Here is a 72,089-nt window from a genome sequence, read left to right as displayed (position 1 = left end):
TACCATTTAAGTTCACCTTCGTTGCCTTTCTCAGAATTTTTATACGGTGATGATGTGGCAAAATCAGTAAAAGAGATTCAAGATGTGAACAGAATAAGTAATAAAGTACATGGAAAGTTTCACAGAGGAAATTTCCGAGGGGCATCATCTTTCAGAGCTCGAGGACGTCCCTATGGTAGAGGGGCAATGAGAGCAAGAACCCAAAGAACTAACAGCAGTTGGGGTCGTTGGTCAAACAACTCGAATGCCAGAGACAGTACAAAAAACTCAAAGGGGGAGCGCGGCTCCAACAAATAGAGGCTGAGGTAAGTACAAAATTAAACAGTGATGTTTTTTGTGCAGGAAGATTAAAAAAATGTTCCTTTGAATGGCAAAAAATTACAGAGGATAAGATCATTTTAGATATTGTTAATAATTGCCATATTGAATTTGATGAAGACTTAGGTTTACCATCTCAGAGCGTGGTGCCTCATTCTGTGTTTGCAAAGTCTGAAATAGAAAAAATTAACCAGCAAATCAATGAATTTTGTGAACTTGGCATCATTAAGGAATGTGAATTTGTAAAAGATCAATTTTTATCTCCAATTTTTACTATACCTAAAAAGAATGGAGAGTTGAGAGTAATTCTAAATTTAAAAGAATTAAATAAATACATTCCTTACCATCATTTTAAGATGGATTCCTTTGAAAGTGCTATAAAATTAGTGACAAAAGATTGCTTTATGGCATCATTAGATCTTAAGCATGCATATTATTCTGTACCAATTGCAGAAAGCCAAAGAAAATATCTAAGATTTATTTGGCGGGGAAAATTTTTTTAATTTTCCTGCTTGTCAATGGGTATTGCCTGTGCTCCCCGACTGTTTACAAAATTAATGAAACCAGTTTATTCTACCCTAAGGGTTATGGGTCATTTAAGTGTTGGTTACATTGATGATTCTCTTCTGATAAGTGACACATTTGAGGAATGTGTAAAAAATATATCAGATTCAAGATGTTTGATAGAAAGATTAGGATTGGTGATAAATGAAGAGAAATCTGTATGTACGCCATCTAATTGTATTACATTCCTGGGGAATGTTATTGATTCTGGAAAAATGATTGTAACCTTAACTCAAAGTAGGGCAGACACAATTTTGGAAGAAAGTTCAAAAGTATGGAAAAAAGGAAAATGTACAATTAGAATGTTGGCTAGAGTAATTGGCTTAATTGTGGCAAGTTTTTCTGCTGTGGAATATGGTCCATTATTTTATAGAAGTTTAGAAATGGACAAGATTAAGGCATTAAAAGAAAATAATGGAAATTTTGATGCTATGTTAAGTATCTCAGAAAAATCTAAAAGTGAATTGTTTTGGTGGATAGAAAATGTTCACTCTCAGAAGAGAATCATAGATCATGGAAATTCAGATATAGTGATAACAACAGATGCTTCCACCGAAGGGTGGGGAGCTGTTTGTGATCAATGTAGTGCAGGAGGAAGATGGAATCTTGATGAAATAGAGAATCATATCAATTATTTAGAACTTCATGCAATATTTTTAGCATTAAAATCATTTTGTATGGAATGTTCTGATATACACGTGAAGATAATGACAGACAATACATGTGCTAAAGCATATATAAATAACATGGGTGGTATAAAGTCAGAAAAAATGAATATTTTGTCAAGAAAGATTTGGTTTTGGTGTATGAATAGAAATATTTGGATTTCTGCTGATCATGTTCCTGGTAAGAACAATGTAGCAGATAAATTTTCTAGAGAATTTAATGATTCAGTCGAATGGAAAATTGAAGTTGGAATTTTTGAGAGATTTTCTAATGTATTTGGAATCCCAGAAGTGGATTTATTTGCATCTAGACTGAATAAACAGATAGATCTATATTGCGCATGGAAACCTGATCCAGATGCAAAATTTATAAATGCTTTTTCTTTCAAATGGACAGGTTATTATTATGCTTTTCCTCCTTTCAGTCTAATAAGCAGAACATTACAAAAGTTGAGGACGGACCAGGCAGAGTGTTTGATGGTGGTTCCTCTGTGGCCAACTCAGTGCTGGTATCCGGTGCTAATGGACTTGTTGATAAGGATTCCGTTGATTCTTCCGCGGGGAATTCTATCCCTACCGCATTCGAGGGAGAAACATCCACTACACAAGAAACTAACTCTAATAGCGTGTCGCTTATCAGGGAAAATCTGGAAATGCGAAAGATTTCGCGAAAAGCTTCAGACATCATCATGGCTTCCTGGAGACCAGGTACAAAACAACAATACTCAAGCTATATTCGAAAATGGATTTCGTTCACAAATAAAAGGAAAATTAGTGCAATTCAAGTTCCTGTAGACCAAGTCCTTGAGTTTATGACTGAACTGTATGACTTGGGGTTAGGATACAGTGCACTTAACACTGCAAGATCTTCTTTGAGTGCGCTAGGAATTTCTTGTGATGGTTTTGTAATAGGAAAGCATCCATTGGTGATAAGATTTTTAAAGGGCGTGTTTAATTTAAGGCCCAGTAAACCACGTTATTCTAAGATATGGGATGTTTCTTGTGTATTGAATGTATTGAGAAAATTATCACCTTGTAAATATTTGTCGTTAAAAGATTTGTCTTTAAAATTATGTATGTTGATTGCATTAACTACTGCTGCTAGGTGTCAATCCTTACATTTATTGAGTATAAATGGAATTGAGAAAAGTAGCAATGTATATAAGTTACAGTATGAAGGTCGTTTGAAGCAGGATAGACCTGGGTGACATACAAAGTATTTAGAATTGAAAGCTTATCCACCAGATAGAAGATCATGTGTGATTACTGTATTAAAAGAATATCTGAAGAGGACAAGTATTATTAGAAAAGATTGTAAATATCTTTTTGTTAGTTATGTGAAACCTCATAACAGAGTTTGCAGGGACACTCTTTCAAGATGGCTTAAAACTTTAATGAGTAAAGCAGGTATAGATATAAATAAGTTTTCAAGTCATAGTATTAGAAGTGCTGCTGTGTCAAAAGCAAAATATGCTTCTGTACCTATTGATGATATTTTGAAGGTTGCAGGGTGGAGTAATGTTGGAACATTTGGAAAGTTTTACGATAAGAAAATTGTAGAATCGCAGTTTCATTCTGCAGTATTGACTTGATATGTATTGTGCTGATTATTTTTGTGAAAAATAATAAAATTTTGTTTGTTCATAAGCGGGCTTGTGCATTTTTTTGCTTTAAAGTCTCATATGATTCCGGAAGTGTTGTGACGTAATAAAATTCCCCAATTAAACGAGACTTACCTTGGTTAAGGTGAAGTTTGATTGGAATTTTATTAGTCACATTAACACTGGAGGGATCAGATGCCCGCCACATAGACTATAATACAATAGTACCCACCCTTGAGGAGGGGATGTTTTAAAATAAGAAAAATGGAATTCAATTAGTATAGATTTGTGCAGAATTGAATATATTAGAAAATGCACAATCCCTTCCTTTCAAGACTGACGAATCGGGCTCGAAGTACGCATCTCATCTGATCCCTCCAGTGTTAATGTGACTAATAAAATTCCAATCAAACTTCACCTTAACCAAGGTAAGTCTCGTTTAATTGGGGAATTTGCAGTGTTCTCGACGGATTGACGAAGAAGACAATGACTCATTGTTTTAACCTTTTCAGTTTACAGAGGTTATTTTTGGCAATTTGGTGATATTTTAGACATTATTCGCAAAAATCGCGACTGTTGTCCTTGCATCGCGGGCAAACTGAACTTTCAAAATTAGCATTGATATTGATAGAATAAGATGCCAACAATACACTTTAAATAATAATTATCACTAAATATATATTTGTGTGTTACTGGCTCTCATAGAAACCCATGAATCGCGAGATAAAAGTGAACCTTTTCTACGTTTATAATCCACCATTTTCCGCAAACAGACAGCATCAAGTAATTTATAACTTATAAATAAACCTAACAGTAATATAAACTTAATAGGTGTTTTATTTAGCCTAGGACAAAATAATTTGGACAGGTTTGTTAATGAAAATTATAAACAAATGCAATGGTATATGTGGGGGTTTTTATCGCCGTATAGTATTGGCTACATCAAGAATTTTTACTACAGTTATGCATCATGCGTTTTATCCAATGGCAAGCGTCATTCTAGTTCAAACGATTAGTATCGTGTAGAAGAGCTGACATCATTTTTTATTCATTTAAAGTGTATGGTTTCATTGTACAGACCACATAAAAAAATTTTTATATGATTTGGAAGATTTCTTTACCGTGTAGATATTTTTAAAGGAATTATAGGTTTTTAATTTCCTCAAGCGATATAATTTATAATTTCCTGCAAATTATAAGATAAACTGTATCAAATTTAAATTCAATCAACATATTTCTAGAAAAAAATCTCAACAACGTAATAATGCTAATTTCTTTTAATAATTACTATTATAGGGCGCTAGTACCAATAATTTGTCGTATGTGTCAGAATATTTCTTTTGTAAAGCTTATCATATTCGAGAAGTTGTAGGTCTGGTATCCAACATTCACAGATAATGTTAAATACGACACATAAAAATATAATATAATTCATTTATATATATATATATATATATATATATATATATATATATATATATATATATATATATATATATATATATATATATATATATATATATATATATATAAACAGAATGTAGATTTTTGCATTACATTTCACTTTTAGCATTGCATTTCAGTATAATATCCAAGCTGTTGCCAAACGCAATATTGATTTTCACTTTAAATGAAATATACATGTATATATAATTAATCATTCTTCAAACATTTAGAACATAACATTTACCAGAGGAAACTGAAAGTTGCTTAGCTTACAAGTGGGTGCTGATTTTATTTAAGTTTGTCTTATTTTATGTTTGATTTAAAAATAAATGTAATTTTATATTGGAATATATGTGAAATATCCATGTATTTTTAGATTTATCTTCATTGCCTGAAACTTTATAACAATTTAATTTCTGTTCATAACTTCTTTAAAGTGGTTTAATATACTTTTGTAAAAAAAAAAAACCTGACTCTACAAAAAGTACACGTGCTGGACCTGTAAATAAATACTTTCGATGGCTTTCAGGATGTTTTGGATATTTGCAGTACTGTTCATTACAATACAATGTGCATTGTGTGAGAAAGTATCAGCAAAACCAGGTCTGAAATTATTCAGAGAGGATTATAAAAGCGTTGAAGAAACCTGCCTGTCTGTGGGATTTGTCAGAAACAACTGTAAAGATACTACTAAGACGAGTAAGAGTATTACTTAAGTTGAATGCATTGTTCATGTTAAGTATGCTTTGAAAATGCTTTCACATTTTATACGTATAACTTAATGTTGAATGTATTCTTTATGAGTATTCTTTATGATAGATATTAAAGATACTTAGTCCTATTAAATGTTTGTTGTAAGAACAAAATCACAAGAAAGATTTAACGAACAGAATTGTATTTCTTGAACTTCTTTGAAATAATTTTTCCATCATTGAATAATAATATATTATCTACTCGAAATAACAATTTTTGTGTTATGCTGTAGAAAATGACTTTTAACACTCATATACTGTTTATTGTAACTTTGATACATGTATACAAATACGGTATGCGTATCTGACATCTTTTGTTAACGGTGTTTCTAAATGAATACAACCTTACTTTTAGATCAACGGGTGGTTGCTTTTGATGTTCGGTTAAAAGATCATAAAAGAAATCTTGCCACAAAAGCTCGGGTTGTGTTCGAAACGGTTGATCTGAACGAGGGACTTGGATACAACAACTCCACCGGAATCTTCACGGCCCCTAGCGGCGGGATCTACGTGTTTGACTGGACAATTCTTGCATGGCAAGGTCAACGGGCCCACACTTCACTTGTTGTGAACGACCAGTTTAAGTCATGGCTCTACTGTCGTGACGTAGATTCAAAAACATGGCTTTCCTGTAGTAAAATGACAGTAGTAAAGCTAAAACTAGGAGATAAAGTTTGGATTGGAGTTTATACAGGAACAACTAACATGAATAACCAGTTTACGTCGTTTTCCGGTTATAAGCTGTAATCAGCATTTTCAAAATTTTCAACAGACTATGTATGAATTAACTTTAATGATGTGTTTCTTTATTGTTTACTGTTTAGCCTAATAAACATTTGATCCATGTCTTTTGTTTGAAATATTTTTATTATAATAATATAGTCAAAAACATTTCTTTGTAAATCCCATAAAAGGATTGTAATTTTCCCAAAACGAATCGTTACAATAGTATATTCCTTTTTAATTAATTATGTAAAGTGTTGTCGCAGGTTTTACTGTATCTAGGTTTCGTACGTTCACCAAAGAGTGATGCATAATGACCTCAAAAAGTTCAAAATAAGACACCACTTGTCAATGCTAAAAAATTCAAGGAATGAGTAATACTTGCATTTTCACGTGTGAATTTAATGTGAGTCTGCGTCATCCACAGGTTTCATATTTGGATATTTTACTGGAAATGGACATTGATGGTAACCTAACAACAAAACCTTATGATAAACGCGATGACTTCAATTTTTCTATAGTCAACTTTCCTTACTTATGTAGCAATGTACCTTCATCACCTGCTTATGGTGTTTCTGTCTCTCAGTTAATTCGATACACAAGGGCATGCTCTTTGTATGAATAGTTTCTAAGGCGAGGCAAGCTACTGACAAACAAGTTATTAAAACATTACTATCAACAGTCTCGTTTGAAGTCATCTTTTTGTAAGTTCTATGATCGATACAACGACATTGCCAGCAAATACAATCTTCCACTGGGTCGCATGCTGACGGACGTATTTCATACTAATTGTTATGCTGTAATTAATCACCTAATCGTCTACGGACTTTTCCGTTTTTTCCCCGATTACGACAAAGAGCACTCAGCGGGTGTGACCGGTCAGAAGAGGATGCTCACTCCTCCATGACACCTGATCCTACCTCTATCTTTTTAGAGGTCCGTGTTGCTCTGCTTTGAATTTGTATTTCCTTTTATGGAATTTTGATAGTTGACGGTTTGTTATTGTCATTTGTCAGTTACTCTGGCAAACCGAAAGTGAAACAGTGTTTGGACCTAAGCACAAATCATCACCGCTGACAAGTCTTAGTTCTTGAATATAATAGAAAAATTCGATGTAATGTATGCTGAAGCATTGTTTTTCAAGGAAACCTATCTATAAACACTTTGAAAATAGTCAGATTTTATATAATACGAACAATTTAGATATTTTTGTAGTCTCATGTATTCCTACGCCAGAGTTTAATATAGTCTCAATCAACCAAACGCTTTGCTCTCTCCGTAAATCTCCGACAAACAGAGAGGCTCTCTTGCTTGTCGGAGATTAACGGAGACACCTGAGCGTCTGGTTGAACGAGATTGGAGTTCAATATCAATAGTGCTTGGATCCATACAATTTTTAGAATTGTTTCGATTACTAATACATAGTTTAAAATCTATCTTTAAATATTACACAACATGATTTATATGGGATTTTCGAAATTCTTGTCTAAAAAGTCTAATTAAAATTTATATTATAAAAAAGTGCGTAATTTAAATACAGACTAGAAACTAATTGCCACGGAAGATAAGTTGATTTTAAAATAAATGATCATAATCCATAAAATCAACCCCCGTCAGTACTTCAGTACTTTGATTTCATTTAGAATAGACATGTACATTAATATATTTCTCTGTATTTAGATTTGAGTTTGTCGGTACCATAGCTATACAAGACTAGTAATCAATATATGATACAAGTATAATAGAAATAGAAATAATAGATAATGATAATAGAATTTCAAAACTTTAGACAGTGTAAACGGTTGATTAGAAGGAAAGATTTATAATACTGTCTTCTTTGTATTGAAGATAATGAAGACAATACTGAACAGTATTGCTTCACATGTCCCTGTGAAAACACACAATACAATATTTAATTATAATTAATAGTAAATAAATATTTAATAAGAAATTATTTCTCAAAATTATTCTGTGTTTGAAAGCATATTTTCTTTCAAGATTATTTTTCGTTAATATAATTTGATGGAATATTATTCTTATGGGGGATGCGCGGCCATCTTGAACATTTGGGGTTAGGAATGTAAACTTTTCTTGAACTGGCTTGTTTCTGTCCGAATATGGCCAAAAATGTTGCCAAAAGATATAAAAGCCATAAATGCGAAGTCCTACATGTCATTTTGTAAGAAAAGTATGCATAAAAGAACGGGACACTGCTTTTTTAATCACTAAGAACAGCTGTCGAACTGCGCAGGTACAGACTTATCTTGAGGATTTAAAAATCTGGACGAAAAAAAAAATATGAAGGGGGTTCATTGTATCCACTCAACAACCATATGTTGGGAAATTTTTCTAAGCTTTCTTATTTAAAATGTAACTTTGTCTCAAAGTAAGGTACCCAAATCATAAAATGGGTCTCAAAGGCCACATCATATATTTGTCTGTGTGTTTGAAAGTACATTGCAGATATATTTACTTATAGAACTAAAAGAAAATCCACATAAAACAAACATGAAACAGGTAAAGAGACGTACAAGGGTTGATCCAAAAGTGATGTCACACTATATGCACTGCGCTTCTCATTGGCGCTGTATTGTATAAAATGATACATCAAAATTATCCGTATCAAAAATTAAATTCGAATTCAAATGTTTATGAAATTTTGTATAACACTTAACAAGATATTGATGTTTAAGATCAATTCTATGTAAGAATCAATGATTTATAAAAGGGTCTGGCCACGCATAGTCACTGATTTTCCTTATATTTCATACATGGACACACCTAGATGAAAAACGCAAAAAATCACTCAAAGTTGGTTGCTGGGGGTAACCGTTACCATGGTAATTGAGACTAAAGATGGGAAAATAGCAAAACTTACCTACTTTGAAGCCATATTGGAAGGTTTTGCCCACTAATGTAAACTATCAAACACAGAATTTATTTGCAATTGTTTTAGTTGGAACTTGTGAAAATATATCTAAATTTTCATTATACACTACGAAAACCTTTGTTATGCAACAGAGAAGTGTTGTTGCTATTGAAAATTGATTTTTCTTTTTAAATTTAATACGATCACTATTTTGGACCCCTTTCCAACTTCTAAAAAGAATTTACTTTAATTAATATTTATTGAACTAAAAGAAAATCCACATAAAACAAACATGAAACAGGTAAAGAGACGTACAAGGGTTAATCCAAAAGTAATGTCACACTATATGCACCGCGCTTCTCATTGGCGCTGTATTGTATAAAATGATACATCAAAATTATCCGTATCAAAAATTAAATTCGAATTCAAATGTTTATGAAATTTTGTATAACACTTAACAAGATATTGATGTAAAAGATCAATTCTATGTAAGAATCAATGATTTATAAAAGGGTCTGGCCACGCATAGTCACCAATTTTCCTTATATTTCATACATGGACACACCTAGGTGTAAAACGCAAAAAAACCCACTAAAAGTTGGTTGCTGGGGGTAACCGTTATCATGGTAATCGAGGCTAAAGATCGGAAAATAGCAAAACTTACCTACTTTGAAGCCATATTAGAAGGTTTTGCCCACTAATGTAAACTATCAAACACATAAAACAGCCTTTGTCCTATTTTCAATTATTTAATATATAAGAAAATTGATGGAGAAACAAATACTTTTAAAATGTTACCATGGAAACCGTTATAAATTTTTGAAATCAGTTTTCTGCGGTTTTTTAATAAGCCCAAATGGGAAACTGTTAAATTTTTACAACCATATAGATGTCCTTGCAATATATATATATTTTCATGAAAATTGACATCCGTTGCTATGGCAACAAGGCAAACAATTAAGAAAAACTGAGAAATTGAAGATTATTTTGATATGCTTTCATTCCTGATTTTAGAATTTATTTGCAATTGTTTTAGTTGGAACTAAATTATCATTATACACTACGAAAACCTTTGTTATGCAACAAAGTAGTGTTGTTGCTATTGATAATTAAGTTGCGCAAAAAATCACACAGATTTTTTTCAAGTGTCATTAAAGTTAAGGACATACTTTATTTTTTTCCACCATTTGATTTTATTTATTTATTCATTATAAGTGAATAATATCCATTTAAAGATGCCTAAAAATATTATAATTTTCCTTATTTTTAAGCTTGTTACCATAGCAACGGTTCTCAATTTTCATATTTAAATTTTTAATTGCACAATCATAATAGTGTTTACCAAAAAATCCAAGAGTTGCACTTTTGATTCAAATTAGATGAAGTAACCAGATTTTTAAACTTCTGTTTAGTAACCACGGAAACGCTCTAAAAATATGCGTTTCTCCATGATTTCTTTTTTCTTTTCAAAAATGACAACTATTTTTACTAATATATTCTAGCCTGGAAACCCCAAGTTCTGCACATTACTCACAATATATTAAGCATTAAAATGCCATTTTTACATCTTTACCCTCGGTTACCATGGCAACGGGACCACATAGAAACAAACAAATGGTGTTAGGCTTTTGAACTCACCAAAGTCTATTAAATTGTCAAGTATGAAGAAAATCCGTGACTATGAGTGGCCACCGCATTTTGATTCTTACATAGAATTGATCTTAAAGCATGATATATACGTGACATTGCCGCGTCATGAATTTACGTTTTTTAAGGTTTGTATATATATATGAATAAATTACATGCATCAAAATTTGAAAATGCCCCAAACAACACAATGTTTCTAAACAGATATGTTATTAACTTTTTCTAACTGTTTTGAAAAATTTGGCACCGTTACTGTCCATTTCGGATATCTACTCAATGCCTTTTGTCTCTAGATGAAGGGATATAAGGGCTGGACATGCAAATAGTGATACAATGCATTTTTCCTTCGATGGATAGAAATCACTAGAAATGTACTGGAATTGATATATCAACCTAAAATTGAGAATGAGTGAACAGGGTACCTTAAACGTGGTTCCAATACCTGATAAAAGCATATGTCGTGTTGATAAATATATAAGATACATAGAAGACATACACTCTGAAGGAAAATTAAAGATTGGTTCTTACGTCAGTGGCAATATCATAAAGCTACGTTCATGACTTCTTGAAGAGACCTTGACAAACTGATCGCACATTGAATAATCCAATATACTACTTCATCGAATACAAAAAGCCTAATTAGTTATATATCAATTCGTTATATAATAAACTTTATTTTTAAAAAAAATGATCAAAAAATGTAAAATAGACCACTGGGGCGAATTTATATAGAGTACTTAAGTACGAAAATCTCACAGAACGTCAAAGATCTAGAAATGACGTCGCAAGCGTGCGGCGACTATCGTTACCTCATGCTCTACAAAATATATTATCTTCAGAAATAATAATCACAGTGCATTAAAATGTTCAGGTCTGAATTGAATTAGGTAGATATGTGAAAGCACGAATTTTTGTCACTTTGCGCGGTTTTTCCACGATTCTATCGCATCTGTGACATTACTTTTGGATCAACCCTCGTATATGAAATTTAAAACGTATTGTTTTGAATTGACATTTATTTTTTTTCTATGAACATATAACGTCAATGAGTCTCCAATGATACAAGAGTATAGACTGGATTTTTCTTACTCTAAAAATCAATTCCATGCCGACTGATAAAAATTGGGTACCCTATTTTCAGGCAAAGTTACAACTTAAAAGAGCAAAATTCAAACTTTTTGTCAACAAATGGTTGTAAAGAGGACACCAATGAACCCCTTTATATTTTTTCAGATTTTTTAATCATCTTCAAAATAAGTCTGTACCTGCACAGTTTGACTGATTAAAAAGGTGTTGTCCTGTTTTTGTCTGCATAATTGTCAAACAAAATGACATACAGGACTTTATATTCATTGCTTTTATATCTTTTGGCAACATTGTTGGCCAGTTTTGGGCAGAAAAAAGCCAGTTCAAGAAATGTTTATATTCTTATCCTCAAATGTACAAGATGGCTGCACATCCCCTTTAATCAATATCTAAAATATCAGAAAGAAAACTCGTAAATTTTAGATTATAAACGCAAACAGTTGATCAGATATAAAGATTTCAGATTCAAAACTCATTACCAGGTACCATAATATGCCAATACATGATAAGAATATCCCTATACATAATTACAAAATCTATCCACAAAATATGTAATGTATAATATAATAAGATGTGTATCGAGCATTTTCATGTCAGGCAAAGAAATAGCTTTAAATAATTATTTTATAATTAGTTTTCCCAATTATCAACAAAATGTCCTTTTTCAAATGTTAATTTGCAAATAATTAAGCTAATAAAAGTATTAATATGCTTTTTCATATATTAAACAAAACATCATGTTATTGTGAGACAGACAGCACTTTAGTTTGAATTCATCACATTTATCCCAGATCTAAGGAGATGATGGCAACTCTCCTTTCGTACAAGTTGTGGTCATTGCTATATCTTTCTCCTTCCTTTTCAAAGTACAACGTGAACGGTATGTGGCTTTCAGATAGACCGTAAAGGTCACCTCACTTGCCACCACCTATTCCGGTAAAGCATCAAAGTCTGGATCAGAATCACAAATAATTAAAAAAAAAATTGCAAAAGTTTTATCAGAATCACTAGTGTTTGGAAAAGCATAGAATTGCTCAAGTTTTGTTAATATCATTATTATTTTTTCTTATTTGCACTGACACTACTCAGCAAACAATTGAAGCTAAAGCAATACGTAGGAATATGAAATGATAATTCTAAAATGTATTTTTTTTAAGAAAATATAAATATTCATGTTTGCTTACCACATGATTTAGTTATGTTTTCTTTTTACTGTACAAACTTATTTTCTACCCACTTTCTCTAGATTATATAATAACAGAACAGGAACAAATTTGATAGTCACAATAATCAAACTGAGGCAGTACATGGCAAGTGAACAACAAAACTACAAATCAACTACAGTCACTGTACCTGATATAGACCCTAAGAGAATGAAAGAAGAAAAGACACTACTCTACAGATTGATAAGACTTCATTTTGTATTACTAAACGGTGCACAATTTAAAATAAATATGTATCTACAGAGATCAGAATCGGAGGAGTTTGACAGAAATCTTGTACACACCTGATCCAGCGGAACAGGGTGACTGGCAGCTCGGTGGAGATTGTGGTGCTGAGCTGTAGCTTGTTCTTCTTACAGGTAGCTCCTTGCATATTCAGACCTACAACATAATTAAATATATCATTATGATACAGGTTTAATATACTTCATGATTTTTAACGACTCCAACAAGTGATGTTCCTAATTTTAGCTTAAGAGGTTTTTATACACCTCCAACATGTTAAAATCATTGATAAGTACAGTACATTAACATCAACCTGAATATTTCTTACATGCATTTACATGTATTGATTGTCGCTATTTGAAAATTGCTTATTTCCCCAAAAAGGAATTCACTACTGTGAATTTAGGGAAAACCCAATTCATTACACTCGCTTAAGTGTACGCCAAATTACGGCGGCGTAGAAAAGCCACATAAAAAAAATCTTATTTGTTCGGACGAATAATCTATTTGTTCGGTCGAATTAGGATTTGTTCGGACAAATTAGCTATTCGTTCGGACAAATAAGTTATATTTGTATATAAAATCAACTTTTTATGAGGTATTTTTAAGACTATCTGATCTGGCAATGATGTAGATTATGAAGGGGGAGTGGGTGTGTGATCAAGCTACCCATTTCCTGTTATGTCATTTTTCTTTCAAATGATAACACCTAAATGTTATACAATGAAACTTCTCTAACCGGCAGGCTGCCTGACCGGACAGAATGGCCGGTTTACAGGGGGTGCTGGTTTACTGAGGTTCCGTAAAAACTAGCCATTGTCAAGGAAATTATGTCTTTGTTTGATTTATTTATATGAATACAATACATATATAGATATACAGGTAAAATGCTTTTTATATTACAACTTATTTTTAACTTATAGTCAATAATAAGATTTGAATATTTTTTTTTATGTTTTATTGTGGAAAATTACTGTGCATATTAATAACGATTGTAAAATACTTTAAAGTTGATATGTAAAAGCATTGCGCAAACATGATCACAAAGAGAAACCACAAACGTTGTACATGTACAAGTAATGTTTACTTAGCTCAAAGTTTTAGAAAACAGCACTAAATTAGTGTTAAAAATATAGTTGCATTGTTTCATCTCCTTTTATTACTTTCATCATTCACAAAACACAGCACTAGTGTTCAATACGAATAGCAAAGCTGTAAATTTATTTCACCTTGTATCACTTGTGTCACTGCTTTAAGAACAAGTCTATTGTTGTCTGGGTGGTTCTGTATTTCTCCCTCAATAAAGAGTCTTCAAGTCTCATGATGAAGTCTCCAATTAACGGCCTGATGAAATCTGCTGTTGTTTCTGCGTGGGTTTTTCTCACTTAAAGCAAAGTTTCTAATTCGGACATGGTGGACAGCTTTTTTTCTTCTTTTTCTTCCTCCTCTTCTTGTTCACAGGCAATGGTTTCATCACGTTGACAGGAGCCCAGCAGGTCTTTATCCCATTTCGTTGAGTCTTCCTCTGTAGGGATGGTGGCATCAAAGATGAAATCATATTCATGTGGAAGCTTCCGGAGTTGTCTATAAAGGTGGATCAGTGGAATGTCGTCTTCATCAACATCTTCTTCTGTTTCATCTGTTTTATTAGGCACATCACTGTTGTTGTCCGTAGAGAACCTAGCAAGTCTGAAACATTTCTCAATGGTGCTGTCTTTGGTGTCATTCCAAGCTTTGGACATCAAGTAAATGGCACCCAAGATGGAAATGTCTTTGCATAACTCGGAGGCTGATTCCGTCTGCTCGATCTTGCTGAGGAAAGACTTGATCGTGGGTTTTCTGTATCTTGCCTTGAATGCCCGTATGATGCCTTGGTCCAACGGTTGAAGAACGGATGTTTTGTTGGCCGGGAGGAACTTGGGCTAAATATGGCTGAGGCGAAGTTCATGAAAATGAGATAAGGTGTTGTCAAGAAACATCAGGATGTGGCATATCTTTTTTATTCAATGTTGAGTTGATTTCACGGCTCCAGGTGTTGAATATTTCTGACGTCATCGATGCCTTTTTGTTGGATTCATAGCTGACTGGCTGGTTTCCTTTTCTGATGTTTTTGAAGCAGCGGGGTTGGTTAGCTTTTCTCCTGTTGCACTGCACGCAAACATCACTGTTAGTCTGTCCTTTGCACTCTTGCCACCCTTGCAGGAAATGTCTTTGGTATTAAGGGTTTTGTCTGGAAGAGCTCAGTAGAACAAGCAAGTGTAACAACGAAAAGTGACCCTCGTAGAATATTGACCGAGGGTCATTTTTCTACGTAGAAAAATGACCCACTCAGTTGTAGAATACTTGGATTACATCGTAGAAATTATGGTCTTAGGGTCATATTTCTCCGTGTGGGTTCTAGAAAAATGACCCTGTAAAATATTAATTACGTATTCTATACTTACTAGTTTTGGGTCCATTCCTTTTCTTTAGGGTAAATACAGGGACGGTGGTATTGATGGAGGGGGGAGAAAAACATTTAGATTTTTTTTTTATCGTATAACTTTGTACAAATTTCTGATCACTTGACATTTCTTAACATCATTATTTCAGTCTGTTTTTTTTTATCAAATAAAAACAGAAAAGATATACAGTGGGGCCTCAGATATCCGGACGCCAGATAACCGGACGCTTCAGTTTACGGACGATTTTATTTGGGAACAGATTTTTTTATACATTATTTTGTCTCATTATCCGGAATTCCGCGTTCCGGATCCGGACGGTCTGTTTTTACCACAAAACACTGATTTACTACTAATCTTGCTTCATTCAACCGGACGGTAAAATTTGATGATACCATATTCAGTACAAAATATTACCTCTGTCAATTAAGTTTCACACCTTTTTTAAGTGCTAGACCCTCATGAGTAGCTTCTATAAACACTCTGACTTCAAAAATCACTTTCAAAAATTAGAAAATTGCGAACAACAGTGTATCACACACATATCAAACTTAGACACAAAGAATTTAGCTAGATTCGGTTATCATTATTGTCCGGTTAATATTTCATGACAAAATAAAAAAAAAAGCAAAGTTCTTTATATCTAAACACGTTCATTTCAACAGACAACTCTAGAACTTGTTCCTATATGGTATGGAAAGCAAAAAAATCTAGTATCAACACTGGGAGTCATTGTATACAAATACATTATCATTCATGACAACACTAGACATATTTCAGATATCCGGACGCTTCACCTATCCGGACGATTGGACTTGGGAACGAAAGCATCCGGATAATTGAGGCTCCACTGTATGTATTTCTTTTTCTAAAGTACACTGTTCAACCACGAATAGATAGAACGATCTCAATCTAAATTTAAAAAATCGTACAAATTGTAAACGGGAACTGATACCAGTAAATTTACTGGGGAAGAAAAAATTATTCATCATGGTCTCTATCACATTGAGAAATTAATTATTAACCATTGGTCTCAAATAGGCATATGGTCATCTCATGAAATGCGTGAATTCAGAAAATTTTAACCCGGGGGGGGGGGGGGTATTCATGGGAAGAGGGGTCGAGGCCTATTACAGGTAAATAATAAATGACCTTAATAAGTTTGAATTTCCCATCCCTTAGATCCACGATTGATTGGATGCGTCATCCCATTTGGATAATTTCCACAATTAATTCTTTATTGTTATGTTACAACAGGATTAAAAAGAATGCATTTAAAAAAAATAAATGTTTGATTTTAAAACCATATAAACATTACCAATTACCAATTAGAATTGGACACACAAAAAACAGAATACTTTACAAATGATTTTGCATGAATTTGAAATCGATATCTGTTGTAATCAAATTGACATTAAAAATGTACTTGCAAATTTCGGTACATAACAGCTAGAACAAATTGCAAAGAAAGAATGACACTAAATAGACTTTGGCATTGACTTTGCCTCCATTTGAATGTAACTCTGGTATGTAAAAACTACATTTGAATCTAGTAAATAATACGGGCAACATTACTTGGATTTACCATATAAGTTTCCCAAACAATCATACTCATTTTAGCAGTTTCTTTAAGTAGAAACTACAGCTGGTTTTTGTTACTTTTCTCGAAAAAGTGATCTCTTAACTTAGTGTCAATAAAGTATAACATCTATTAAGTTATATTTGTTGATAACTTAAAAAAAGTGGTATTAGAACTGCTGTAATGACCAGATTGCATACACAGATTTATATATACCAAACTTAAAAATCAGAAAAAGAATATTACCTGTTATCCCTAATCCTATCCTACTGTTTACTAGTAGTTGTAAAGGCTGGTAAGTTATGTACAAATTGTCATTTAACAAAAAGAGAGAAACGTGTTCATCTAAATTAAAATGGATAGAAAAGGGTCATAATAATGCACAAGAAACCTGGAACATAATTTTTGAACTCCATTTTAAATCTACACAAGTATCAAAATTACATTGATTACAGTTCCAAATTCCTCATAGAATTTTTTCAACAAATAAATACCTTTCCAAAACAAAAAAGCAGTCTCCTGTTTGCACTTTCTGGAAAAGATATAAAGAGAGTATTTAACATTTATTTTAATAATAAATGCATTGCAGTATCAAAATTATGGACTGATTTTGATTAATAGTTTTCGAGACAGTTTGATTTATTAATAACATTTGCTAAAAAATAAGTTCTTTTTAGAAAATATAAAAATAGAGGAATTTATCATTTTTTTTACTTTATAATGCTTATTGGGAGGGAATATATTTTTTCTTGTTAATATAAAAGTAACGCTAATCCAAATATACGTGAATTAAAAACTGCTATAATAGAAAGGCTTTTGACTGAAAAATATATGCTAATGAAAAATTGTAGATATAAGGAATATGAAATCAATAGCAAAAATGAGCTTCAGTGCTGTAGTATATAAGAATAAATTGTTTCTTTATTGTGTTTTTTCTTCTATTTTGTTTAGAAATGCAATAGGTTTTTTCTTTATCCGCTTTCAAGTATTCAGGGTCCTATTGCGTGAATATGATTTATATATTATATACATATGTAAACAATGCCCATACCCAATCTCCCTCTCTCTCTCTCTCTCTCTCTCTCTCTCTCTCTCTCTCTCTCTCTCTCTCTCAAAATTTACTTTTACTACACATGGACTGTACAGTTTAAAATATTCAGTCAAAAGTTTTCCAATATGATTGTATCAACTAATGTACGAGAAATGTCATGTATGTACATGTATATGTTGTGAAAGTGGAAAATCCATTTAAAGAAAGAGTAAATAAACGAAGTCATCATCAACGTGTTGCATATTGCATACAGAAAGTCGGGAAAGGGGGTGGCTTTACATTATTGCACTGTACTTGACGGTTCAGTATAGATCTGAATAATTTATTTTAGGCAAAATGCATCTGTCTGGTATACAGCATTCAGTCTAATATATATCATTAGTGAATGTCTGCAACATTGCATCCTCCAATAATTTGATTCAGCAAAGCCATTAATCATTACCTTTTGATTAGAGTAGAGTTTTATGCATAAGTATATTTAGGAAACAATTTAGAAACTTCAATTTCAGAACATTAAACAACTCAAAACGTTTTGTGACCTTCACTGTAGGTTGGAATAATGTTTGGTTGTTAAACATTCAGTGTATCCAAATAGAACAGATACTAAAAAACCCGCGTTATTTGTCGAAATTTCACATATGTCTTATGGGGTTTTTCTTCTTAATATATACAATACGTAGATTTTTCTATTAAATCATCTTCTATAATAATGGGGCCTATTTAGCAAAACGATCATAATGTAAAATGGGAGCGCATACAAGCACACCATAATGCACATACCTTGGGGGGACCACAACCCTAAAAAGGCTTAGTGAAGGGGCAAGGCCACAAGGCAAGCTGACAAGTACTTCAAAATAAACACCGACATCGCTTTGTTCAAAATGATGTTATATCATGTAAAAGGGTAAAACGGTACTTCTGTCTAATCGTTCTCATGCTTTTGCTGCCCCCTCCCTCCCAGACGCTTACCAAACATGAATGCTAAATGTATCGCGTTTAATTTCTATTATTTCTATGTAGTTGATAAGTGAGGTCAAAATTTAATGGGGGCCAGTTTTCAACGTATGGGGAATCGTAGATCTACAGGTCTTGAACAGTTTTCTACTGTAGGAAAAGGACTCTACTTGTCATAGAATACTGACACTGGGTCAGTTTTCTCCGTAGAAATTTGACCCTGGGTCAATATTCTACGTGGGTCACTTTTTGTCGCTTCACCGGCAAAAGTAAGAAAAAAAAGATTAAGTACAACTTTGCTTGGTTTTTTTTATGACGTGCAATCAAATAAGCGACAATAACATTTATCAAAATTCAAAAATAATTTGACACACTGTAGAATAACAACTTAAATTTGGTTCAATCTCCACAACTTATCGATCAAATTCATCGCCCGAATGTGAAATATCTTTCGACACCCCTGTATTTATACAATATCTGACATATTTTGCTGCCAAAATGTAATTAAGCTCAAGTCTCAAAATTTCTCAAATTTTACATGTCGATAAAAGGCGATAGTTTTATTACTTGTTATGGCATAGCGGGACATTTTTAAGGTACTTTAGAAAAACCTTCGTTGCCTAGAATGGGTCTCTTTACATTGGTATCTAGAGGGGGACGGAGGAGGGGGCAAAACAATTTTTTTCGGACCCACTCCCCTCCCTCCCCTTATCGAGAAAAATTCCTGGATCTGCGTATGATCTTTTAAACCTATTTAGACTTTTCACATTCGCGTATCCATGATTATGAAAATCTCTTTCTCTCTTTTTTCTATCTCTTTTTCTCTATTTCACCCTTTCTCTCCCTCTGTTATAATCGTTACTTATTCAGACCCATTAGCTCATTAATCTGAACAAATAACTAATTCGTCCGAACAATTAATAACTATACTCTGTCCCGTGTTTTTGCTTCCACCACTTTTTGCTTGATATTTCAATAATAGTAAATACCTTTGTGCTCAACCTACGTTCATCCACTAATGGGAAAAATGTCCAGATTATCTGTTTTGAAACGCCTCCTTTACTGCTTCAGGTTTCAATACACATCCAAAAATTGAAAGTCTACAGAGATTTTGCATTGCATCAGCCATTAATAAGCCCGGATGATAATGTTATAAAATTGCGCGATGTATTCCGAGTGTATTCCGAATGGAGAAAAGATGTAAACATTTCCCATTACAAATCTCCGTAAGAAAATTGCTTTCGTTCCTGTGAAATTTTATAAGTGAAAAGGGATAATTGTTCAATGAAGATATCTTGGATATATTCCCTTTCATCGATTTCAATTGTATTTCTTTCACATGTATATGTTTTTTTATTAAAAATCATCAAAAATTGTTGGAAGCAATAGTTTGGGACAGACTATAATTCGTCCGAGCAACAGGGATGGGGTAATTGAAAAAAGTATTTGTAATTGAGTGTAATTAATTACATTTTTAAAGTAATTGTAAGTAATTGGTAATTGAGTCTGTCTTCAATTACAAGTACTTGAATGTATTTAAATACATTCCAAAAATATTGTGTATTTTCAATTACTTTTCAATTACATCTCAATTACTTTTTTCCAAGTTTAAGATATAATAAAGGTGTCTTATAATGATAAATAAATTTTATACATGTTTGGCATGGACTTTTGTTTATACAATAATTAGATGTCCCATAATGTTTCATATGTTTATACAGTATGACACACTGCCCAGAGCAATAGGTAAAGATCTAATTTTGTGGAGGTGTGAACTCCTCCAATACCCAAAAACCTCAATTGATTTTAGACTCAAGGGAATCAAAATATCTCATTCTTGTGAATTATAGCAATTATTATTTATATACAGATATTCTGTACTGCCAAAAGTTGTACTTTCTCAATAAACATAGTTTTAATATGTTAATAAAAATTAATTCACTATAGAAAAAATATTATTCAGAACCAAAAATGAAGTCAATGGTACTTAATGAATTTAAAATTAAAGAAAATTTTCAAGAAATCTGATCTGAACTGAACTATACAACCTTTAAAAACATAACCGTACATAAAGCCCTGTATATCTTAATGTCGTGAATATATGTATATGATCTCAAGATTTAAAAAAATAGAACTAAAGTAATTGAAATGTAATTAATTACATTTATCAAAGTAATTGAGAGTAATTAATTACATTTTAAAAAATCAATGTAATTGTAATTGCAAGTAATTGATAAAATTGTCAATGTATTTGAAAGTAATTAATTACTTTTCAAAGTAATTGACCCCAACTCTGCCGAGCAAATCCTAATTAATCAGAAAAAATAAGTTGTTCGTTCTAACAAATAGCTAATTCGTCTGAACAAGTCCTTATTCGTCCAAACAAATAACTTCTTTGTCCGAACAAATCTTATTTCGTCAGAACAAATTACTATTGCGTCCGAACAAACCCTAATTTGTCCGAACAATTTCAGAGTCGTCCGCATAAATAACATATTCGTCCAAACAAATAATTTATTTGATCTATTATTTTTTTTAATTTATTTATTTTTTAATTTTGGATACAGCAGAGAATGTAATAAGAAGCCAGAAATATAATCATTATTTAATATATACAAAAGATGATATCATACACTCTTACGCCCCTCCCGTTAACTAATAAATTTGCCTGGAGATTAAGCTGACGATATCAAAGACTACAGTGGTTGACATTTTTATCCCATGAAAAGATCCTGATTTTTGCTGTATACACATCATTACGCTCTTTCATCCTACTTGAAAAAAAATCTAACGTATGATCTTTTAACAGCTGGTACATTTTGTTTACGTTTAAAATATGCCAGCTGTTGTGAGAACATAACAAGGTTGTTTTAGTTTACAAATCATTGATTTATAGCTATACCTATCGCGAGTGTTTTCTCGTATTATACACATTTGTTTATCTTTTTATTATTTACAGAAATATTTTGCGCATCTCCAAGGACAATGTAGCTCACTACTTCAAGCCTTTTTTACTTTTTAAGACACAAACGTCAAAACCGGAGATATAATATATTTTATAAAAAAAATGACCCTAAATATGTGATGTTATATATAGATTTATTACTTAAATGTGTCTAAATATTTTAATGATACTACAAAGTTCACCATTTTCGCCTTTGTTAAATACAAAATAGCCATTATCTGAAAAATCTAGGAAATTTGGCATACAAAAAAAAACAACTTTGATAAGACCCCAGAAACAAACCTGGAGGTAGAAGGGTTTTTTATTTGACCAATTGATGCCTTTTAGCAATAACTTTCATATGTAGAACAGAAAAAGAAATCCATAGGGCAGAAGTTAAAAAAAGTAAATTTCCAAGCAAAATTCCAGAGGAGTCCTATGTTAAAAATTAATCAAATTGAGATGACCCCCTAAACAAACGATGTGGTAAATGTCTGTTTTTTTTCATATTAAAATAATAATAATAATAATAATAATAATAATAATAATAATAATAATTATAATAATAATAATATTAGTAAAAATTCTTGTAAAAAATTCATTAAAAAATCCAGGGCAGAACAAATTAGACCCGGCCTCGTTAAATGATTAAATTGTTTGTGTCAATCGATTTGCTTGTATACCGCAATAGCTCAGATAAAATGGAACTTGTAAACCGCAGATCATGAGTTAAAATCCTCTGTTGGCTTCTGTTCAAATTAACTCATATATTTTTTTAATATCATAATTTGGTATCCAAAATTGCATGCATATGCATTCACTTGTTTGACATATATTACCCATACATTCTGAGGTCACCAGCATCATTATATATCCAACTCATCATCTTTATTTTATATTATGTAAAATATCAAAATTCAATAAGGCATTTTATTATACCTCATTATGATACTTCTAATTAGAGCGTCATCTGATTAATGCAGACAATCACTTTGAAAGACAAATAAAACACAGTTTCGAAAAGGAATATTTCACTCCTTGCAAAGCCTCTTGTTTTTTATTTTGAAAAAAAAAAATTCTTCGAACGCTTAATCATAAAACAAACTCAGCTGCATGTATATGCATGATTTCAATTTGTAAAAGAATTTAATATAGAAAGGCATACATTCAATTCGTATTTGCTTTAATGGGGCATGATCACGAACTTGGTCAAAAAATATTTTTCCGATTTTAATTTTACAATGCTTCAATAAGGCTTTTTTTAATAAGCAACCAAACTTTGAGTGGCATTCGTTGCGTTATAAGCGAGTTGCTGAGCTTACAATTCCTTGTTATGTTAACAAAGCTTTTGTTTACATTTTGAATGTTGGAGTAAAAATTACAATTTTAGACCTAAAATGAATGTGTTAAACGTTAGGAACTGTTTATTAATGCTTACAATGAATATGAAGATATACAAATAAGCTTCAAAAAGATTTTTTTTACTGTTAAATTGAACCCATTTAAACAAAAAAAGGCCACGAGCCTTGTTTATATGACAGAGAATAGTGAGCCCTGTATCTTGCACATAACTCAACTCTACGACAGACTCTCAAATTTTATTTAGTCATTAGAAATGCATTACTTAAGCATTGCAAATAATAAAGGCAGAAAAATAAAAATTTCCGTTTTTATTATTTGCAAAACAAAAGCTTTGTTTACATAGCGATGAATAGAAAGCTCTGTAACTCGCTTATAACGGAACGAATGACACTCAAATTTTAATTGCCTATTAAAAATGCCTTACTGAACCATTTTAAACATTAAAATCGAAATAATAATTTTTGACAAAAATGGTGACCATGCCCAATTAAGTACTGTCATCATATTCCTTCGTGAAATTCTCTTCCGGTTAAAATGTTATTGATGACATTGTGGATCCTCAATTGCAGGTACATACAGCTCTGGTCTTATAAGCAAAACGCGAGTACAAACACGGCTATAGCGAATTCACGGCTATAACGAAGAAATCTTAAGACTCCCGCTGACAAAATTTTATTTAACGTATCTTACTATCTATATAACTAATATTTACCGTCACAATTTCATTGAAGATCTATGAAGAACTAAGATGCATATATAAAATACACAATATAAAGACACTTTACAAAAAAATTAAATGAAAAAGTGATATTGATATTTTTGCATAAGGCGGTGATTTTGATTTTATAACTTACGATAGTTTGAAGTACTGTCAGTACTGTCAGCTGATGATTTTAAAATGAATTTGTCATATTTTTTCTTACAAATTTTCTATAAACGCATAACGATTTTTTGTTATAACAAAGGTTTTTTTCTATGGTCCCTTGAAAATAATGCCATAAAAGAGTTTTGTTGTAGTATTGTTGTGCTGTGAATGTTTAATCAATTCAACAAAATAATTATAGCAAAAACTTATATCGGATAAAATTCGGTTGAAAAAATATTTTTAAAAAGCTCACATAGTACAGATGTTTACTAGATAAAACTCACTTAATTTATGTCATTCCCGAGTAGTTACGTGAACAAACTGTAGAAATGATGATACTGGCTGACCGAATTGTATACCCTATTGTACAATCTTGCAAGTTTTTGAAAACTCTGTATTCTGCAATCCGCTGTAAAAACAACAGTTACTACTATATAAGAATTAGTTCTAATGATATGCATCTCCCTAGTTCGCTGTTTATCCTAATAAAGATTTCACTTATGTCTTTTGTTTTAACTATTTTTATCTTTACAAGATGGACAGAAATCATTACTTTTTAGATTCGTATAAAAACATCAATATTTTTTTTTTGCAAACTTTGTAGAGTGGGAGGGGGTTTTATATAACACATCAGTGGTTTTGTTGTAACCATGTAAGTTTAGATCAGTCAGGAAATACAAGTAATTACGCATAATTACCATATAAAGTTCAAAATAAAACCCTATTTGACAAATTTTTAAAAAGTCCATGGAAAGAGCAAAATTGCGTTACATGTAAATGTATGATTTCTTTTCGGAATGAAAAATATTTCATAAGCAAGAAATAATAATTTCTCGAAATCATACCGTGTTTGATAATAATTTTCTATAGGATTATATTTTCTTCAATATAATTTGGTTGAATATAATTCTTAATCAATATCTAATATACCGGACAAAAAATTCCAAAATATTTCATCATAAACGATTGATCAGAAGGAAAGTATTCAAGTTCAAAACCAATTGGCACGAAACATTTTGTTCAAATACATGATTAAAAAATATCCAAATATTTAATTACCAATTGTATCCACTAAATACGTTTATAACTGTACATCAATCATTTTCCCGTGGCATGAAGAAATAGTCTATGAATTATAGTTTCACAAAGTTCGTTTCAGTTTCAAACAATTCTGCTATTAAATACTATTTTGCCGATAGTAGAGCAAATACAATTGTTAATATGCATTTTCTTATACTAGACAAACATCTGGTAATTGTAAGTCTGACAACACTGGAATTGTCAATGGTCACATTTATCCAAGATCTTAGGAGATGAAAGCCTCCCTTCTCTCGTAGAACCTGTGGTCCTTGCCTGGCCCTTCTCCCTCTATGTAAAAGTACAAAGTGAACAGTCAGTGGAAGCTGGTGGCATTAAGATCGACCGGGAGTGTAACTACACCCGCCACCACTTTGTTCTCAGCATCAGTCTGTAAACAACTAAGCTCAGTTAGAATGATAGACGATCTATTTTTGCAAAAACTCCATCAGAATCCATCGTCAGGATGAACTCCTTGATAGTTACTGTAATTTGCAGTTTTATAAACTTCACAAAGCAAATTGAAAGTTGGAAGGGGGCTAAACTTATCAAAAATCTTGACAAACAAGAAAAAAGGGTCTTGTGGTTACGGTTCTGTATAGCTTTGCAAAAAAAGCCCCCGGTTCCGACGCCTATGCTACACAGTTATGTTTTTTTTCTCCATATTTGTAATTTAAATCTTTGACAAAATCCATTTTATATCAATTTTTGTAGAAGATATCGTTATGTTAAAAGTACTAGCAAATCTTCAAAATTAGGTCACTGAAGCGTTGAAGCGAGGGGCTGTGTCAAAAATAGTTCGGACCGGAAGTATTTGATAAAGCATCACCCGTTTGATATAGCAAAGGTTTATCACACGGGTAATATACACCACACGTATGAGATAAATATATATATATTATATGTATATGTATGTAAGTATGTATGTATGTATGTATGTATATATATATATATATATATATATATATATATATATATATATATATATATATATATATATATATATATATATATATATATATATATATATATATATATATATATATATATATACATACACACTAGCAAGAGTCATACTTTACTATCAAATCTATCTATCATATATATCCAATTTAAAGCTAATTTTGCATGCATGTACAGTAAGTATAAGTAGGGAGGAAATAAAAATAGGTCATTTTGAATTAAATAAAAAAAAAGTAGAGGAAATAACGGTTAAAAATTGTATGCAGATATTGCATATAGTTAAACCATTAAATTTGAAAATGGGAAATTACACACCTACAAACAAGGATCAAGGGCGCGGATAACGTTTGTAATTAGAATGCAAAAAAACCCCCAAATTATTAAAAAAATAATATGCAACAGGAAAAAATAAAGAACAAAAAAATACTGTATTTAATTATTGTTTACACTTTTGACCAAATTAAACACAAATTGTATTTAACAGATTGATCAATTCTCTCCAAAAGTAAAGAAAGGTTTTAGAGAAGCAAGTCTATGTACTCTTAAAGAATTTTTTAAAACTTAGAAATATTATCAAATAATATTAACATCTACCAAATTTGATTCCTTCTACTTCTTACAGAAACTTATATTCAATTCATAGCTCTATAGAAACAGACAGATTGAAATCTACATGCCCCGTTCATCGATTGGTCGAAATCTACAGCGGCTAAAACTGACAGGACTGAAATCGACACGCCATGTTTATCGATTATTGGAAACCTACAGCGACCTAAGAAAAATCACGGATTCCACGAAATACAGTGTAATCATGAAAATGTTAGAGTGAAAGCCTCACAGGAGACGATTTGGCTGTTTCTTTTAGCTGACGTACTTATGTACATTAACAGTAGTTTAGTGAATTTTACTTAATTTTTATAATCAATTTATTAATTATTGTTAAAAGAAAGATGTAAACATAAACAATAAAATGCTTCTTTGATGATTTATGCGGCTTATGAAGGTAACGATCATTGTAGAAAAAATTACGCGGGTTGTGCATTTTTTTGCAATGTCAGTACCTTCATAACCGGAATGAATCATCAAAGAAAGCATTTTATTGATTAAATCTCAAATCTCTCTCTCTCTCTCTCTTTCTCTCTCTCTCTCTCTCTCTCTCTCTCTCTCTCAAAATTTCTTTGACATTCGTTGATAAGTAAACACTAAGTTGACATTGATGCAAGGTATGTGTAATTCTTGCTGCGCTCGCCACAACGATAGCACTGTTAAACATAGTATCTGTAGTTAAAATCTAAAGTTCTCTTTGGCTATATAATGAATATATAGACATTTTTACAGAACTCAATATCATTGTTTTTACCATGAGTAAGATCAATCAATCATGTACGAATAATACAGAACAAAAGGGGAGGCGGGCGATCCAAGTCTTGTAAAGCGAGGGATAATGATAACACGTATAAAAAAAAAAAACATTTAAAAATTGAAGTTGAATTAGGGGTACTAAGAGCTTTTCTTCCAGCTCATGGGCGCCGCCGTATTGGCCGCCATACATCTGTTGGACAGAGTTAACTCATTCATTAAATGAGTGGCGTATTTCTGTGTGCATTGTCCATTAACTCAATAAAAACTTTTCAAGTATTCAATGGAAAGTAATTTAAATGAAAACAACCAACAAAATATTTGTCAACAGTGTTTTAATCAGGAGTTAGACTAGTATCACGTATGTCTTATCAAATTATTAGATGAAAAATAAAAACATTATCAAGAAACCAATCTTTTAGATATTGAATTTAGTAAAATAGAAGAAATATAAACTTATATTATGAAATTAAAAAGCATTGAAAGAAGATATTAAAAAACGTCTCGAAATCTAAGTCTTTTTTCGACTTTTCCAGAGACACAATTTTTGCGTTTTACTCATGAACAATGATGTCATAATGTGGACTCAATAAGAGACGTTAAGTTAAACTTTGACTTATGATTTGAGTAGGCAGATTATTCTAGAACAACCCTTTCATTCCTTTGTCATTCTAATACATGCAGAAGATTTGACACCAACTGAACATTCCCATTTTTATGCATACGCATGGTTTCACTGTAGAGACCAATTAATTAATTGTTAAAACGGTTTGATATGTCTACCTTGTGAATACTTTTGAAGAAAATGTGTGTTATTTTATATCATCAAACAGTATTATTTATGATTTCCTTCAAACAAAAAGATACACTTTATCACATTCAAAATCAATTAACATTATTCTAGAAAACATGATCACGACAAGGATAAAATGGTTATGTTTCTTAACAATGACTACTATATTACTCTAGTAAAATTGTCGTATGTTTAATTTTTTCTTTATTTAGCTTATCATAATCAACAATGTTTGGGTCTTGTAACAAACATCTTAAAATACTGTTAAATACGACGTTTAAAACTTTTGTATTCAGTACTGTGTCTATGTATATGTACCAATAACATGTAGACTCTTCCATTTATATTTCAGTTCTAGCATTATATTTCAGTATAATATCCAAGCTGTTGCAAAGTGCAATATAAAGTTTCCAGTTTAATGAAATACCTTTGTATATATAATGGTTCTTCAAAGTTATCATACAGAGTTATTTACCAGTAGGAACTGAAAGTTGCCGAGCTTACAAGTGAGTATTGGTTTTGTTTAAGTCTGCCTATTTTTGTGTTTTTTGTTAAATAAATGTAACTTGTTATTGGGTATGCTAGTACTTGGGATATACATGTACTTTTAAATTTATCATCATTGCCTTCACCTTTCTATCCGTTTGTCTTTTAATCATAACTTCTTTTAAAGTGAATCAATTTACTTTTAAACGAAAATATGGTGGCATATTTCTGCCATCCACATAATTTTTTGGTCAACATAGCTGATCACGTTAAGTCAAGATAACTATCTCGTCCGAGATAAAATCTGCGTAAACTATACGTGCTGTACTGGAATTTTACACTGACATTTTTATGAGTTTCAGGATGTTGTTGATATGTGTGGTACTGATGATAACAATACAGTGTGGATTATGTGACAAGGTGTCACCAAAACCAGGTCTGAAATTTTTCAGAGAGGATTACAAGAGCGTGGAGGAGACCTGTCTGGCTGTTGGATTCGTCAGACACAACTGTAGAAATACTACTAAGACGAGTATGACTTCTTTTTCGTAATAAGTTTTAGATAATTGCTTTGTCGTTTTAAACGTTTGTTGCAAGAGCAAAATCAATAGATGGACAAAACAGTTATATTTATTGAACTCTTGAATTATTTTGCTTCTATCATCATACAAATACGTGTACAATTTGCTCTAGACAAAGAACTTTTTTTGTGAAATAATTTGGAAAATTACTTTTAAAACTATAATGTATTGGTACTGGGATACAAGTAAGTACATCCCATAAATGTATCAGGTATATCTTCTTTGTTAATGAAAATAATCTTACTTTTAGATCATTGGGTGATTGCTTTTGATGTTTAATTAAAAAATCAAAAATTACAGGTACGCGTTTCTGACCTATTTTTTAATGATGATTTTAGACCACCGAGCGGTTGCTTTTGATGTTCGATTAAAAGATGTTAAAAGAAATCTTGCGACAAAAGCTCGGGTTGTGTTCGAAACAGTTGATCTAAACGAAGGACTTGGATATAACCCATCTACCGGAATTTTCACGGCCCCTAGCGGCGGGATCTACGTGTTTGACTGGACCACTCTTACATTCCTAGGCAAGATTGCCTACACTTCACTTGTCGTGAATTACCAGTTTAAATCATGGAACTATTGTCGTGATGTGAATTCTAAAACCCACCTTCTTTGTAGCAAAATGACAGTTGTGAAGCTAAAGCAAGGAGATAAAGTTTGGATCGGAGTTTTTAGTGGACCAACTTATCTAAGTAGTCAGTACACGTCATTCTCTGGTTATAAACTGTAATTGATAATAAAGAATTACAAGTCTTTACTTGGTTAGTCCTTACTGATAAATATTCAACACACAGCGTATGCAAACTATTTTTATAATTTTGACAAAAAGAGCTCTTGTATTTCTATTAATGTAGTGTTATTTTTTCCAAAATTGTTGCAATATTGCATTCCTTTTTAATTTTCAAAATGCAAGACGTGTAGGTATATATAGATTGGATTGTATGTCACTAAAAACACTAAAATTAATAAGCAATTTGCTTCATGTGTATGGAAATTTCCAGTGAAATCACACGACAGCAGTTACATATATTTAATAAGCCAAAGCTAGCCTTTACCAAAATTAAAGTCTGGATTTTGAGACTATATTATTTTTTCAAAACAAAAAAATTATTCTAATATATCATTGAAAATTCCAAAATTTAGGAAACACAAATCTGAATAGTTGATCAGATCATAAAATGAATCAAGTTCAAACCCATCGCCAGGAAACATAATATATCAATTTTAAAATGGTTCAGACACAATGAAATGAAACATTCATGATGAACATCTAAGAATTACATCCAGGTAGAGCTCCTTCAGACTTCAACTGTTGGCCTGGGCCATGTATTGTCTGATGGCTGTGATGTAAGTCTCGGGAATAAGAAGGCTTTATAACCATACACTGAATTTCTATAACAATAGAACATGATGTACCTGTATTTACATCAGCCTCAAAGCAACTGTATTAACAGCTATACAATTTTCAACATCAAGAGTAGAAATTATTAGGCAGACTGTAGATACATCAGCCTTCAAGCAAATATATGAAACAAGCATAATATTTTCATCATTAAAAGTAGAAAAAAAAATTCTTGGATTTATGAAGTGTACAAGTAAACATTTAACTTTGAAGTTTAACTTTTTGTATTTTTTTTTAATTTCCTGCAAAATCTGCTCGATTTTTGTTAAAGAAAATTTATTTTAAAAAATCGGAAAGTGAGATTTTTAACCAATGCACATCTTATTGCAATTGCCTATATATTGCCACTTGGTTATTCGATCTGTGCTGCCCGTAAATACTACTTCCATGTATCATTCATCAGCATAGATTGGGTTTGAGTCCAAAATATTCTATGAGCATATATTATTTCTATTCAGAAGCTGATCCTTTTTTGCGCCTTGCATTCAACCGACATTTTTCCAGAGACAGTCATTAACAAGCTAAATAAGTGTTTTTCTACCAAGGACAGGAATGTTGTTTTACACTGTACAGTTATGTACATAATAAAGAAATAGAAAAGTAGATTTCTTTTTTACTTCTGCTATTGAACATCTACAGAATTATTGACGGCAATTGATTGACGTGTTTAGTACAATGTCGATTCGATGTATGAACATTTCAATTTTTCAAACAGGATAAAAGTAGTGTCTTTTATTGTGATTTTTATTCACCAGACTTTTATTTTGATTTTTGTCTTCACTGTTTGCCATTAACTCGAAACATGTACAACAAATGCACATACACATCATTTTATCGCAAATACCGGGTATGCCATCAATAGTCCGTTTTTTTATAGGCAATTTAAAAATAATGCCTGAGATTTTATTGAATATTCTGTTTGTGTTATTGTGTTTTATTCTGCAGAATTTACCGAACAGACTAATCCACACGTTACAAAAGTTATGTCTCTTGGCAGCCATCTTTAGGGGAAAACCAATATATATCTTACAGTAGCTTTTGTAGTTTAAAAGTTTATAACTTTGTCATTTTACATTAAAAATCTGTCTCCGTTCTGTATTTTGATTTCACCAAGCTGGAGCAACACACGTATTGAAGGAATAAATTAATTTTAAATGATTTCATCGCAGGACGCCAAAAATAATTGACTGCATAAAGAAGAAAAAGATGGGTTATCCATCTTGACCTTGCGAATGACTCTGCAAAGGGAAACAATTTTTGCAAAGTGTGGATTTGACTATAAAGGTAACGCAATAAACCAAAGCTAAATTTGGTCAATCACCCAATAAATCCTCGTACATTTATTCGATGTTCAAATACATTGTAATGTAATTTTTCTTTGCTTCGTTTACGTCATGGCATCATGGTTTAAACGGATGATATGCAAAGAAAATCGAAAATAACTTGTTTGAGGCGTTATGCATATGAGTATGAAATCAATATCGAGTTAAAAGCTGGTTTAAAAAGGTAAACTTTAATATTTTCAAGACTTCCGTCGGTCAGAAATCGTTATGATTAAAGCATAAATTGTTTTTCTTTATATTCATTAAAAATAATCTGTACTCTGCTTGACTTACTTAAATGTTTAAAGTACATATTGTTATACTGATTACTTTGCTTAATTTTTGATTTCACGATTTTTCGGGCGTATTAAAAAAATATGTCTAGTAATATACACAGGATAGGTCTAAGATAAGATTATTAAATCAGAAGCTTTTTCTTTTACCATATTCATTAAAATTTATCCCTAAATGAATGCCTACCAGGTTCATTGATAAATTAATGATTATATTTAAAATTCTGCTTTTAAAAAATATTTAAATAAGTTAAGAAGAAATGCAATACCGGAAAAACATCGCAGCCAAAAAGTGAAATCTGGCGTCATTTGTTGTTTCAATCAGTTTTTTTCGGTAAACTACATGCGTAACCTGTGTCAATTTTCACAGATAGTGTGGTCTTCATTGCTTTCTGCGCATGGACTATCTCAATAGACGTTGTAAATAATGTTAATATTTAGAGAATTTAGAGCAGGTTTTATAATAAAAATCAAGTACGATGTATGTGGTTAGTGCTGTGAGCAAACTACCTATAGAGTTTGTTGCTGCTCGAATATTTACATTTGTCTTACTTGTTTACTTGTACACAAGTACAAGCACAAGTTTACTTGTACACTTGTTTTGTAAAATAAAAAATTGTTCAAATTTTTTAATACGACTGTCCATCCGAACGATTCACTCAATAAAATATTGTTTAAGGTCCAAACTACACTCATTGTCTTTATCTTTATCGGTGTGGCACATTTTATAGTGATAAAAAAAACTACAAATTTAAAGTATCAATAAACGAATGCAAAAAAAACCCCCACAAAAACAAACAAACAAATATGATACAACCAAGATTTACACAGTTTTGTATTATTTCAGTAAATACTTTAATCAATATATGATTTAAGTTTAACTATATTTGTAATACAACACGATGAAACGATGTAGATTTAATTACGTTCGAAATAATACATGTATGAAAGTTTACATGTACATGAAGAGTTTTAACTGAAACTCATGATGATTCTTCAAAGTGCATTTGAAAGATTAAATATAAAATTACTAAGAAAAACATACATTTCTGATTGCTTTTAATGTTTTTTAAACTTCATTTTAAAAGAAAGAAAAAGAAAGTCTAAACCTTTTGGCTTGGAACCATATAAGCTTAGATTATTTGATGATAACGAAAAATGATATTAAAAATCACAAAGAATGCAGTTTTTGAAAAACGTCAAATGAATAGTACCCGAAATAAAAAAATATTTTTCTTAGTTTATTTATTTAATTTCAATCTGTATATATGGTCTTTACCAGAGATTCGATTATTCATTCAATTTCAGGATATCCACACACACACACACACACACACACACACACACACACACACACACACACACACACACCATACACAATATGTTGCAATAAATTCTTCGACATTTAATTTTGACGGCATTCAACTTATCAATAAATAGATTAATGAGCTTATAAAAGACACCAAAACATGCCGAAATAGCCTCACTAAATAAAGTGTTTTATATTGCTAACCTTTGAAACAATCATATAATTATGAAAATATATTTATATGAATACTTAGTCCAGTATATCGCGTTCTAAAGCAACAACATGACGCAGTCGTACGTTTCTGTAACTTTCTGAATAATTCCAATTTAATTGTTATTTTTGCTTAATCGAGTTAACAAAATATGGGGTTTGGTGAAAACTTCTACTTTTTTTACCCTCCATTGAACTTGTTATATAAGTTTTTATATTAATGGTAAAACATCTAAATTACGTTAACCCTTTTTACTTACACATATTATATTATGCCCTTAAACTATAATTTTAACATACATGTATATCGAAGCTTTAATCAAAAAATGAGAAATGCATTTGCATTAAAATGCTAATATGCATGAACTTTTTGCATAAGCGTTACTTTTTTCTCATTATCATTATTTAATGTAAGTCTGTGTACCACGCGAAGTAACATCGCAATGAGAAAATGAAACGCTCTTTCAATTATGCCTTGCAGGATAGCATTTGATATTGTGCATGTAGTTAGATTATATTCTGATTGAGAAGAGGATGGGTAATATTATCCAAAAGAATTTCTTCAAGTTTATGTAAGTTTTCAGACATATTGGTAAAACAAGACTCATCGATGAGGGATAGTTGTTAAAACCTTAATATTGAATCATGATCATAATTTAAGATTAGGACTGCTTATGTTTACCGCCAACTGCGATTACAAAAGCAGTTATATACAAACATGTTGTAAATTAATAAATTTTAAAACGTTTTCAAGAAACTAAAACATATTTATGTCAATATACCTACAATGAATTCATTACTCTTGTTCTACGTCAACATTTCCTTATCCATTCATGTATAACTAAAATTTATAATTTCTAATTTGTTATTGTTGCAGATCGCAAAAAAACTAATCAATAACAATAAAATATCTCAATACAATGCGAAATATTTGCAACCCCCCCCCCAAAAAAAAAACCCGACAGGACGGTTTACATGTTGATGAGACGATACAGAGTATGTCTGTATATTAAGTTACAATGTATAACACAGCAAGTATAGGTCCCTATACGATTCTGTACTCATCAAACTAAGAAACAAGTTCAGTAATCTCTCTCTCTCTCTCTCTCTCTCTCTCTCTCTCTCTCTCTCTCTCTCTCTCTCTCTCTCTCTCTCTCTCTATATATATATATATATACCAATTGCTGGTATTATTTTACAGTTTAATGTCCAAGCTGTTACAAAATGTAAGGTGATTAAATACTAGTACTCTAATATATATATGATGATTCTTCGAATTTATTATTGTTCATATCATTTACAATTAAAATTGAGAGTTGCTATACAAGTAAGTACTGAACAGTTTTTTTTTTATTAAAAATTATCTGTTATATTTTATTTTTGAACTTTTAATGGTATAATTATACTATCACGAATTATTTTCAACCTAATATCCCTCCCAACCGATCACAAATTCTTTTTAAAAAATCAACTACTTGATACTTCAAGATGAACAATTACGTCCTCCATTTGACTTATACATGAAGATAAGTTCATATCTACTTTTACATGTAACTTTACTTTGGAAAATTTCAAGCTTATTTTACAGCTAACACTTTTTTTGCAAATGCTTAATAAAAATTTTTAAGTACAAGTTAAACATTTATATACCAGTAATTTAAAGTATCTTTTGGGCTGACTGTTTTCTCTTTGTTAGTTCGTTAAGAACACATTTAACATTTTCTAGTAATTGTCACATTTAAATTTTGATCGAAATCATGACTGTATTTTTTATTCAGCATTTATTAAGTAAACTAATTAAAGGTCTAAGCTTTGTTCACAGAAAATAGAATCGTGAGTTAGATGTAACTTGCTTATAACTTGTGGATTGACACTCAGATGTATTAGTTTAAGTGACAAATATATATATGATTATCAAACATTTGGTTTAAATTTGTGTCGTTGCATTTTAAAGGATAAAATACTGTTGTTCCATTCCAAAATATCTCTGCTCATCAGTACGTGCAATACACATATAAACAATTTCCATTTTCTTATGGCTGCATATAATCAGAAGAAGTATTCACATTCTTATTTAGATATAATGATTTTAAATTGATACCATATTTTATTTTAATTAACTTCTGAATATCTTTGATAAGTTTCAGGATGTTTTTGACATTTGCTTTACTGATGATCACAATACAATGTGGATTGTGTGACAAGGCATCACCAAAACCAGGTCTGAAAGTATTCAGAGAGGATTATAAAAGCGTGGAAGAGACCTGTCTGGCTGTTGGATTTGTCAGAAACAACTGTAGAAATGATTCGAGGACGTCAAAGACAAGTGAAAGTCATCTGAATGATAAGTGTATGTTTTTATCGTGTCTCTTGTTTGGATTTGATCGGTTCAATTATAATGATTTTTGTTTTAATCTTCACTCTTTGTAAGTTTTTTTGTCTTGGTTCGGGAACTGCTTAAAATGCTATAATTGATGTACATATGTAAATAATATTCCGGCCCATTGTATAAAAGCTTCGGAAGTGACTAAAAATTATACTCTACAAGTACTGTTAAGAAGTGACATATAATGAAACATGAGTGTGTGTCTGACCTATTTTCTTACGATGATTTTAGATCACCGAGTGGTTGCCTTTGACGTTCGATTAAAAGATGATAAAAGAAATCTTGCCACAAAAGCTCGGGTTGTGTTCGAAACGGTTGATCTGAACGAAGGACAGGGATACAGTGCCTCTACCGGTATATTCACGGCCCCTAGCGGCGGGATATACGCGTTTGATTGGACAACTCTTGCATGGAAAGGACAACATGCCTACACTTCACTTGTTGTGAACGACCAGTATAAGTCATGGAACCATTGTCACGATGTGATTTCTAAGACATGGCTTCCTTGTAGCAAAATGACAATAGTGAAGCTAAAGCAAGGAGATAAAGTTTGGATCGGAGTTTTTGGTGGACCAGCTAATATGTATAATCAGTATACTTCATTTTCTGGTTATAAACTGTAATCAAAATTCACACTGAAAGCTTTTTAAAGCATTTCAAACGGTGTTTCAGATATTTTGCGGATCATTCTTGTCTAATGTTCTTTGAATAAATATTTGATACACGACATCTTATTCGAATATGTGCTGTAAGATGAGTAAAATGACGTTCGAATATGAGTACCCAAATTCGTTCCAAACTACTCTCAAGTACATTGTTCACCTAATTAAATGTCCGCTTTAATTTAATTAGCAAAGACTGACTCCAGACTTCCACTAAGTTGGGGTTACCATGGTAACCTTCACGTATATGGAAATTAGCCGTTCCTTCTATGTAAAGTTCTGATCGACAATAATGATATTTAATTTACTTTTTTTACGTATTTTTCACTACTTTTTTATGGATAATTGATTAAATGATTCAGAGGCAGATGTAAATATAAAAAAAGTAAAAAGCTTTCATTTGGTATTTCAAAGGGCTCTCGCGCTGACGAGAATATTGTGTTTTCTCGTCAGTGCTGGCCACCTTTATACCTGCATGAAACACCAAAGAAAGCCAATTAGATTCAATAGATCTAACACTTAAAATTTTAAAAAATTGCCTATTTTTACCTACATGTTTTTATAAAAAATACCAAGCTCCTATTTTTGGTCTTAGTATTTAATAGAAGATTTTTCTTTATTCCTATTTGAAAAGATTATTTCTATAACTATATGAAAATCTCCCCTTTGTGACCACACTTTTCTCCAGGGAATCGTGGTTTGATCAAGCTTTAATTTACAAAACTTGTGCTTTCACACAAGTTTCAGCTTATAAGGCTAAATGCTTTTCTAGAAGAGTTATAAAGATTTTCTTTGTATTTTCCTATGTAAAAATTTGAGCCCCCACCCCCCACCCTTGTGGCCCCACCCTACCCCGGGGATCATAATTTGAACAAACTTGAATCTACAATACATGATGATACTTCTACCCAAGTGTAAGTTTTCCTGGCTAAAACGTTTTTGAAAAGAAGATATTAAAAGTTTTTCTATAAAAATTCTTCAGTAAAACTCCCCCCCCCCACCCTCATTGGGGCCCCACCCTACTCCCAGAGACCATAATTTGAATAAACTTGAATATACACTATACCTGAGGATGCTTCTACACAAATTTGAGTTTTCTTGCGTACAGGTTTTTGAGAAGATTTTCTCTATATATAGTTCTATGTAAAAATTAAACCCCCATTATGGCCCCAACCCTACCCCTGGGGAGCATGATTTGAACAAACCTGAATGAATCTACACTTCCTGATGATGATTCCACACAAGTTCCAGCTCTTCATGCCAAACAGTTTTTGAGAAGATTTTTAAATATTTTCTCAAAATATTCCTATTTAAAAACCAAATGTGGCCCCACCACATCCCCGGGGGCCATGATTTGAACAAACTTGAATCTACACTACCTGAGAATGTAAAATTTGTTCCCCCATTGTGGCCCCATCCTAACCCCGGGGATCATGATTTGAACAAAATTGAATCCACACTAACTGAGGATGCTTCCACACAAGTTCTAGCTTTTTGGCCATATTGTTTTTGCAAAGAAGATTTTTTGAAAAATACCATCAAATTTTCAATAATAATAAATGTTCTCCCCTTTAAAGAGGGCGTGGCCCTTCATTTGAACAAATTTGAATTCCCTTCACCCAGTGATGCTTTGTGCCAAGTTTGGTTGAAATCGGCCCAGTGGTTCTTGAGAAGATGAAAATGTGAAAAGTTTGCGTTGACAACGACGACAACAACAACGACAGACAACGAACACATTTTGATCAGAAAAGCTCACTTTAGTCTTCGGGTCAGGTGAGCTAAAAAGTAATCATATTTAATACAAATAGTAAAATATTTGTTAATTAATTGCGATGTACATGCTATGAACATCGCAAAGTGCAGTTTTAAGAAAGTCCAAGGAATCCATATCCGCTAGGTCCGTTCGTCATTAAAAGATTTTTGTATTGCCTTGGAGAGTGGGTTCCGAAGGTCGGGGACCGTATTTGATCACCTCATAATATTCAAAGATACTTTATACAAGTATAACATAATTTTTGGCAATTGTTCAGATAGATATTGTAGATATTAAATCAATTGAAATAAATGTTACTGTTATTTTTATTTCGTATATAACTATACAAACCCTGCTTGCTCCCCAACTGTACGCCATTAGTGTCATTGATTGTGTTGAACTATACGTTACATGTACAAATTTGATTTGTAGCGTTATCACAGACAAAGACATTGGAAAATGTAAATATTCATGATCTCGAATAAATGATGATAAACTGCTACCTAAATAATGCTAAAAAGCAATTATGAAGCTGAACACTTCTCGTAAAACGTTCTTCAATCATAGCCGCTATCCCTTCAACTCCTCTCTATAAATTTAAACCCAAATATCTTAACAGTCCAAAGTATTTTGCTGTACGGGTCCCACCTGTGTGGACGCACATCTTTCCTAGCCGTGTTACTCTGTTGCAATGTAATTATTAATATGAACTTCATTCAAGTTAGGAGATATATACAAGACATGCATTATATAAAAACCGGAAATGCAAATAGAACATAGAAGAAGAGGCCCAGGGGCCACATCGCTCACCTGAGCAACAATTGCCTTAACTCCGATCTAATTAGCAATACAGTATCAAAATCAAAATATCTTGACAACTAAGTACAGTAAATCTTGCTCAATTTTTTTTAAAAATCTGCCGATTTGTATCCACATATTTTCATGGTAAATATCAAGCCCCTTTTGTTGTTATAGCTGTAAGAAAATTTTTCTCTATTCCTATATAACCCCCCCCCCCTTTATGGCTCCACTTTTTCTAGGGAATAATGGTCTGATCAAATTTTAATCTGCACAACCCATGCTTTCACACAAGTTTCTGCTTTTTGAACTATAAACTTTCCCAGGTTATTTTTAAAGATTTTCTTTCTATTGCTATGTAAAAATGCATCCCCAATTGTGGCCCCGCCCAACCCCCAGGGACCATGTTTTTAACAAACTTGAATCTACACTATCTGAAGATGCTTCCACTTCAAATTGAGCTTTTCTTGCCTAATATTTTGTGAGAAGATTTTAAAAGATTTTCTCTATATATTCTTACATATATGTAAAAATCCATTTCCCCATTGTGGCCCACACTACCCACCCCCCCCCCCACCCCCACCCCGGGACAATAATTTAAACAAACTTGAATCTACATTATCTGAGGATGCTTAAGCTTTCCTGGCCTAATAGTTTTTAAGAAGATTTCCTCTATACATTCTTCATGTGTAAAATTTCACCCCCCATTGTACCCCCGCCCTATCCCTGGGGACCATGATTTAAACAAACTTGAATCTACACTATCTGAAAAAGCTTCCACACAAGTTTAAGCTTTTCTGGCTCAATAATGTTTGAGAAGAAGATTTAAAAAGATTTTTACTGTACATTCTTATGTAAAAATTCATCCCCCATTGTGGCCCCGCCCTACCCCCGGGGGCCATAATTTGAACAAACCTAAATCTTCACTATCTGAGGATGCTTCCACACAAGTTTCAGCTTTTCTGGCCAAATGGTTTTTGAGAAAAAGGTGTTTACACATCTGCTCTATACATTCTTTTGTAAAAATCTATCCCCATTGTGGCCCCACCCTACCCCCGGGGACCATAATTTAAACAAACATGAATCTACACTACCTGTGAATGCTTCCATACAAGTAACAGCTTTTCTGGCCAAAAAGTTTTTTAGAAGCAGATTTTTGAAAAATACCAACAAATTTCAATAATTCTAAATCTGTAGCGAGGCACGCATTTTTGTTATAGAGTTACCTCCCTTAGTTATATAGATTTACATCATTAAATGCCTGTTAATTATCTCTGATCATTAGTATATTATTTGATCTTCTTTACAATAATAATCATTGTATATAAATACTTAGAATTAGAGATAACAGAGGTTTCTGTATAATACAGGCAGTATTATTTATTCAAAATATGGCATGGATGAAACTAAACACCAATTTATTGTTTAGAGCAGTTTATTTATATAAGGCTCTTCCGTGTGTGTAAGAGAGATTGACTACGTAGTTATAGCCTGTGTACGTCTCTCTGAAACTCTTGTCTTTGAGTACTCTCTGCGAGTTAAAGTGTTGATCACTTTGGTAGCGGTTACGTTCTTGACGGACATAGGGGTGTTGGCATCCTCTATTGTTAAGCTACAGCTCGGCAGAGAACTAGTAAGGCTAAACAAATAGTGAGTTCAGATAAGAGAAGTGTTGGTATCTTCTCTCGGGTATCGGGCTCTTCGAGGTGTTGGTATCCTCGGTTGAGCATCTTGGCTACAAGGGGTGTTGGTATCCTCTATAGGGAACTGGGCTATAGACCAATAGTAGTGCAGATACCCTTGTTAATGAGAAGTAAACTGGTAAAGGCTCACCAGGTAGCACGGAGACCTTGTGCTTGGGCACTTGGTTAGAGACCTTGGTTTGGGTCACAGGTCTAAGACATCTAATTGAGACGGTGCTCGGTTTCATCCATAACCTGGTCCAGGAAGACCAAGATCTTGTAAATACGTTGTGTCAATCTGTTTTGTTCTCCGAGGTCTGATTCTTCGCAGACCCTTATCCCATAGTAACGTCAGACAGATAGTCTACCCCCTACACGTTACACAAAATTTGGTGGCAGCGGTGGGATATCGGAGAGCTGCAAAACACTGTAATAGGTCAGTATGGATGAAGTTGAAAGAGAGATCTCGTTCATAGATCAAAAGCTGAAGAAGCTTCAGGATAGTTTGGCGCACAGAGACCACTCCACCCCTCTGCCCAGAGAAACTAATGAACCTGCTTTATACGACTCTGGGATGGACACGGGACGTCCATCTATGTTACCAAGACGAAGTGCATCACCAGTCTTGGCAACAAATGCACTGCCTCGTACAAAACAGCCCGGTGAAAGTCCAAGAGCGCAGAGCAACGAGGTTTTAAACTATGCTGATATGGGTGCTAGACCGAAAGACAAAAGACCTCCCAGGACGGAGTTCTCAGAGGATGATTATCTGGACCCAAGAGAAAAAGCTCATCCTATGACTGAGTTCTTAGAGGATGATTACCTTGCTCCAAGCGTTACAGTGCGCAAAGCACCTAGAGTCAGGTTTCCATCTCCTATTAGAAAAGATGACACACGCGGAAAAGCGAACAAATCTACTTGTGTGAATATGAAGCCAGCCACATATGATTGTTCGATCCCTTGGCAGGACTACCATAGCCACTTCGAGGCCTGTGCAGATTTGAATGGTTGGACAGAGAGAAGTAAGGGCACTTACTTAGCTGTATCGTTGAGAGGAAACGCATTGGGGGTTCTTGGAAACTTTCCCAAAGGAGCGATTCCTGTTTATTATGAACTGGTTAACGTTCTCAAGGAGAGATTTGCTCCTCCAGGCCAGACAGAACTATACAGGGTGCAAATGAAAGAACGTCGGCAGAGACCAGGTGAATCACTCCCAGAGCTAGCCCAAGCCATTCGTAGACTAGCGAATCTGGCATACCCCACGGCTAATTTAGAAATACGAGAGACCCTGTCCAAAGATCAGTTTGTGGATGCTCTGGTAGATTCTGACATGCGAATCCGGATAAAGCAGTCGCGTCCCACAAACCTCAATGAAGCTGTTAAGTTAGCTGTTGAGTTAGAAGCATTCAACAGGGCTGAACATAAGAGCCATTTAAGAACCACAGTGACTGAAACAGTAAACGAGGTACAAAGTTCAAACGAGAGTGATCTAGCGATGATGATCAAAGACCTCACTAGCAAGTTTGATAGGCTCCAAAGAGATGTAGACGAAATCCGACAAAGAAAACCCTCGTCTTTGGCAGCAAGTGACGATAGAAAGGAGCATACAAAGAGAAAAGTCATAAAGTGCCATTACTGTCACAAGCCTGAACACATGCGCAAAGACTGCTTTGCACTAAAGAATCGGAAGTCGAATGCTGGGAATTTTAAACAGCATGAGGAAAAGCAAAGAAAAGCAAGTGGTTCGGTAGGCGCCAATACGATTGGTGTAGAAGCCGGAATGTTTCTACGGTCCAGACTTCAAGGCATTGAAGTGAACCTACTGGTTGATACGGGTGCTACTCTGACACTTGTTTCCTCAGCAATAGCCCAAAGAATTGCTCATGACCGCATGCCTGCTCTAGAGCTTATGCAGAAGAATGTACTAGATGCAGGTGGGAAAATGTTAAATGTGTCTGGAAAGGGAACGTTTCTTTTGAAGATCGACAATTTTTCATGTAATGTCACAGCCGCTGTAGCTGAATTAACAGTCGATGATATTATTGGCCTAGACTTCCTAACAGAGTACCGGTGCATGGTCGATGTGCCGAACCAAGAACTTTGTATTGGGAAGTTTAATAAATTTCACATGGAAAAGAAAGGTCATTTTGGTTGCTTTAGGGTTGTGAATATGAACCAAGTTACGATCCCTGCAAATCAAGAAGTTATTGTGCCTGGTCAGATTTGTGTACCTAAAGGCGAATGTCTCTACAATTGTGATGGTATTATTGAACCTGTCGAGAGAGATAGAAACGACTTACCAGCAATTGTTGGACGAACATTAGTACAGAGTGCTAACATAGTACCTGTAAGATTGCTGAACCCCTCTGACGAATCATGCTTAGTCAGAAAAGGAACGCTCTTGGCTCAGATAACTCCTGTTGAACATGTTGGTATCGTGCACAAAAGTGCCACACAGTCCTCAGGCCTTGATGATCAGTTGAAGAGTTTGTTAGGTCGTTGCAGTGAGGACTTGTCAGACCAACAGAAAGAAGCTGTGTGGAGTCTTATAAGAGAATATAATCATTTGTTCGCAAAGGACAACTCTGAGCTTGGTTCTACCAATGTTGTAGAACATGAGATAAATGTCGGTAATGCCAAACCAATAAAAGAGCCTTTGCGTCGGCTCCCATATCACTCAGCTGATACCGTAGATGAGCATGTGCAAGAGATGCTCAGGGATGGAATCATTGAGCCGTCGTCAAGCCCATGGGCAGCTGGGGTAGTTTTAGTGCGTAAGAAGGATGGTTCCACCCGCTTCTGTGTTGACTATCGGAAGCATAACAAAGTGACAATACAGGATGCTTACCCGCTTCCCAGGATCGACGAGTCATTAGATAGCTTGTCAGGCAACAAGTGGTTTTGTACTCTCGATCTATTTTCCGGGTATTGGCAAGTCTCAGTTAAGCCAGAAGACCGTCCAAAGACAGCATTTATGACAAGGAAAGGGCTGTTTTAATTTAAGAAAATGCCATTTGGTCTAAGTTGTGCACCGGCAACATTTCAGAGACTGATGGAGAAAGTTATGACAGGTTTGCAGTGGGAAACCTGCTTGATCTACCTAGACGATATTATCATCGTAGGGAAGACATTTGAAGACATGATCCAGAATTTAAGAACCGTGTTTGATAGACTTCTTGATGCTGGCCTTAAACTGAAAGCTAAGAAGTGTACATTGTTCGCCAAGAAAGTGTTGTACCTGGGGCATGTCATTTCAGAGGAAGGGATCTCAACAGATCCAGAGAAAGTTGAGGTAGTGAAAAACTGGCCCGAGCCATGCAATGTGAGCGAGGTGCGTTCTTTCCTTGGTCTCTGTGGGTATTACAGACGGTTTATAGCACAGTTTGCTGAAAGAGCCAAACCGCTGACCAAGCTTACAGAGAAAGGAAGTGCCATGGAATGGACAAAGGAATGTAGAGAAGCCTTTCTTGATTTAAAAGAGAGACTATGTAAGGCACCTGTGCTGGCAATGCCAAATTTTAGCCATGAATTTATCCTGGATACGGATGCCAGCAATATGTCGATAGGGGCCGTTTTATCTCAGAGCATTGACGGTGTAGAAAGGCCCGTTGCCTACGCTAGTCGTACTCTCTCTAAGCCTGAGCGCCAGTACTGCGTCACCAGAAAAGAGTTGTCTACTTTACCAAGTATTTTAAACATTTTCTGTATGGAAAGCAGTTTACAGTTCGCACAGACCATAGTTCCTTGCGTTGGCTTCTAAACTTCAAGAATCCCGAAGGACAGTTGGCTCGATGGCTGGAGTCGCTAAGCGTTTTTGACATGAAAATTGAACACCGTCCCGGCAAACAACATGCTAATGCTGACGCACTCAGTCGCAAACCATGTAAGCAATGTGGTTTTACTGCGGACCAGGAACGTGAAACTGCACAAGTTGTCTCTCATGTCGAAGTTAAACCTTCCTCCATGTCTATGCAAAGTCTCCAAGACAGTGACCAACGCTTAAAGATGGTCAAGCAATGGGTCGAGAGTGGAAAGAAACCCGATTATGCTACAATCAGCAGCGAAGGACGAGTCCTTAAGTCACTTTGGTCTCAGTTCGAAATTCTGACCATTGACAACGGCATTTTGTATCGGAAGTGGGCTGATGACAAAGGTACAAAGATGCAAGCCATTGTGCCATATAGTGAGCGACGCACAGTCCTGGCTCAATACCATGACAACATACCGTCAGGACATCTTGGTGTGTCTAAGACAATATCTAAAATCCGACAGGGCTATTATTGGCCAGGGATCCAGTCTGATGTTCGGGCATACATCGCTGTATGTGACAAATGTAGCAGACGAAAAGGGTGCCAGAAAAACAAACGAGCGCCCATGCAGATAACACAGACAGGAGTGCCAATGGAGCGCATTGCCACTGACATACTTGGAGAACTACCAATGACAGAGACGGGGAATAGATATATCTTGGTAATTTCTGACTATTATTCCAAGTGGACAGAAAGCTTTCCAATGAAGAACATGGAAGCTGAAACCGTTGCAAAAATTATTGTGGAACAATTCATTGTGAGGCTTGGGGTTCCCTATGTAATTCACTCTGACCAAGGCTCGCAGTTTGAGAGTCGCTTATTTACCGAGGTCTGCAAGCTTTTAGGGATAAAGAAGACAAGGACAACGCCGTATCACCCCAAGTCTGACGGCATGGTCGAGCGCTTTAATAAAACATTAGCAACAATGCTTAGCGCCTATGTAGATGAACACCATAAAGACTGGGATGTTCACTTGCCGTACGTTATGATGGCATACAGGTCTGCAGAGCATGAGACTACGGGGTTTACTCCAAATTCTCTGATGCTTGGGAGAGAGGTTGCGACACCTCTCGATATTATGTACGAGATGCCACCAGATGTTAATGAAGTTCCACAGCATAAATGGGCATGGGAGCTAAAAGCTCGTATGGAAGAAGCGCATAGTGCAGTGCGTTATCACACGGGGCAAGAAATGCGCAGACAAAAGCGGTACCATGATGCAAAGGTGCACTGGCAACGCTTTGCTAAGAACGACAAAGTGTATGTTTTCTTCCCACAGAGGAAGGTAGGCCACAGTCCCAAGTTTACTAGTTACTGGAGAGGGCCATACACTATTGTAGGCAAGAAGTCTGACCTGCTCTATGAGGTAGACTGTGGATATCGGGGCAAGTTACAAGTCATTCATGCAGACAGACTGAAGCTACACAAGTCCAAAGTGTTGGCAGACGAAGAAGTAGATGCAGATCTAAAGGCTGATGATAATGAGTTACCAAGATCCGATGGGGACGAATCGGATAGGGAAAGCAATCTCGAGGGTGTTTGCTCAGAGAATAAGCGAACACGGAGACCACCAGTCTGGTTGCAAGACTATGTTAGATATTAGCCAGTTGTCTTAGGCAAAGACATATTTTATGCAAGGGCGCATAAACTTAGGGAGGGGGTAATGTAGCGAGGCACGCATTTTTGTTATAGAGTTACCTCCCTTAGTTATATAGATTTACATCATTAAATGCCTGTTAATTATCTCTAATCATTAGTATATTATTTGATCTTCTTTACAATAATAATCATTGTATATAAATACTTAGAATTAGAGATAACAGAGGTTTCTGTATAATACAGGCAGTATTATTTATTCAAAATATGGCATGGATGAAACTAAACACCCATTTATTGTTTAGAGCAGTTTATTTATATAAGGCTCTTCCGTGTGTGTAAGAGAGATTGACTACGTAGTTAAAGCCTGTGTACGTCTCTCTGAAACTCTTGTCTTTGAGTACTCTCTGCGAGTTAAAGTGTTGATCACTTTGGTAGCGGTTACGTTCTCGACGGAGAACGGGTGTTGGCATCCTCTATTGTTAAGCTACAGCCCGGCAGAGAACTAGTAAGGCTAAACAAATAGTGAGTTCAGATAAGAGAAGTGTTGGTATCTTCTCTAGGGTATCGGGCTCTTCGAGGTGTTGGTATCCTCGGTTGAGCATCTTGGCTACAAGGGGTGTTGGTATCCTCTATAGGGAACTGGGCTATAGACCAGTAGTAGTGCAGATACCCTTGTTAATGAGAAGTAAACTGGTAAAGGCTCACCAGGTAGCACGGAGACCTTGTGCTTGGGCACTTGGTTAGAGACCTTGGTTTGGGTCACAGGTCTAAGACATCTAATTGAGACGATGCTCGGTTTCATCCATAGCCTGGTCCAGGAAGACCAAGATCTTGTAAATACGTTGTGTCAATCTGTTTTGTTCTCCGAGGTCTGATTCTACGCAGACCCTTATCCCATAGTAACGTCAGACAGATAGTCTACCCCCTACACGTTACAAATCTCCCTTTTAAAGAGGGTGTGGTCCTTCATTTGAACAAACTTGAATCCCCTTCACCCAGTGATGCTTTGTGCCAAGTTTGGTTGAAATCTGCCTAGTGATTCTAGAGAAGAAGATGAAAGTGTGAAAAGTTTACAACAACGACAATGCCGCCAACGCCAACGACGACAGACAACAGACAAATTTTGATCAGAAAAGCTCACTTGAGCTTTCAGCTCAGGTGAACTAAATAAGCTCAAAATCTAAGACAACGTAAGGAATACTTCATGTACCGATACACGTCAGCCATGATATTCGAATTTTCAATATGGTGTCACGAAAACTATTAATTTCTTTGAGTGGACGTTGACCAACCAGACTCATTATAATTTAAAAATGACAATGACCATCCATCCCACTTCAAAATATTCAAGGAATGCACTTGTTACTTTATATAAGCAAATGGAAATGAAAATACTGAGTGGCATTGTTTCATATTAGTAAATTTTCTCAGTGAAAAGACAAAATACAACACTGACTGAAAATATTAATTAAGCAAGAAATTATTTCCAAATTCTAGTTTTGAAAGCATATTTAAATAACTTAAAATACAATTCAAACAGAAAAATCAATATCAATATATCAGACATACAGAATTCCAGAATCTAACCTTAACCCTAGATGAAAATGAGAAATTTAAAGTTTCAAGCCTAATACTACAAAAACATTTCCAAATACATCATATAATATATCCCAATACCCTAATAAGTTAATAGGCGTACATTTAGCATTTCTCTTGATGTGCAATGCAGAGAACAGTAAATACAATAAATAAGTTTTTCACAGATTTCAACAAATCTTATTTTTTCAAATGGTATTTACCAATACATAAGCCAATAAAAGTGTTAACATGCACTTAAATATAGAAAAAAACATCATGTGATTGTCAGTCAGACAACTTACTTACTTACTTATTCCTGTTCGCTCCTTGGGGAGCATAGAGCCGCCAGTCAGACAACACTAAAGTTGAAATTGTCACATTTATCCCAGATCAGAAGAAATGATGGCCACTCCCCTCTCTTAGAAGCTGTGATCCTTGCCCGACCCTTCTCCCTCTGTGTCAAAGTCCAGCGTGAACAGTAGGTGGGAGCGGGTGGCATTCAGATAGACCGGGAGGGTCACTTACCCGCCACTACTTTGTATGCATCGGTCCTGGAAAATAACATAAGCTCCGTCAGAACCCCAAATGATAAAAAAAATATAGATTTTTGCAAAAGCTTCATCACAAATTCTTGAAAAATCATCAAATTTTTTCTTGTGTTTTTAATATAATTATTTTTTTTGCTCTGAAGCAACACAGCAAACAATTGAAGCTACACATAGAAACATGAAATCATTACAATAATTCTAAAATAATTTTATTCGTCAAAAAAATAATAATTTCAGGCTTGCTTAACACAATATTTACGTAATTGTTTGTACTGTGCAAACATGGAAATTCCGTCCCACTCTCTTTAGGTTATATAATAACAGAACAAGGACAAATTTAAAGGACACAATAGACAACTTGAGGCAGTATAGGGCAAGTGAACAACGAAACTACAAGGCAACTACAGTCACATTACCTGGTATAGACACTGAGAGAATGAAAGAAGAAAAAAAAACTACTGTACACATTGATAAACTTTATCACGTATCACTAAAAGGTGCATAATATAAAATAACAGAGATCAGAATTGGAGGAGTTTGACAGAAATCTTGTACACACCTGATCCAGCGGAGCAGGGTAACTGGCAGCTCAGTGGATCTTCAGACCTACAGCATTAATAAACATTAAAACATTATTTTGATAAAAAAAAAACCCCAAGGTTTCAAATGATAGCAACAGTTAATCTAAAATTTTAGCTAATGATGTTTATAAACAACTCACACATATCAAATAATTATTTCATAAACACAATAACATCCATCTGAATTTCTTTTACACACATTTAGTAACTTCGATATGGGTGTTTTTCTACTGCTTTGTTAGTCCACTCTTACCTGCAATTATAACTGCTTCAATTACATTGTATTGATATTCGAAAATACAGGTAGCCTAGTATGTATAATCATTTGCTAATCACATTAATTACTATGAATGGTAAGAAGTTTGGCAACCATTAAACTTTTATAAAATCATATTTATACATCTGCATGTATTAAGCAGAATGCCTAACATAAAGGTAGAGCTCGTCAAGAGACCAACTGTTGGCCTGAGCCACATATTCTCTGGTTGTTGTGATGGAGGCCTGGGGAAAAACAAGTCTCTCAATCATACGCTTGAAATCTATAATCGGAAAACAATATTCAAACTTCCATATACATTAATCTCAAAGCAAATGTTTAAAACAAACATGAAATTTCACAAGTAGAAGTAGTATTTATTTTTTTCTGATTTATGAAGATTACCTTTGTAGTTTGGCTCTTTTGCATTGCCTTCTAGTATTTCCCATATAATTATGTACATTATATTGAAATACTCAGTAGAAAGGTAGATAGTAGCCGAAGTGCTTTTTTGCTATTTAACATCGACAAAAATATCGACGGAAATTGATTGTTGCGTTTTGTTCATTTACAATAACGAGCCTCCAATACGATGCAAAATAGATTTTTGGAAGAGTCACTAATAAAGTGATTTCTTTTCTCCGTTTTCATTTGAATTAAGTATTAAATATATTTTTCATTATGTGGACCGCTTTATAGATTGTTCATGTGGTTTAAAACAGTAACTAATATATATATATATATTTTGGAAATGTACATTGAATAGACTTTTGAAACATAATTGATACATGAATTTTTTTTTTTTTTGGGGGGGGGGATGTTTTATTGCAATAGAGAAAATTACATATGATATTAAAGAATTTAATATTTTTTCTGTTTAAGGTAAACCAAAATATCAAGCCCAATGCATATAGACAGTAAGTTAACAAAATATGTACTTAGTAATAATAAAGGAAGCAAGATAAAAGAAAGTGTTATTTATTGTAAATTTTATTCACCAGAACCAATACTTACTTCAATTTGTATGGGTACACGATTCACTATTGAGTTTTGTCATTACAGTTTGCCATTTATACGTTCCATTAAAGCACACAGACTACCTTTTATTGCAAATATGAAATCTTAAATCCGTTTTTATGCAAGCAATTTAAATCGATGCCTTACAACTTATGTAGGCATATCAATATAAGAACGATTTTAAGTTAAATGGTTTAATAAAGTAATCGTTAAAGTTTTACGACTTCCGTCGGCCAGAATTTTTAAAAGACCTAGTGGTCTTCATAGCTGTCAGAGTAAGGACCATCTCAATTAGAACCAGTTCAACAAATGAATACTCCATTGCTGATCGAACAATATCATTTGACACACTCGTTTACTTCCACCATTTTTTTCAAAAAATTCGTTCATTTATTAATATAACCGACCACCCGACAATATACTCAGTAAAATATAGTTTGATGCCCAAAATATACTGTCTCATAGTCTTCATTAGAAGAACTCCATGTACATGTAAAGGAATCCATTTTATATTCAAGAAGACAAAGATGATCTCCAAAATTTGTAAAATAGAAAATATGAATCCGATCTATTGTGGGAGAACTACATGTGAATAATTGCAAAATATTTAGGTTCATATTCAAAACATCTTACCAATCAGAGGTTTTCGATCCTCGTTGCTTCTCACAACCTTTCGACCGAGCAGACAAAGCATACGCATGTTTGCAACCCTGCCATTTACTGAGAGTACTTATTTTTATACTTTTGTGATCTCATCTTCTGAATGTTAATTGCAATTTACATTGGTGCTTATCGTAGTTAGAGGGCTGCTCCATGATCTCTTTTTAAACAGTTCTGTATGGACCTCTATCTTATTTTATTTACTTTCCATTTGACATGTAAAATGAGTTTTGATACTGATATTGGAATTTAATATTTAAACTACGTGAAACTTTTGGTGCATATTTTGTTCTGCCCTTGAAATATAAGGTGGCTCACTACACCGTGAAATATTTTCTCAAATCAGCAAAATCACTTGATTATGAAGAAGAAGTATTTAAGTCTATTAGGCAAAAAATGCGCAATTTTGAATGAAAAATTACATTTTCAAAAATATAATTCAGTTAACATGAACAAAAGCTCCATGCGGATTCGAATTCATAATCTGCAGTTCAGAAGCTCAATACTTTGTCCACTGAGCTACGACGATATAAAACACAATTGAACGATATAAACAGTTTAAAAATACATTTAAATCGCCATCTTATGGCGTAGTGTCTTAAAAAGTATAAGTGTAGGTGTAGTGAGGTACCTTAATAAAAACTTTAATTAAAAGTAAAAATTTGGTGGAATTACTTGTATGATCAGTTGATTAAAATTCGTTGTTGGTGTAATTTCATGGATGAGGGAGACAACGAAATCCATGAAAATTGATCCTACTCGAATTTCAATGATTCTACAGTACCTGTGTTGGTCTTCATATCAACGTCAGTCTGCATGTACTACCTTTACATGTAGCTAGATTCAGATTTAGGAGGTGTACATGTACCATTAGAAATCCCGCGCCTGTGAATTATATTTTAACAATATTTTTGCAATATGTTAAAAAAAAATTAAAACATATTTATGTCAATATACTAATAATGAATCCGTTACTCTTGTCAATGTACTCATGTACATGTACTCAATGTACTCAAAACGTAGGGTGATCTTTTCTATATATTTATTCCATAAATGAAATACTATAAATATATGACGGATCTTCATTTCATTACTGACAAATCATTTGCGATTGAAACTGAGAGTTGCTATACAAGTAAGTACTGACCATTTCTAGTTTAAAGCTCTTCTAATTGCATTATTTTTAATGGTATAAAGTATCATTCAATGCCTTCAATCTAATATCCATAACTACTGACAAAAACTAACAGAAAATTTTATTAAATAATTAACAATATGTGTATAAAATTAAAATTTGTTTGCGGTAGAATTTTTCTCTGTGCTAGTTAAAAGACATTTAGAAGATAGATAACAGTTTCTAATGTTTGAATTATCTAAAAATATGAAAAACAATTTATTCAAATTCGAGGTGTTGCTTTCTTAGGATAAAATATCATAATAAAGTAGTATTTTCTACAATCTGCATGCAATTTTTTCGTTAATCTGAGTATATACTCACTTTTCTTTGAAATATTATGATTTTTAAATTGACAACATGTCTTACCATCAATTAATTTCTAAATATATTTGATAAGTTTCAGGATGTCGTTGACATTTGTCGTACTGATGATCACAATACAATGTGGATTGTGTGACAAGGTGTCACCAAAACCAGGCCTGAAAGTATTCAAAAAGGATTATAAAAGCGTGGAAGAGACCTGCCTGGCTGTGGGATTTGTCAGAAACAACTGTAAAAATGATTCTAAGACTACAAAGACAAGTGAAAGTATTACCTTTTTGCAATACTGCATGCAATCTTAATGATAATTGTGGGTTTTATTGTTTCTCTTGTTAAATGATCGGAATAAAAATAATAATAATATTTTTTTAAATCTTCCCTTCCTGTAAGTTATTTTGCCTTTGTTCCGGATAACATAAAAAGCTATAACTTTATGTTCATATTTAACTTAAAATTCTTGAGTATCAGTAGCTTTGGAAATTACTTAAAACTATATTTTCTAAGTATGTAAAGTTATATGATCCATGTATATGTTTCTTACCTATTCTTTTACGATAATTATAGATCACCGAGTGGTTGCTTTTGATGTTCGATTAAAAAATCATAAAAGAAATCTTGCTACAAAAGCCCACATTGTGTTCCAAACAGTTGATCTAAACGAAGGACTTGGATATAACCCATCTACAGGAGTCTTCACGGCCCCTAGCGGCGGGATCTACGTGTTTGACTGGACAGTTCTTGCATGGCAAGGTGAATATGCCCACACATCACTTGTCGTGAACGACCAGATCAAGTCATGGAATTACTGTAACGACGGTGCTTCTAAGACATGGCTACCTTGTAGCAAAATGGCGATAGTGAAGCTAAAGCAAGGAGATAAAGCTTGGATCGGAGTTTTCAATGGACCAGCTGACATGTATCAAAAGTATACATCATTTTCAGGTTATAAACTGTAATCAGAATGCAAACTCAAAGCTATTTTCAAATATGGATATTAAAAAAGAATAAAAACTTGCAATAACCATATTCTTAATTATTGTTCATGCAATGTCATTTACACTGCTAAATAGCGGTTTTAAAAATTCAAGAAATGCGTATCATTATATGCACAACCAGAAAACCTGCAAGTAACTGGTTGGAATTTGTGTATAATTTGTGTATTATATATATATATATATATATATATATATATATATATATATATATATATATATATATATATATATATATATATATATTAAAAAGTGAGACTGAGATCAAAAGTGAGCTTGTCTATGTTTTATGGCCACGGGGTCTGAATGGTTGATCTGATCAAATTAAGCATATTTAGCAAATAAAAAAGTAGCTTTTTACTGTGTTACATGTACATGTATGCAAAGAATAGAAGAGACAATGCATAATAACTTCACAGAAAGATCTTTATAATTTCTCAACAATTCCTTTTATAAAAAGCTATTTTGCTAGTACTAATCCATTAGACACGCATTTTCTTACACTAGACACAACATCATTTGCCATTCAGATATCACTGAAGTAGGTAATGGTCACATTTATCCAAGATTTGATGAGATGATGGCCACTCCCCTCTTGTAGAAGCTGTGTTCCTTGTCCGACCCTTCTCCCTCCGTGTCAAAGTCCAGAGTGAACAGAAGGTGGGAGCGAATGGCATACAGATAGACCGAAAGGGTCACCTTATACCCACCATCAATCCTGTAAGGCAACAAAAGCTTCATCAGAATCATAAACGATCCAAAAAGCATTGATTGTTGCAGAAGCGTTATCAGAATCAGAAGTGCTTGAAAAAACAATGATTACTTCATTTTTTATATCATTGTTTTCTCGTTTCTGCATTGAAGCTACACTTTAATAGTTAAAGCTACACAAATGCAGATGAGAATTTTGAAGGAAAAAAAAATAACTTCACATTTGTTTAACACTTTTCACATTTTACGTTTATTGCACACAAGCACGAAGGAAGATGAAATGATAATTCTGAAATTAATTCATTTGTCAAAAAAAATAAAATTTCAGGCTTGCTTATCATTAACGCTTTCTTTGTACTGTACAAACATGTAAATTCCGTCCCATTTTCTCGAAATTATATGATAACAGAACAGGGACAAATTTGAAGGACACAATAGACAAACTGAGGCAGTGCAGAGCAAAATGAACAAGAAAACTAATTGTTTGTTATATGTTTTTTAATTAAGGAAATCTCAATTTTAATGTTAATATTAAGGGAGTTTTCTTCCTTTAAAAAAATGAAATAACCATTAACTAAAAAGTTAGGTCATTGACCTACTTTTCAAAAGTGAAAAATAACACTGAAATCAGATGTCTATTACGATAGATAGTTTCTCATTATCATCATTGGATAATTTTTTTCATTCTGAGTAAACGTCGTCCAAAGTTAAAAGCTAATATAAAAAAGTGAACTTAAATTTTCATTACCTCCGTCGGTCAGATATCGTTATCAAAACTTATATTTTGTTTTATTTATATTAATTTAGAATGGTATGCATTCTGTTTGGCTTACTAAAATATCTGACCTACAAAGTACATTACTTTAATGAATGAATACTTAATTTTCGAATTCATGCGTTTTCGAACGTATTAAGAAGGAGATATATCTAATGGTATATATTTAAGGTCTTCCGTTTCCAACGGAAGACCTTATAGTTTTCGTACTGTTTCTTATTAAGGTCTTCCGTTTCCAACGGAAGACCTTATAGTTTTCGTACGATTTCTTCTTATTATTATTTTTTTCCACAAATTTTGTGCACGCGATTTCTCGAAAACTATTCGACCGATTTCAATCATTTTTTCACAGAAGATGGGACTTGATGTAAACTTCATACATTTTTGAGATTTTTTCTGTCGTCACTTCCGGTACCGATTTATCGGCCATTATGCACATTTTCACGACCTATTTTGTGCAGAGCTGATCTCAGAAACTATCAGAGATATGACTTTGAAATTTTCAGGATAGGTAGTTTATAGTTTGAAGTTGTGCACTATTATGTTGTTTTACGCCAGTGGCGCCATTTCTTGGAGCTCGCCTGGGCTCGAAAATTGAGTACGAATTTTCATTCAAAATTTTCATACGTTTTCATCTGTTTCTTTTTATCAGTTGGTATTTTGTTAAAACATATATAACAAAAGTAGTAGATAATTAAACGTTCTTTCCAACAAAATCAAGAAAAAGGGGCTGGCCCCTTAAATTAGGGGCCAAGACACTCGTAAACTCTATTACAAATAACTTAAAAACGATCAAAATGTTGTAATGCAAGATAGAAGCAAAGTTGTTGATTGTAGCAATATTTATCAGGTAAAATCATTTTCACACCCATTTATGACGTAATTAGGGATTTTAAGGGGCCAAAGTACTTAAACTTTGATGCAATATATCTTGAGAAGGAGACATATTTTGTTAGGCAATGTATAAAAGAAAATGTTTGCATTGATGATTCTAATCGATTCCACTAATCAAAACTCTAAAGTATGCCCCCATTAAGGATCTAGAGGGCTGGCCCCTAAAATATTCAATCATTTGTATCTCAAAAATGAACAACAATTTTAGATGGGTGTAAGAACAAAAAATGTTAGTATTCGTGAGACCTTTCGATTGAACTCAAGAAAAAGGGACTGGCCCCTTAAATGAGGGGCCAAGACACTCGTAAACTGTATTACAGATAACTTGAAAACAATCAAGATTTCAAATATCTTTGGTACCTAGCCTTTTTACAAAATTGATACCAGCGAGATTTTAATCACTGTAAGTGATTGAGACACAAACTTTTATAAATGATAGACAATCGATTGAAGATATATTTAACGGGTTTTCTTCTGTCAACCGTCACTTCCTGTACTCACCAGAAGAGTTCAAACAATTTATTTTTTTCACAAGTTTAACTGATTATCTTTGGTGTTTCATCTTCCATGATTAACAGTGGTGTACACTAAACAAATGTATAAAAAACCTAGCTTTTATTTTCATAAACCTCTTTTGTTCGTCCGTTTTCGGTCTCGAGACAAAAAACCTAGATTCACCAAGATCGCAGATTTGGCAGAGAATATCGATATTTCATCGTATCATATGAAAATAAAATCGGGCGGAAGACCTAATCGTTACTCGTAACGAGATCTAGTTATTATTATTTTTTTCCCAAAATTTTGTGCACGCGATATCTCGAAAACTATTCGGCCGATTTCGACCATTTTTTCACAGATGATTGCCAGTGGTCATAATTCTAGAAGTTTTTTGAAATTTTGAAATCTGCACTTCCGGTTCCGATTTACGGCCGATTTTGTCAGTTTTTACGACCCATTTTGTGCAGACATAAACTCAGAGACTATAAGAGATAGGAATATGAAATTTTCAGGATAGGTAGACCATAGGTTAAAGTTGTGCACAATGTAGTTTTTTAGCGCCAGTGGCGCCATTTCTATGAGCTCGCCTAGGCTCGAAAATTGGGTACGAATTTCGAATCAAATTTTTCATACGTTTTGATCTGTATCTTTTTATAAGTTGATATTTTGTTAAAACATATATAACAAAAGTGGTAGATAATCAAAAGTCCTTTCCAACAAAATCAAGAAATAGGGGCTGGGCCCTTAAATTAGGGGCCAAGACACTCATAAACTCTATTACAAATAACTTCAAAACGATAAAGATTTTGTAATGCATTACAGAAGCAAAGTTGTTGACCGTAACAATATCTATCAGGCAAGATCGTTGCTACGCCCATTTATTACGTAATTAGGGATTTTTAGGGGCCAAAGTACTAAAACTTTGACACAATTTATCTAGAAAAATAGACATATTTTGTTAAGCATTGTTGAAGAGAAAATGCTTGCATTGATGATTTTAATCGATTCCATTAATCAAAACACCAATGTCTGTCCCCATTAAGGATCTAGAGGGCTGGCCCCTAAAATATTCAATCATTTGTATCTAAAAAATGAACAACAATTCTAGATACGTGTAAGAACAAAAAATGTTAGTATTCGTGAGACCGTTCAAATGAACTCAAGAAAATAGGACTGGCCCCTTAAATTAGGGGCCAAGATACTCGTAAAGTCTATTACAAATAACTTCAAAATGATCAAGATTTTGTAATGCATTATAGAAACAAAGTTGTTGGTCGTAACAATAGCACTTTGTAAAACGAATTTCTAAACCAATTAATAACGTAATTAGGTATTTTAGGGGACTAAAATCTTAAACCTTAAATGTGCTGTATGTGAAAAAGCAAAACTCTTTGTTAAGCATTTCAAGGGATATTGACAATCGTATGCATTATCTGAAAGGGAGTGGTTGAGGGGGAAATTTGAAATTTCATTTATATTTTAATCGTATCGTTTAAAAATTGAACGGAAGACCTACTCGTTACTCGTAACGAGATCGTATCTAGTTTTAAATATTTTTGCAATTCAAGTTGATTGGTCTATGCCTGATTATATTTAAACTTTTCTCTTGAATTAAGGCGGCTCACTTCTTCTTGACATAGTTTTTCATAATTATAAGTATTTATAGTCTATTAAAAAGTTTTCGCCTTGATGTTGTAAGGTACCTAAATTAGAAAACTACTTTTTTACCTGCAACTTAAAAAGAAATGCAATACCGGAAGATATCTTGGCAATAAAGTGGAATCTGACGTCATTTCGTGGTTTCAATTAGCTTTCAGATATTTAGTTAAACTATACATACAAAACCTGTGTCCATTTTCACAGACATTGTTGTCTTCATAGATATCTCAATTATTAGACGTGTGTGAATAATGCTTATTATTAGGGTATATACGTCAAATCAAATACAATGTATGTGATTAGTGATTTGATGAAAAATGTGTTTATACTCTATTGCTTCTCGAATAATTACATTTGACTTACTCGTTTACTTGTACACAAAAAATTCGTTCAATATTATTAATTTAATTGACCACTCGACGATAAAGTCAATAAAAACTACATTCATGGTCTTTATTGCAAGGACTCTTTTTACATGTCAGGGAATCCTTTTTGACCAAAAGATTATCTTCAAAATTAGCATAATGAAAATTTATAGATCCACTCTATTGTATATAGAAGAAGTGAATGATAACAAATTAAATTATTTAGGTTCAAATCTAAGATTGCAACAGACATTTTTAACATGTTTAAGCAAGATTCCAACTTACATTACACAAGTTTTTCGATATAAACAAAATCAATTGTATAAGCATTGCAAATTTAAAGTCAAATAATAAAATATTTAATATTGAAATTCGTACGTACTGAAGCCTACCCGGCTCTACACTTGATGTGTTTCAACTTATGAACCGTCCTTATTTATTGTATTGGCAAGATATAAAGTTTTGTAACCTTTTATTTAGGCTTATATGTGCTTAATTGTATCTTGTGATTTCTATATAACTTAAAGTACCTTGTTGAATATTTTCAGTTTAATTGCTGTTTGCGTTATCGAGATAACAAAAAACGGAGTTTAAATATTGATATGAGAATATGATACAAACAAATTTGCACAAGAACGATAACAATGGATTATACGAAAGACGAATAGGGCCACTTAAAAAAATATTTTTATCTCGTAATTACGAGAAAAGATCTCGTTATTACGAGTTAATTATCTCGTTATTACGAGAAAAGATCTCGTAAATACGAGAAAAGATCTCGTTATTACGAGTTAATTATCTCGTTATTACGACAAAAGATCTCGTTATTATGAGTTAATGATCGCGTTATTACGAGAGAATTTTCTCGTAATTACGAGAAAAGATCTCGTTATTACGAGTTAATTATCTCGTTATTACGACAAAAGAATCGTTATTATGAGTTAATGATCGCGTTATTACGAGAAAAGATCTCGTTATTACGAGATAATTTTTTCGTAATTACGAGAAAAGATCTCGTTATTACGAGTTAATTATCTCGTTATTACGAGAAAAGATCTATTTGAATTGGCGCATTTCATCATTCTATTCTTTTTATGTAATGTGTATAAACTACATGTACTGCAATGTCTATTAATGTAGACATACTTAGCATAATCGTCGTTTAAGAGCGTACACATAATTTGATATAAAATCGGGCCAATCAGTTTTAAAGAAATTTTAGAAGAAGTAGCAAACCAGATTGATTAATTAATTCATTGAACTATTTATTGACAATTAAGAAGGATACGTGTATTTTTTTTCAGAATCCGAAATGTTAATATACAAAATCAATTATTTTCAATATACATGTAGGTTGTGTATGAACATATGAAACACAATTCGGGTAAATCCTGTATTATTAAAGTTATCTGTAACTAAAAGAATTGTGTTTTTACGACTATAGGACTACCTGGTATTTACTTCAGAGTGGGATTAAATTATATATAGTTGAATAGAAAAATTACATGAAGTTCTTTCCTTTTATCCAAATAAGATAAAATCTCAAATCCGATCAGTTTGATATGTAGAAATTATTAAATAATGATCGTTCTATTTTAAATATTACTCAAAATTAAATCAACTTTTCTCGAATGAAAAAGATAGCCTGGAAGGGTGATCCAGTCGACTTGGAATTCTTTTCAGAAACGCACCATTTTATATAGATCTTTTCTCGTTATAACGAGATCTTTTCTCGTTATAACGAGATCTTTTCTCGTAATAACGAGATCTTTCCCGTAAGTACGAGATCATTTCTCGTAATAACGAGATAATTAACTCGTAATAACGAGATCTTTTCCCGTAATAACGAGATCTTTTCTCGTAATTACGAGATCTTTTCTCGTAATTACGAGATCTTTTCTCGTAATAACGAGATAATGAACTCGTTATAACGAGATCTTTTCTCGTAATTACGAGATAAAAATATTTTTCATGTGGCCCTATTCGTCTTTCGTAGGATTAATAGTCAAATCGATATCAATTTGTTTTCATTTCCTGGGTACAGATTTCGAATATAATGTTGTTGAATTCACCTTGCTGGGGTGGTTGTTTTAATGATTTGACGGATCAATTTGAATCTAGCTCTAGACGACGCATGTAAGCTGATATTGACAGTTTAATTTTTTTTATAACCAAAGAACGGTAATTTCTTTATATTTTGATTGAAATTCATTTTAATATTTGGTATCGAAGTTAGAGGGTTGCTCCATGACCTCTATTTAAGCAATATGGTATGAATTTCTTTTTTTTTTTTTTGTTACTTTTTATATAAGAGGTAAAATGAAATTCGATACTGTTGGTAGAACATATAAACTACGTGAAATTCTTAATGCACACATAATATAAATAGTGCCTGTTTGGGAGGATAACAGTTGAAATCGACACCTCGAGAAAACCATTGTCAACCGACGCGAAGCGGAGGTTGACAAGGGATTTCTGCGATGGGTGTCAATTTCAACTGTTATCCTCTCAAACAGGCACTATTTGGTTTATTATACTGAATGTCTTAATTTTAAATAAAACCTTACTGCCTTCCTATAAGAATGACATAAATTCTACGGCGAACCGTACGCACATAATTTAGGTGCAAGTTACAATTCGTTGTGTTACCTGTTGCCAGTGGGTTGCAAACACTGAGGGTAATAGAACAGATCATAAACTGTGTCTAAACCAGTCAGATTTCAGTATGTTACATGAAAGGATATTGAATGATATAATGTCCTTAAAATGTGTGGGTTTTTTTTATGACCAAAGCTTTAACAATAAAAAAAAATAAATGTATTTGCTTTAAATGCCACACTATGCATGAAATTTGGGCATGAGCGTTGCTTTTTTTTTATTATTATCATGATTTGATGTAAGTCTGTTCGCCAAGCGAATTAACATGACAATAAGAAAATGCAACGCTCTTTTAAAAATGTCACACATGATAGCCTTTGATATAGTGCATGTAGTTAGATTATATTCTAATTGAGAGGGTGAATTATCATCTAAAAGAATTCTTCTAGATTATGTTATATCAATTTTAAAACAAATGCGTGAAACAAGACCAATCGATGAGAGATAGTAGTAAAAACCTGATTATTGAATCGTGATTATAATTTGATGGTTGGACTGTTTATGTTTACCACCCTTAACTGCGATTACAAATGCAGATATTTGGATGCTAAATATTTGACTTTTACACTCATTTTGTGGATCGAATTCCGTGAGGCTATTTTTGTGGATTGCTTAATATTTCAAAGGTTAATGGGTCCAAAATTTCGTGGAATTACTTGTATGATAAATTTATTGAAATTCGTTGTTGATGTAAATGGTAGTAAATTTATGGATGAGAGAATCAACAAAATTCATTAAAATTGAGCCTTCACGAATTTCAATAATTCTACAGTATTTATTAATGTTTTCATTTACTACCTTGAGCTAGATTCAGATTTAGGTGACGTACCATTAGAGCCTTCGTGCCCGTGAAGTTTATTCGATTACAAAATGTTTGGCAATAAGTTCCCAAGAAATTAAATCATACAATTTATTTAAATCAATATACCTATAATGAATTCGTTGTTCTAAGTAAACATTTCTTCTCGATACATGTGTAACTAAAACTTATTTTTAATTTATCATTTTTAACTCCAAATTCTTTTAATGTTAATGTTGCATATACACATGTAGCAAGAAAACTAATGCATCACAATAAAATATCTCAATACAATGCAAAATATTTGCAAATATAAAATGGCAAGACAGTTTATATGTTGATAAGACGATAAAAAGTATGTCTGTTTAAGTTGTAACACAACAAGGATAGGCCCCATTAGCCTCTGCGCTTACTTAATCATCAAAGAAAGAGACAATTCACAAGTCTACTAAGCACTTTTCAGTATATTAAATAAACTAATTTCTGGTATTATTTTACATTTTAATGTCCAAGCTGTTACAAAACGTAGGTGAATTTTTCTATATTTTTCCTATAAATAAAATACTGTATATATATAATGGATCTTCAAATTTATGATTGTACATATCATTTACTATTGAAAGTGAGAGTTGGTACATGTATACAAGTAAGTACTGAACTTTTCTTTATTAAAGTATATCTTATTTTCATTTTCTTAATTTTTAATGGTATATACAATCACGAATTATTTTCAACCTAATATCCATATTAACTGATCACAATTTTTTTAAAAGGATTCACCATACTATATACTTTCTAAAAGGATAAAATACTGATGTTTCATTCAAAAATATCTCTGCTTATCAGTACGTGCAATACACATATAAAAAATATTCATTTTAATAAGGCAGCATATGGTTTGTTTTCATTAATCGCATTAAAGATTCCCATTCTTTTCAAATATTTTGATTTCAAATTTATACCGTATCTTATTTTGATTAATTAACTTCTGAATAGCTTTGATAGGTTTCATGATGTTTTTGACATTTGCCTTACTGATGATCACAATACAGTGTGGATTGTGTGACAAGGTGTCACCAAAACCTGGTCTGAAATTATTCAGAGAGGATTATAAAAGCGTGGAAGAAACCTGTCTGGCTGTGGGATTCGTCAGAAACAACTGTAAAAATGATTCTAGGACGTCTAAGACAAGTGAAAGTAATCTTAATGATAAGTGTATGTTTTTATCGTGTCTCTTATTAAATGATCGGAATAATAATGATATTTTTTAAATAAATCTTCACTTTTTGTAAGTTATTTTGCCTTGGTTCGAAAACTGCATAGAATGCTATAATTTGTGTTCGTAATTAATGTAACTAATTTTCCCATTGTATAAAAAGCTACGGAAATGACTTAAAATTATATTCTACAAGTATGTTAAGAAGTTTCATATAATGATGCATGAACGTGTATCTGACGTTGTTTCTTACGATGGTTTTAGATGACCGAGTGGTTGCTTTTGATGTTCGATTAAAAAATGAGAAAAGAAATCTTGCCACAAAAGCTCCGGTTGTGTTCGAAACAGTTGATCTGAACGAAGGGCAGGGATACGACGCCTCTACCGGAATCTTCACGGCCCATAGCGGCGGAATCTACGTGTTTGACTGGTCAACTCTTGCATTGGGAGGTTTACCAGCCTATACTTCACTTGTCGTAAATGGCAAATTTAAATCGTGGAACCATTGTCATGATCAGACATCCAAAATTATTCTCCCCTGTAGCAAAATGACAATAGTGAAGCTAAAGAAAGGAGATAAAGTTTGGATCGGAGTTTTCAGTGGAACGGCTAATATGTATAAAAAGTATACTTCATTTTCTGGATACAAACTGTAATCAAAACACAAACTGAAAATATATTAACTTTTAAAAAGTATTTCAAACGCAGTTTCAGAAATTTTGCCGATCATTCTTGTGTACTGTTCTTTAAATAAATTTTCGATACACGACATCTTATTCGAATAGTTGTAGTAAGATAAGTAAAATGACGTTCGAGTATAAGTACCCACATTCGTTTAAAACTACTCTCAAATGCATTGTTCAGGTAATTAAATGTCCGCTTTAATTTGATGAGCGAAGAGTGACCCCAGGCTTCCAATTAGTTGAAGTTACCGAGGTAACCTTCACGTTTATGGAGAATTAGCTGTTCCTTTTATGTAAAGTTCTGATCGACAATAACAATATTTAGTTTATGTACGTATTTTTCACTACTTTTTTAATAAAATTATGGATAGTTGATTAAATGATTCAGAGGTAGATGTAAATATAAAGAGAAAAATGCTCTCTTTTGGTATTTTATAGGGTTCATGCGCTGATGAGGGTAATGTGTGTTTTCGTCAGAGCTGGCCACATTTATACCCGCATGAACCACCAAAGAAAGCCAATAAGATACAGTAGATCTTGCACTAAAAATTAAAAAAAAAAAATCTGCCGACTTTTATCTACATATTTTTATAGTAAATACCATGCTCCCTTTTTTGTTTAAGTATTTGTGAGAAGATGTTCCTTTATTCCTATATTAAATGATTTTTCTATTCCTATATAACCCCCCCCCCCCTTTGTGCCCCCCCCCCCCCTTTTCTCCAGGGAATCATGGTTTGATCAAGCTTGAAACTGCACAACCTGTGCTTTCACACAAGTTTCAGCATTTTTAGGCTGAATGCTTTTCCAGAAGATTTTTAAAAATTTTCTCTGTATCTTCTAAAGTAAATATTTGAGCCCCCCCCCCCTTCCCCCTTGTTGCCCTACCCTACCCGGGGATCATGATTTGAAACAAATTTGAATCTTAACCATACGAGGATGCTTCTACCCAAGTTTAAGCTTTTCTGGCCAAATAGTTTTCGAGAAGAAGATTTTAAAAGTTTTTTCTATAAATAATCCTATGTAAAACTTGACCCCCATTGCAGCCCCACCCTACCCCCAGAGACCATAATTTAAATAAACTTGAACCTACACTACATGAGGATGCTTCCACAAATTCGAGCCTCTCTTGTGTAACAGTTTTTAGAAGAAGATTTTAAAAGATTCTCTCAATATATTCCTATGTAAAAATTCATCCCCCATTGTGACTCCGCCCTATCCCCGGGGACCATTTCAACAAACTTGAATTTACACTACCAGAGAATGCTTCCACACAAGTTCCCGATTTTCTATTCTTATGCAAAACTTGTTCCCTCATTGTGGCCCCATCCTACCCCAGGAATCATGATTAGAACAAAATTGAATCCACACTACATGAGGATGGTTTCACACAAGTTCCAGCTTTTTAGCCATATTGTTTTTGCGAAGAAAATATTTGAAAAATACCAACAAATTTTCAATAATTATAAATTTTCTTCCCTTTAAAGACAACGTGGCCCTTCATTTGAGCAAACTTGAATTTTCTTCACCCAGTGATGCTTTGTGCCAAGTTTGGTTCAATTCGCCCCAGTGGTCTTTGAGAAGATGAAAATGTGAAAAGTTTACGGCGACGACAACGACATAATCAATACAAATAATTAAATATTTGTTAATTAACTGCTACGTATATGCTATGAACATTGCAAAGTGCAGTTTTAGGAAAGTCCAAGGAATCCATATCCGCTAGGTCCGTTCGCCATTAAAAGACTTTTGTCTTGCCTAGGAGAGTGGGTTCCGAAGGTCACGGACCGTATTTGATCACCTCATAATATTCAAAGATACTTTATACTAGTATACCGTAATTTTCGGCAATTGTTCACCTTGATATTAAAATAATCAAAATGAATTTTACCGTTATTTTCATTTCGTATAATTATGTAAACCCTGCTTGCTCCCCAACATTACGCCATAAGCGTCCTTGGTTAAATATGTTGAATTATACGTTACATGTTCAAATTTGAGTCGTAGCGTTATCACAGACAAAGACACTTGAAAATGTAAATATTCATGAATAAATGTCGATAAACTATGGGCAGCGGAAAGGGCAAAAAAAATACATTTTTTCAAAATCAACGATAAACTAAATTCAGCAATCTAAGATATTATCAATGACCATATGTGCAAAACCAACAGTCTTCTTTGCAAAATAAATGTACATAAAATCAACCAAAGATATTTAAATCCAAATCAACCACAAAAAGAAAAACCAACAGACATAAATGTTAAACGAACATACATCATCATTAAACAAGCGGACGCACAAATAAACGCCAGGTGGCGTTTTTGGGGAAGCAATATGCGTCATCGATTATTGGAATCACATTTAGTAACTTCGATATGGGGGTTTTTCTACTGCTTTGTTAGTCCAATCTTACTCCTGAAAAAACTAGACATGTGCTGTTGAACCACATGAAATCCATAATGAAATCTATTAATTTTAGCAGTGAAAATCAAATGTTTAGTTGAAAGAGCACTTAATTCTGATCATTTACGCATTTTTTTTTTATCTTTAGCACTGCGGCTATGACATCTATGCAGACTCCTCAGCATCATCTTAGACTCTCACGTGTAATTAAAGGTATAAGCCAGTACATACCCATTCAATATCACAAAACACATCCATACAAATGTTTTATTTACAATTAAAGGTGCTTCAACCACATTGTATTGATATTTGAAAATACTGGTATCTTAGTATGAATAATCATTTGCTGATCACATTAATTACTATGAATGGTAAGAAGTTTGGCAACCATTAAACTTTTATAAAATCATATTTATACATCAAGATACATCTGCATGTATTAAGCAGAACATCTACAAAAGTATTGACGGAAATTGATTGTAGCGTTTTGTTTATTTACAGAACGAGCCTCCAATACGATGCAAAATAGATTTTTGAAAGAGTCACTCACTAATAAGGTGTTTTCTTTTCTCCGTTCTCATTTGAATTAAGTATTGAGTATATTTTTCATTATGCGGACCGCTTTATAGAATTTTCATATACATTAAAACAGTTACCTATATATACCGTATGTCGAAATATTTTGGAAATGTACATTGAAAAGACTTTTGAATCATGAATGATACATGAAGGTTTTTGTTTGTTTTGTTTGTTTGTTTTTTTGTTTTTTTGGTTTTTTTTTTTTGGGGGGGGGGGGTGTTTTATTGCAATAGAGAAAATTGCATATGATATTTTAAAACAATTTTAATTTTTTTTTCAACTTACGGTAAACCGAAATTTCAAGCCCAATGCACATACAAAGTAAGTTAACAAAATATATACTTAATAATATTGGAATATTTCGATGCATGGCTATTTCTTTTTTTCAAACAAGAAAAAAAAATGTTATTTATTGTAAATTTTATTCACCAGTACCAATACTTACTTCAGTTTGTATGGGTACACGATTCACTTTTGATTCTTGTCATTACAGTTTGCCATTTATACGTTCCATTAAAGCACACAGACTACCTTTTATTGCAAATATGAAATCTTAAATCCATTTTTATGCAAGCAATTTAAATCGATGCCTTAGAATTATGTAGGCATATCAATAGAAGAACGATTTTAAGGTAAATGGTTTAGTAAAGTAATCTTTAAAGTTTCAAGACTTCCGTCGGTCAGAAATTTTCAAAGACCTAGTGGTCTTCATAGCTGTCAGAGTAAAGACCGTCTCAATTAGAACCAGTTCAACAAATGAATACTCTATTGCTGATCAAACAATATCATTTGACACACTCGTTTACTTCTACAATTTTTTCCAAAAATTCGTTCATGTTATTAATATAATCGACCACCCGACGATAAACTCAGTAAAATTTAGTTTGAGGCTCAAATGATACTCTTAGTCTTCATTAGAAGAACTCTATGTATAAGTAAAGGAATCCATTTTATATTGAAGAAGACAAAGATGAAAAGTGGTCCGTTATTTACCTAATCTTTGAAATGTGCATCAAACGAATACCAGGGCAGTGTAGAGTACCCATGGGGCTACTATTTCTCGGTCTCAAATATGGGCTGTAGGGGTACCACCAAGTGGCTCCCACGGGTTTGAGCTCATTTCAGGGGTTTATATCTGACTTGAGTTTGATCACAAAAACTTAGAAACACTAGGATTAGGTAGAGGGCCTCAGGAGATATCCATTATAAGCGTTAGAGGGCACCTATGACCCCTGCAAGATACTACATGTATTTAGCTCACCCTAACTTTGCATTTTTTGCATTTCACAATGATATGGAGGTTAAAAGTGGTCAATTGTCTACCTTATCTTTGAAGAGGACTAAAGGGGTACCACCAAGTGGCTCTCAGGGGTTCAGGATCATTTCAGGGGTTTATATGTCACTTGAGACTGACCGAAAAAAAAAAACTTAGAAACACTAGGATTAGGTAGAGAACCTCAAGAGGTACCCCTACAGCCCACATTTGAGACGGGAAATATTAGCCTGATAGGTCCCCTACACTAACCATTTAATGCACACTTTAAAGATAAAAGAGACAATGGCCAACCTTCCACCCCTATATAATTGTTAAATCCTAAAATATGACAAAGTTCGAGTGAGCTAAAACGACCCTTTTCTTGTCAATGTTGTATTCTTTGAAGGTTTACGTCAATATATGGCTGAGAGAAAATAAATCCATTTTCACCTAAGGATTTCTGCCGTTTTGGACTGCGATATTTGATCATTTTTTATAAGAATAAAATCACAATGCTATAATTATGTTTTATTGTCTCATTTTCGTAATAATGCGATCTCTTTTTAAATTTCGTATGATGTTGTTTCCGGGGATGTGAAAAGATCCGAGCATAAATTTTAAAAAACGTACATGTTCAACTTCGTTGTAAATAAATTATTTTGCAACACTAGATTCGTTTGGGGGTTTTATTGTATGTCTCTTGTGTTGTGTTTGTTAGATTGTTTGTTTGTTGGTTTGTTTGGGCTTTATGGGGGGGGGGTAATTAAATGTAGAGTGAATATTGTATGTTTTATCAAAAGATTTTTTCCAAACGTTCGCTTTCAATTGACAACGTTTATATGTTCTGGTTAGAATATACAGCAAATATCGTTGTACGCCTTTTTAATTTACTTTAATTTATCATGTTTTATATATCATAATACGTTTGCATATCACTTTATACGATGTACATAGTTTTTCTAGTTGTATCAGTAAGACTGCACTTAGGATAACATTATTTTCATAGTTTATGACCCGTATAGACACATTTTATTTCTGTTCAACAAAGATGCATTTATAACTCCTATCCAGGCGAGCTTTACTGCTTCGACAGTCGTCAATGCTATTATATAAATAGTGCCTGTTTGGGAGGGTAACAGTTGAAATTGACACCCCGAGAAAACCATTGTCAACCGACGCGAAGCGGAGGTTGACAATGGTTTTCGAGGGGTGTCAATTTCAACTGTTATCCTCCCAAACAGGCACTATTTATTTTGTTATACTGAATGTCATTTTTAAAATTTTTAAGAAAATTTTACTGCTTTTATAGAGGAATAACGTGAATTCTACAGCGAACCGTACGCGCATAATTTTCGCGCATGTAACATTTTTTAATGTTACCCGTTGCCAAGTGCGTTGCTAACGCTGAGGGTAATAGTAAATATTATTAACTGCGTCTTAACCAATCAGATTTCAGTATTTAACATGAAAGTATAACAATACACATTAATGGCCAATAATCATTTTATATTAACTAAAATATATCGATAATAAAGTAAAATATAATTTTCTGTTCGAGTACTCTCAGTACCTTGATGAATATCCTTATTGGCTGCTAGCTTTTACGGGCTTCGGGGCTGCTGTTAGTGGCTGCATGCTTCAGCCTGGTCACAAACATCCAACAGATAGTATTTACAAAAAGTTTTAAAATGAGAGCATTTAAAACAATATCAACATTATTCATTTTAAATGCTAGAATGAAAGTTGATAAACTGTTAATTGCCCTCAACATCTACATAACTGGGGGTTTTTTAAGTTTAAGGATCATGTAGTAGCATATTTATACGCTGACAAATTGATTTTATATTTGTTTGTCAGTAGCTGTCAGAAAAATCGGAATTTAAAGATTGAATGCTTACTTTTGGATGTCGTCGGTCCTACATGTATAACACACCAGGCCGTGCTAAACAATTGAATACCGCGCATTATGATATTTGACTGCACGGCCTGACGACCTCCACAAATAAGTATTCAATGCTTATACTTGTATTTATATTCATATTGATATTAATTTGCATTTGTGTCGTCGCTTAAAAGCCATTATATACGCTCTTAGTCGGACAAAATAAAACATAGATGGAACAGCCATATCAATTAACATGCTATTTAAGGTGGCTCACTACACCGTGTAATATTTTCTCAAATCAGCAGAAAATTACTTGATTATGATTGATATCATAATGGATAAGAAGTGTTTAAGTCTAATAGGCAAAAAATGTGCAATTTTCGATGAAAAATTACATTTTCAAAAATTTAATTCAGTTAACATAAAATAAAAGCTATAGGCGGATAAGAACTCTTGATCTGCGGTTTAGAAGCCCAATACTTTAACCACTGAGCTACGACACAGGCACGTAGCATCGGGGGGGGGGGGGGGGCAGGCGGGCCTGCCCCCCCCCCACTTTTTCGCGCAGCAACTAATTTTTTTCAAATTTTACATATAAAAAATTGAATTATTATGGAGTTGGCCCCCACTTTTTTGGAGGATGTAAAAAATTGATGTGAAACTAAGGAAATTAGGATTGAAATTGAAGATATATACCAAGCCAGTCCCCCCCCCCCCCCCCCGAATTCGGATTTTGAAGATTTTGGGATAGTCTTCTTTCCGGTTTTTTTTTTGGATGACTCTGCCCCCCCCCCCCCCCCACTTTCAAAAACGATGCTACGTGCCTGCGACATACAACCCAAATGCAATTGAACGATATAAACAGTTTAACAAAACATGCAGACCTTTGTTGTGTACGTAACTTCAGACAAAGATCAGTTATTTGTAACATGCATGGATTTTTATGACCTATTCCTCAAATCCACTTGCACTATTTTATGTATAGGTAAATAACAGCTTTAAGGTGGTGCAGGACACCTGCATATTGTGATGTATACTTCCTATTGCGATAAACAATAAAGTATATTAAATATTAATTAAATATTTAAATATTAAATAATGTTACCTAACATTGAAGCGCAATGGGTTAGAGTGTTTACGTGTCTGTAAGAGCATTGGGGTCCAAGGTGTATTTTTGGTAATTTTACTGTTAATATAAATGAATTTTCATAGGGAGGGGGGGGGGGGGGGTCTGGACCCCTCACTCCCACCTCTCTCTAAATCTGTGCACACGATGATGTACATGTAGGCACACAGAAGCAAATCTAAAACCGGCAACCGCCACGGGGAGGGGGCATAATTTAATTTTTAATTTTGTTTGTAATAATTATATAGACCATTATACTTTCTATGACATGAAATGTTAAGATTATTGATTAACTGAAAATTCACTGCAAACAGTTCAACCTCAAATTTCACATAAAGTGCTGCTCATGTGTATTTTCATATTAGAAGGGATCTCATCATTCAGTTATGAAAATTATAATTTTTAAATGTATTACCGGAGCTTGCATGTGGCCTTCATTTTTAATTAAACTGGTACAAAACAGTGTTATTTAGGGGCAAACACTTGGTGCAGGTATTACTGTCTAATGACAGCATCTAGTTATACATGTAACTATGATCATTGTTGCTCAGGTAAGTGATATGGACCATGGGCCTTTTCTTTACATAACAGTTCAAGTATTAAATTTCAGTTTAATATCCAGGCTGTTACATAATGTAACATTATATTTTCATTTA

General features: G+C 33.3%; 6 long non-coding RNA genes across 6 annotated transcripts in view; all 6 read left to right on the top strand.

Moving 5' to 3' along the window:
* Positions 1–3,194, top strand: part of LOC117682439 (uncharacterized) — a 4,349-nt gene extending 1,155 nt beyond the window's left edge. The window contains exons 1-2 of the long non-coding RNA XR_010715097.1: positions 1–305; positions 1,973–3,194. The exon at positions 1–305 is cut by the window's left edge and continues 1,155 nt beyond it. This is a non-coding gene — a long non-coding RNA (uncharacterized lncRNA). The remainder of the gene's footprint in view (positions 306–1,972) is intronic.
* Positions 3,195–4,831: 1,637 nt separating this feature from the next.
* On the top strand, positions 4,832–6,192 carry LOC117689197 (uncharacterized). Its single transcript, XR_010715013.1, has 3 exons — positions 4,832–4,869; positions 5,124–5,293; positions 5,702–6,192. It is a non-coding gene; the product is annotated as an uncharacterized lncRNA (long non-coding RNA).
* A 22,755-nt stretch (positions 6,193–28,947) lies between these two features.
* LOC136276437 (uncharacterized) lies at positions 28,948–30,327 on the top strand. The gene is made up of 3 exons (XR_010714879.1): positions 28,948–29,013; positions 29,356–29,525; positions 29,913–30,327. It is a non-coding gene; the product is annotated as an uncharacterized lncRNA (long non-coding RNA).
* A 5,072-nt stretch (positions 30,328–35,399) lies between these two features.
* On the top strand, positions 35,400–37,223 carry LOC105348818 (uncharacterized). The gene is made up of 3 exons (XR_010714998.1): positions 35,400–35,437; positions 36,252–36,460; positions 36,728–37,223. It is a non-coding gene; the product is annotated as an uncharacterized lncRNA (long non-coding RNA).
* Positions 37,224–52,535: 15,312 nt separating this feature from the next.
* On the top strand, positions 52,536–53,959 carry LOC136276476 (uncharacterized). The gene is made up of 3 exons (XR_010714929.1): positions 52,536–52,574; positions 53,014–53,204; positions 53,502–53,959. It is a non-coding gene; the product is annotated as an uncharacterized lncRNA (long non-coding RNA).
* An 8,907-nt stretch (positions 53,960–62,866) lies between these two features.
* On the top strand, positions 62,867–64,483 carry LOC136276487 (uncharacterized). The gene is made up of 3 exons (XR_010714953.1): positions 62,867–62,934; positions 63,285–63,503; positions 63,769–64,483. It is a non-coding gene; the product is annotated as an uncharacterized lncRNA (long non-coding RNA).
* Positions 64,484–72,089: the final 7,606 nt, after the last annotated feature.

This window comes from Magallana gigas, chromosome 6, assembly GCF_963853765.1.
Source record: "Magallana gigas chromosome 6, xbMagGiga1.1, whole genome shotgun sequence".
Taxonomy (NCBI): Eukaryota; Metazoa; Mollusca; class Bivalvia; order Ostreida; family Ostreidae; genus Magallana; species Magallana gigas.
Note: the sequence above shows the minus strand (reverse complement) of the source record. Positions and strands in the feature narration are given on the sequence as shown.